We start from the raw sequence: 72089 nt of genomic DNA on the forward strand, positions 1-72089 counted from the left end.
TGCCAAATAGAATACCTAGAAACAAAATATATAACTTCAGTAAAAGCAAAAACAAAGAAACTATTTGACTGACCAAGTATTTGTCAAGAAAATAGCAATGGAACCCTGAAGACAGTGGAATATTTTCAAGGTGCTCACAGAGAAGAACTGCTAAATTGGCTCAGAATAGAGTGAAACTCTTTTTTTTTTTTTTTTTAAGAATAGAAACAAATGAAAGTTATTTCAGACAACAACAAATGAGAGAGCTAGCCACCCACAAATCCTCACCAAAGGAACTTCTGAAGAAAGTCCTTCAGGAAGAAGAAAAATAATTCCAGACAGAAGTTGAAAGTGTACTGAGTTGGTACAAACTCTTTGGGAAATAGCTTGCCATCGGCTCAAAAAGCTGAAGAGACACGTACCGTGTGACCCAGCTACTCCAATCCAGGTACATAACCTGCAGGAATCTGTCCCTGCGTGCATGCAAACACAAGCAAAGCTCTCCTAGCAGCTTCTTCTTAATAGTTGCAAACTGAAAACAACCCAGGTGGTTAAATGGATAGATTGTATAAAGTCATACAACAGATGATACACAATAATAATTAATGACATACAGCTTCATGGATCAGTGTGGGTGGAACTCATAATGTTGAGCAAGCCATGCACTAAACAGTACCTTCCAAATGGCTCCATTTATATAGAACACAAGCAGATGAAGACAAAAACATGTTTTTGAAAACTACATACTTCACTTCTAAAAATACAGAAAGGAAGACTAAGGGATTATTATCATAATAATATGTCTCAGGAGGATGGGAAGGGTCATGACTGGGGAGGAATAAGCAAGGGATTTCCAATGTTGGAGACCTTGCTTTATTTGACCTCAGTTAATAAGCGGTCACTCAATAGTTTGTTAGATTGAACATTAATGTTTAATGCATATTTTATTTTTATATTTTTTTCACAGATACTTTTTGTAAAAAGAAAAGTCATCTCTTTCTCTTTTCTTACCTTTTCACAAATGGAACTAGTCAGTCCTGAAGCCATCGGATAGGACAGATCAAGGTAGGCATCTGGCCCAAGGGAAAAGATGGTGGCCCCGTGGGGGTGCCAGACCTGAAACAGGTCAAGGAGGGCATCTCTGAAGAAGGGCTGCGGGTACAGAGTGCTGGAACCAGAGTTAGATGAGAATGCCCAGTGAAGGGGTGGGAAGCAGCCCGTTTGGAAAGAAAGGCACCCACCTCGGGTCGGGGGTAGCCTGGCTCCGGACGAGAGCCCGAGTGAGGTGGGGAAGGCGTTCACGTCGGGAACAGCCTAGGGAGGAACCAGAGCTCCGAGCAAGGTCGGGAAGTTGTTCCCATAGGCAGAGGCCTGGCTGTGCACCGCCCCCACTGAAGGAGGGTGTCCACGGGGTGCAAGTGGGAGGTCAAGACCCTGTACAAGGTAACAAAACCTGAGCAGCATGAGAAGGGTGTCCATACTTGGGGCAGACAACCTTGAAGGGTCATAGCCCAAGGAGACTGAAGAGGCCATCCAGAGGTGAGGGTGGCCTGCAGTGAGGAGTCATGGCCAAGCACAGTGAGGAGGGGTTCCCCAAGAACGGATCTGACGAAGACCAAGCAGACTGAAGAGGCATTAATTCATAGGAGTAACCCATTGTGGCTGGTGGAGCCCATGCAAGGTGAGGTGGGCTCCTACAGGGCTGGTGTCCCAATGTTCAGTCATCCGAAATAGGGTAGTTTTATATTTTTTCAGAAAAACCATATATATATTTATGGTATACACACACACACACACACACACACACACACACACACATACGTACAAATCATTTTTTTAGTTCAAAAGGGAGCAATAATGATAGGATATATCATTAATCATAAGTGCTCATTCTATCCTTTCTTTAAGGAGACTAGGTTCCTGCCCATTATCTTGTGATTTCCAGAATCTCTTATGGAAGGAATAGGCACCCCTGCCTCACTGACTTTGAACCTGGCTGTAGTCTGTGCTCTGGCCAATGATACAGATGTAACCCAGGCATGGTGAGTTTTGCACTGTGCGTTTCTGATAGCTCCATTTTTTGCCTTCCTGCTCCCAGGTGAAGGAGTCTGAGCCACACAGAAGCTGCTCCTTCAATCTGGGTCCACTGCTTGTAGCAAAGCTCCCTCCTGGAACAAAGAAGTAGACAACCGGAACCTAGATATCTTGAACAAGAAAAATCTTTTGTTGTGGCAAGTCACAGAGAGCTTAAAGCTACTTGGACCCCAAACGAAAGCAAAGCTAATAAAAATACAGGTGATGCTCATTATTCGTGGTAGTTTCATTCTCTAAAGTCACTATGAACACCAAATTAGCAAATACTGAGTCATGGCTACTGGAAGAAAATATGCAAGGGTTACTCTTCTTTAAGCCTCTAGTCACCTTTTCATGAACTGATTGATACACAACCTTGTTTTATGTGTGCTTATGTTCATTTGTTTGGTTGGTTTTTATGGTACCAGGGGTTGGATCCAGGGGCAGTCTACCACTGAGCTACCCCCTAGCCCTTTCTATTTTTTATTTTGAGATAGGGTCTTGTGAAATTACTGAAATTGTCCTGGAACCTGTGATCCTCCTGCCTCAGCCTCCCTGGTCCCTGGGATTACAGGTGTGTGCCACCATGCCTGGCGTAGGCTTTTATTTAGAGACGTGATTTTAGTGTTGTTTTATTAACACTGAATCATGACCAATGGTACTATAACCTCTGCCTGAATAGAGCTCATCTAACACAAGTGTTTTCTTGGTGAGGCACGTGACAGTCATCTTGCACTTAGAAACCTTTAGCATCACCCTTGGGGGCCATTTTAAACAGCGAAATCACCAATAAAAAAACCCAAAAATGTGAAAAGTGTGACCCTAACTAAACTGCAAAAGGGACCCTTGATTAGAGTTTGAGTTGAACCAAGGATGCGGAGCATCACCTTGTCAGACTTCAGGTGGGAATGTGCATGTCCGGTGACTCTGAGTGACAAATTTTAGCAAATAAGTGAATTTGCAAGTACAGAATTTGAGAATAAACGAGAACAGACCATAGAAAACTCAAGATTGTAGAAATGAATCCACGTGTGTCATAAATACCAATAATAAATGCCTATTAATAGGTAAAGATTCCAGACTGCATTTTTTAAAATGTTGATTGACATGATTTAAAAGATAAACACAAAACATAAGCACATGAGATGGTGGAAAGCAAAAAGATGGAAAAAAGGCAAATGCAAATGAAAGAAGAGTGTAGTTAGATGGATATCAGGTAATAGAAAACTATAAGATAAAGATTGATTTCAGAGAGAGACAGGGGATCACTGGTGAAGGATTTATTTATTTATTTATTTTGGGGGGGTGCTGGGGATCAAACCCAGGGCCTTGTGCTTGCAAGGCAAGCACTCTACTGACTGAGCTATCTCCCCAGCCCCCTGGTGAAGGATTTAAATCACCAGGAATGCATTTGTATGTCCCTAAATCAATAGCATCAGGATATATTGTAAGCACTGAAGTAATGATAGGCATAACTTGAAAAATCTATGGTCATGTTGAGAGCCCTCCACACAGTTTTCTCAATCATTGATAAGACAAAAGGACAAAAACATTTAGAAAGATTTAAAATATTTTAGCAACATGCTATGGAACTGTGCACAGAATGCTGCACACTCAACATTTAGAGACTACCTATCAGAACGGAGATAGCTGCACAGGAGTTATTTAGAAGGTGATATTTGTAGGGAAGGCTTATGCGCAAACTCTGGCTGGGTTTAGGGGAAGGTTTATTAGTGAGACCTATGGAACTAGTTGTCCTTCCCAAGGTCCTCTGCCCAGAATAAAAGCACATTCCTGGTTGACTGGCCATGCAGCAGATCACACTATGCCACTGCGATGAAGAGGGTTGTGAACAAGCTCTCAACCATGAAAAGAGGGCCTGGGGCTGGGTGTCCTCCAAGTGGGGAAATTTAACAGAGTATGAGTGGGGCCTCACCCATAATTTCTACCCATTATTCCTAAAGGTTGTAACCTGGAAATTCACACTGCTCTCTTAACTCCTGCCCACCTCTCATCTTCTCTCAATCGCAGAATGATTTTCAGTCTACTACAAAGAGCAGCCTCCGACATTTGGAAAATCTGGGCCAAAAGGTAGGTTCTGGATATTATGGATGTTTTAATAATGTTAAATCTTTCAATCCATGAACATAGGATATCTTTCCATTTACTTATGTCTTCTTAATGTCTTATATCAATGTTTTATCATTTTCAGTACACAGATATTTTACTGCTTTGGTTAAAGTTATTCATAAATGTATTTTAAAATATATTTTTGGTTGTAGATATACAAAATACCTTTATTGTATCCATTTATTTTTATGTAGTGCTGACGATTGTACCTAATGCCTCATATGTGTGAGGCAAGCACTCCACCACTGAGCAACAACCCAACCTCTCATAAATATAGTTTTGTGCTACTGTAAATGAGATTATTTTTAATTTCTTTTAAAAATAGCTTATTGTTAGTGTATAGAGCCACTACTGATCTTTGCATGTTGATTTTTGTATCCCATAATTTTATTGAATTCATCTATCAGTTCTAATAGCTTTTCTTGGTGGAGTCTTTAGGGTTTTCTATAGAAGGATCATGTTATCAGCAAACACACTATTTCAGTTCTTCCTTTGTTATTTGGATAACATTAGTTAATTAATTAATTTACTTATTTATACCTAATTTCCATGGTCAGCACTTCCTGACATATGTTTTTAAAGGGGTGAGTGTAGGCTCCCTTGTCTTGCTCCTAATCTTAGAGGAAAAGCTTCCAGCTGTTCACACATGAGTACAATGCTAGCTGTGATGATGTCCTATGTAGACTACTGTGCTAAGGTACATTCCTACTCTAACTAACATATTGAGATCATTGTCATAAAAGATACTGAATTTTATCATGCTTTTTCTGCATTGACTAAGATGATCACATGGTTTTCACCCTGCATTTTGTTAACATGGTATATTATATTTATTGTTTTTCATATGTTGAACCATCCTTGAATCCCAGGGCTAAATTCCATTTGATCATAGTGAATAATACCTTTTAAAGTTAATTTTTATTTTATAACCAACATGGTATCTGTACTTATTTATGGGTATGGTATAATAATTTGATATATGTATACAATGCATAATCATCAAATCAGGTGAGTAGCATTTTTAACTTGTCTAATATCATTTCTATGTGTTGAGAACCTTCAAGGTCTTCCTTTCTAGTTGCTTTGAAATGTATAATTAATTGTAGATATTAGTTGCCCTATTATGCTCTAGAACATTAAAACTACTTCTACTCTAGCTGTATTTTGATTCCATTATTTATCCTCTCTCCATCTTCTCTCCCTTTACTCTCTTTACCTCTAGTGACATCTAGTCTATTCTCTAATTCTATTTTATTTATTTTATTTATTTATTGTATTGGGAATTGAACCCAGTGATGTACCACTGAGTTACATCTTCAGCACTTTTTTTTTGTTTTGAGACAGGGTTTTGCTAAGTTGTGAAGGCTGGCCTCAAACTTGTGATCCTCCTGCCTCAGGCTCCTGAGTAGCTGAGATTGTAGGCATGCTCTACCTCACCCACTTGATCAACTTTTTTTGCTTCCACAAATGAATGAGAACATGTAGTCTTTGTCTTTGTGCAAGTGGGTCCTTTCACTTAACATAATGTTAACCAGTTCCATCCATGTTGTCACAAATCACAGGATTCATTTTTTGTGGCTGAATAACATTTCATTGTTCATATGGAACATATTTTTAATCCCTTCATGTATCAAAGAATATCTCGGTTGATTCTAAAACTTGGCTATTGAGAATAGTGTCACAATAACATGGGTGTGCAGGTATCTCTCTGATATAATGATTTCATTTCCCGTGGATGTATATCCCATAGTGACGTTGCTGGGTCATCTGGTGGTTCTATTTGTTTTCTGAAGAACCTCCATACTATTTTCCACAATGGCTGCACTAATTTACATTCCCACCAACAGTGCTTAAAGCTCTCCTTTTGGCATATCTTTAACAGAATTTGTTATTTCTTAATCTTTTTCATAATAGCAGTGGATAATACTTTCAAGGTGTCACTGGATTTGCTCTCCTAGTATTTTGAGGATTTTTCTGTCTGTGTTCATCAGGCACATTGGCCTATACTTTTTATTTTCTTCAAGTCCCTTCTCCTTGCTTTGGTATCAGGGTGATGCCAGCTTCATAAAATGAGCTTGAAAATACTCCTGCCAGTTCACCTTCTTTGAAAGAGTTTGAGAAGGATTGGCACTAGTTCCTCCTGTGCTCTGTTTAGTAGAATTCAGCATTTGAGCCCTTGGGTTCTGGGATTTCCTTTGACTTGATCTTACTGATTTAATCTCCTTATTCATTATAGGTCTTCTCAGATATTCCATTTCTTTGTGAGTCAGTTTTGATATGTTTCTAGAAATTTATCTATTTCTTCTAGGTTATCCAAATTGTTAGCAAATTATTGTTCACAGCTTTTATCAAAATTCCAAGAATGTTTTTCTCAGAAATAGACAAAACAATCCTAAATGGCTTAATTTTCCACAAAATACCCAGATAAAGCAATCCTGAGCAAAAAAGAGCTAAACAGGTGATATCACACCACCCGATTTCAAAATATACTTCAAAGATGTAGTCATTGAAACAGCATGAAATTGGCATAAAAGAAATTATTCTAATGGAACAAGAGAGAGAGCCAAGAAATGAACTCAAGAACTTACATTTTTTTTTTTCAGTACTAGGGATTGAACCCAGGGACACTCTTCTGTTGGGGGCTGTGCCATGTGGGCTGCGCCGGGATGGTGCTGGGATGGCGCCTGGCGGCCAGCCAGAGGTTACTTTGATCACATCTGCAGTGAGAAGGTTAATTAACATAAGCACACTCAGGTGATTTATCATTGGCCATATTCAATTAAGTCCATGCACACAACGCGTGCACAGGTGTTCCCGAGTGCTCCTGCTCTGCCTGCTCGTTTTAACCTTTGCCGTGATAGGGCAGCTGGCTCCTCGCCTGATCTCAACTAGTGTGGCCCCGCCCTCCGCCTCCTGGAGGGAATATAAGCGGGCAGTAGGCAGAAGGCAAAAAGCAGCAGTAAGCAGAAGCAGCAGTAAGCAGCAGCAGCTAGCAGAGAGAAGAAGCAGCAGTAAGCAGAAGCAGCAGTAAGAAGAAGCAGCTAGGAGAAGCAGCAGCTAGCAGAGAAAGGCAGCAGCTAGCAGAGAAGAGAAGCAGCTAGCAGTAAGAAGCAGTAGGCAGCGGCAGAAGGCAGATCGTAGAGCAGAAAACTGAGAACACACCTCTAGGTTGCACCCTTTAGTTCATAGGATGCGGGATGCACCTCTAAGAAGAAGCAACAGAACTATAAGAAGAAATAGATCTGTGATAAGCGTAGAAAGCCTCTCTTTCTCTAAAAACTTCCTCTAAGCAAAGTCTCTCTTCCTGATAAGCAAAGTTTCTCTTCCTCCAAGCAAAGTCTCTGTTCCTGATAAGCAAAGTTTCTCTTTCTCTAAAAGCAAAGTCTCTCTTTCTATAAGCAAAGCCTATCTTTCTCTCAAAGTTTTTCTTCTCTAAGCAAAGTTTCTCTTCCTCTGAGCAAAGTCTCTCTTCCTGATAAGCAAAGTTTCTCTTCCTCTAACCTCTAAGCAAAGCATCTCTTCTTCTCAAAGTCTCTTTTCCTCTATAAATTAGTGAATATAGGAAAAGTAGTTTATTCCCAGTCCGCCTCCGATAAATACCTGCAGGCAGCGACACTCTTCCACATCTCCAGTCCTTTTATTTTTATTCTGAGACAGGATCTTGCTAAGTTACCCAGGCTGGCCTTGAACTTAGAATCCTCCTTCCTCAGCCTCCAAAGTAGCTGGTATTGCCTGGTCTATGTTCAATTGATTTTTGATAACAGGTGCCAAGAATGCAAAATGGGACAATCTCTTTGATAAATGGTGTTGGAAAAACTGGATTTTCACATGCATAAAAATAAAATTGGACCCTTAGCTTACATGAGCTAAGGACCTATCCATAATAGCTGAAATTATAAAACTTATAGAAGAAAACATTGGGGAAAAACTCTATGACATTGGTCTAAGCTATGTTTTTTTTTTCTGGCTATGACTCAAAGCAGAGGCAACAAAAGCAAAAATAGGTAAATGGGGCTGCATCAAAGTAAAGAGCAAAGAAAACAATCAACAGAGTGAAGAGACAATCTACAGAGTAGAGAAAGTATTTGTAAACCATACTTTTGACAAGGATTAATATTCTAAATATATGAGAAACTCAAACAACTCAAGAGTAAGAAAACAACCCAATTAAAAAATGGACAAGACTTGCATAGATTTTTCTCAGAAGATACACAAGTGGTTGACAGACTTATGAGAAATCTCAATATAGGCAATTGCCAGGGGATGCAAATTAAAATCACCATGAGACATCATCTCACACCTGTTAGAATAGATGTTATTGAAAAGATGAAAGATGTGTTTGGGTGAGGATATGGAAAAAAGGGAGTACTTGCACAATGTTGGTGGGAAAACAAATTAGTACAGCCTTATGGAGAACAATATGGAGATTCCTCAAAAAACAAAAAGCAGAATTACCATTTGATCCAGCAATCCCACTTCTGGACATGTATGTGCATATATATATATACACACAAAATGAATAAAATCAGCATCTCAAAGAGGTGTCTACACTCACGTGTTTTTGCAGAATTAGTCACAATAGCCAAAGTACACAAACAACCTAAATGTCCATCGATGGATGCATGGATAAAAATGTGATATATACACGCTGTGTTGGTCAGCGTGTCCTCACTGTGACCCAAATACCTGACAAGAATGAATTAGAGGATGGAAAGTTTATTTTGGCTCACGATTTCTTGGGTTCAGTCACAGTGGGCTGACTCCATTGCTCTGGGCCCAAGGTGAAGCAGAAGGTCATGGCAGAAGGGTGTGGTGGAGAAGTGTTACCCCTCTCATAGTTACAGGAAGCAGAGGGAGCAAGGGGAAGGGACAGCAGGGCTGATGGACCCTTACAGATTATGCTTCCAATAGCCACCTCCTCCAGCCATGCCCTGCATGCTTACAGGTACCACCCAGTTACTCCATCCAAACTAGGATAGACTAATCAGGTGATGGTTTTCATGATCCAATCATTTTACCTCTAAATATTCCTGCATTAGCACAGGAACTTTTGGGGAGCACTTCATATCCAAACCATAACATACAAATAAAACATTATTCTGCCTTAAAAAGGAGAAAATTCTGTCACCTGTGACAATGTGGATTAACCTGAAGAAGACTATGCAAAGTGAAATAAGCAGACAGATATGGAAAACTGAGAGACATTGATCAAAGTGTTCAAAGTTTCAGTTAGGAAGAAGTTTTCAAGACCTATTGTACAGCATCTTGATCATAATTAATAATAATGTATCATATATTTCAAAATTTCTAAAAGAATAGATTTTTAATACTTTCAGTACAAAAAAGTATCCAAGGCAATGATATGCTAATTACCTTGAAATAATCATTTCACAATGTACACAATATGTTAAAACATCACATTGTTTCCCATAAATATATACAATTATTATTTATCAATTAAAAATTCAGCCCATTTGCCAACACATTTGGAAGCTAGAGTGGCCATCTTGGATAATCCTGGAAGCTGTATCTCCCATCTTTAGGTGGGGCAAATCCCATCCTGAGATGCCTGCTGGAGACTGGAAGCTCATTGTCAGGTACCTCTCATGCATCAGGCTACTGAAGACTGGGAGGTTTGAATGCTATATGACTGTTTTAGTGTAGATTTTCTTTTTTCCTCCTTATTGAAAAATTTTAAGTTTTATTTCCTTACTTTTCTCACTCTCTTTTCCTTTTGTTTACCTATTCCCTCAGAGTCTTTCTTCCTTTTCCCATGCTAACAACTGACTTCTTTTGATTACACTCTCACTCTTTCTATGATCTAGAACTTCTGTATATTCTTTTCTTATCCCATTAAGACCTACATCCTACACCCCTCCACATCCTCTTTGTCCTCCATTAGAAATTGTAGACCTCACTGCAAATCTATTTGTTATACTGAAGATAATAATTGAACTAATTCTGTTTATTATGACAATATTGTTAGTGTCTTCATAAGGGCTATTTGGTTTCGGGTTGCATACTCTGAACTGGGCACTGCTAATATTGATCTCCCCCTTATAGAAAAGGTTTTGGAAACCTATAGGGTCACGATAAGCCTATAGGGGGGAAACTGCAATACCCCAGATCTGCACTGCTAGAGGGGAAGATACATGAACAACATGAAAAAACAAGGGAAGAGAATGATCCAAACAAATTCAGATTCTATATTAATAGAATCCAGTGACAGTATGATAGAAGAAATGTCAGAAAAGGACTTCAGATTATACATGATTAAAATGATTCATGAAGCAAAGGATGAGATAAGAATGCAAATACAGGCAATGAATGATAATACTAATAAGCAGTTAAAAGAGCAACTGCTGGAAGAAAAAGATCATTTCAACAAAGAGACAGAGATTCTCAAAAAATAAAACAAAACAAAACAAAACAGAATTCCTTGAAATGAAGGAAACAATAAACCAAATAAAAAACTCAATGGAAAGCATCAAGAAACTAGATCACTTGGAAGACAGAACCTCAGACAATGAAGACAAAATATTTAATCTTGAAAATAAAGTTGCCCAAACAGAGAAGAGGGTAAGAAATCATGAACAGAATCTCCAAGAACTGTGGGACATCATGAAAAAATCAAATTTAAGAATTATCAGGATTGAGAAAGGCACAGAGATACAAACCAAAGGAATGAACAATCTATTCAATGAAATAATAGCAGAAAATTTCCCAAGCCTGAAGAATGAAATGGAAAATCAAATACAAGAGGCTTACAGAACACCAAATGCACAAAATCACAACAGATCCACACCAAGGCACATTATAATGAAAATGCCTAACATACAAAATAAAGATAGGATTTTGAAGGCTGTGAAAGAAAAGAATCAGATTATGCATAGGGGGATCCAATATGGATATCAGCAGATTTCTCAGCCCAGACTCTAAAAGCTAGAAGGGCCTGGAACAACATATTTCAAGCTCTGAAAGAACATGGTTGCCAACCAAGAATCCTATACCCAGCCTTCAGATTTGAAGATGAAATAAAATCCTTCCATGTTAAACAAAAGTTAAAAGAATTTACAAATAGAAAGCCTACACTACAGAATATTCTCAACAAAATATTTCATGAGTAGGAAATGAAAAACAACAATGTAGGTCAGCAAAGGAAGGAACTACCTTAAAGGAAAATCCATTCAAAGGAGAAACCAAGTAAATTAAAAACCAAAAATAAGCTCAAATGACTGAGAATACAAATCATATCTCAATAATAACCCTGAACATTAATGGCCTAGACTCATCAATCAAAAGACATAGACTGGCAGAGTGGACTAAAAAGAAAGACCCAACAATATGCTGCCTGCAAGAGACTCATCTCATAGAAAAAGACATCCACAGACTAAAGGTGAAAGGATGAGAAAAAACCTACCCTGCACATGGACTCAGTAAAAAAGCGGGGGTTTCCATCCTTATATCAGATAAAGTGGACTTCAAGCCAAAGGTAGTCAGAAGGGATAAAGAAGGACATTTCATATTGCTTAAGGGAACCATAAATCAGGAAGACATAACGATAGTAAATATTTATGCCCCAAACAACAGTGCATCCATGTACATCAAACAAATCCTTCTCAATTACCGGAATCACATAGACCACAACACAATAATTCTGGGTGACTTTAACGCACCGCCGTCATTGCTAGATAGATCTTCCAAACAAAAACCAACCAAAGAAACCATAGAACTCAATAACACAATCAATAATCTAGACTTAATAGACATATATAGAATATTTCATCCATCAAAAAGTGAATTCACTTTCTTCTCAGCAGCACATGGAACCTTCTCAAAAATAGACCATATATTATGCCACAAAGCAGCCCTTAGTAAATGCAAAAAAATAGAGATACCGCCTTGTGTTCTATCAGATCATAATGGAATGAAATTAGAAATCAATGACAAAATAAAAAACAGAAATTACTCCAATACCTGGAGACTAAATAGTATGATATTGAATGAAGCATGGATAACAGAAAACATTAGGGAGGAGATAAAAAAAATCCTTAGAGGTAAATAAGAATGACAATACAACATATCAAAATCTCTGGTACACTATGAAAGCGGTACTAAGAGGAAAATTCATTGCATGGAGTGCATTCAATAAAAGAATAGAAAATCAACAACTAAATGACCTAACATTATAGCTCAAAGCCCTAGAAACAACAGCAAAAGTAGTAGAAGACAGGAAATAATTAAAATCCAAGCTGAAATCAATGAAATTGAAACAAAAGAAACTATTCAAAAAATTGACAAAACAAAAAGTTGGTTCTTTGAAAAAGTAAACAAAATAGACAAACCCTTAGCCACACTAACAAAGAGAAGGAGAGAGAAAACTCAAATTACTAAAATTTGTGATGAAAAAGGAAATATCGTGACAGACACCACTGAAATACATAACCTAATGAGAAGCTAACTTGAAAATCTATATTCCAACAAAATAGAAAATACCAAAGACATCGACAAATTTCTAGAGACATATGATCCTCCCAAACTGAACCAGAGGACATACACAATTTAAACAGATCAATATCAAGCAATGAAATAGAAGAAGCCCATTAAAAATCTACCATCCAAGAAAAGCCCAGGACCAGATGGATTCTCAGCCGAGTTCTACAAGACCTTCAAAGAAGAACTCATTCCAATACTTCTCAAAGTATTCCAGGAAATAGAAAAGGAGGGTACCCTACCAAACTCATTCTATGAAGCTAATATCACCCTCATACCCAAACCAGGCAAAGACACATCAAGGAAAGAAAATTTTAGACCAATATCCTTGATGAATATAGATGCAAAGATCCTTAACAAAATACTGACAAACCATATCCAAAAACATATTAAGAAGATAGTGCAGGGTTGGGGAGATAGCTCAGCTGGTAGAGTGCTTGCTTTGCAAGCACAAGGCCCTGAGTTTGATCCCCAGTACCACAAAAAAAAAAAAAAAAAAAGAAGATAGTGCACCACGATCAAGTGGGCTTCATCCCAGGAATGCAAGGTTGGTTCAACATCCAGAAATCAATAAATGTAATCCATCATGTCAATAGACTTAAGGATAAGAATCATATGGTTTTCTCAATTGATGCAGAAAAAGAGTTCGACAAAATACAACACCCCTTCATGCGCAAAACACTAGAAAAAATAGGGATAGTAGGATCATACCTCAACATTGAAATGGGAACAAGACAGGGATGCCCTCTTCTATTCAACATCAGACTTGAAATACTTGCCAGAGCAATTAGACAGACTAAAGAAATTAAAGGGATATGAATAGGAAAAGAGGAACTCAAACTGTCACTATTTGCTGATAACATGATTCTCTATTTAGAGGATCCAAAAAACTCCTCCAGAAAACTTCTAGACCTCATCAATGAATTCAGCAAAATAGCAGGATATAAAATCAACACATATAAATCTAAAGCATTTTTATACATAAGTGATGAAACATCTGAAAGTGAAATGAGGAAAACAACTCCATTTGCAATAGCCTCAAAAAATAAAATAACTGGGAATCAATCTAACCAAAGAGGAGAAAGATCTCTACAACAAAAACTACAAAACATTGAAGAAAGAAATTGAGAAAGAACTTAGAAGATGGAAAGATCTCCCATGTTCTTGGATGGGCAGAATTAATATTATCAAGGGCCATACTTCCAAAGGCACTATACAGATTTAACACAATTCCAATTAAAATCCCTATGACATTTCTCATAGAAACAGAAAAAGCAATCATGAAATTAATCTGGAAGAACAAAAAACCCAGAATAGCCAAAGCAATCCTGGGCAGGAAGACTGATGCAGGAGGTATCACTATACCAGACCTTAAATTCTACTATAGAGCAATACTAACAAAAATGGCATGGTACTGGCACCAAAACAGACCAGTAGATCAATGGTACAGGATAGAAGACATGAAGACATGCCCACATAAGTACAGTAATCTCATACTAGACAAAGGTGCCAAAAACTTACAATGGAGAAAAGATAGCTTCTTCAACAAATGGTGCTGGCAAAACCGGAAATCCATATGCAGTAAAATGAGATTAAACCCCCATCTCTCACCCTGTGCAAAACTCAATTCAAAATGGATCAAGGATCTAGGAATTAGACCTGAGACCCTTCGCCAAATAGAAGAAAAAGTAGGCCTGAATCTCCATCACGTTGGTTTAGGACCAGACTTCCTTAACAAGACCCCCATAGTGCAAGAAATAAAAGCAAGAATCAATAAATGGGATAGATTCAAACTAAAAAGTTTTTTCTCCACACAGGAAACAATCAATAATGTGATAAGAGAGCTTACAGAGTGGGAGAAAATCTTTTCCACACACACTGCAGACAGAGCACTCATCTCCAAAGTTTATAAAGAATTTAAAAAACTTTACACCCAAAATACAAAGAACCCAATCAATAAATGGGTTAAGGAACTGAGCAGACAGTTCACAGAAGAAGAAATACAATTGATCCACAAATATATGAAAACATGCTCATCATCCCTAGTAATTAAGGAAATGCAAACAAAAACCACCCTAAGATTTCATCTAACTCCAATTAGAATGGCTATTATCAAGAACACAAGCAATAATAAGTGTTGGTGTGGATGTGGGGAAAGAGGCACATTCTTATATTGCTGGTGGAATTGCAAATTGGTGCAGCCACTCTGGAAAGCAGTATGGAGATGCCTCAGAAAACTTGGAATGGACCCACCATTTGACCCAGCTATCTCACTCCTTGGTTTATACCCAAAGGACTTAAAATCAGCATACTACAGTGATGCAGCCACATCAATGTTCATAGCAACTCAATTCACAATAGCTAGATTGTGGAACCAACCTAGATGCCCTTCAATTGACAAATGGATAAAGAAACTGTGGTATATATACACAATGGAATATTATTCAGCCATAAAGAAGAGTAAAATTATGGCATTTGCTGCTAAATTGATGAAGTTGGAAAATGTCATGCTATGTGAAATAGGCCAAGCCCAAAAAACCAAAGGCTGAATGTTTTCTCTGATAAGTGCATGACAATATAAAACGGCGGGGGGGGGGGGTGATGGGGGGAAAGAGAAGAATGAAGGAACTTTGGATGGTGTAGAGGAAAAAGGGGTGGGGGGTGGGATGGAAAATTGTAGAATGAAACAGACAGTATTACCCTATATATGTGTATGATTACATGAATGGTGTGAATCTACATTGTGTACAACCATAGAAATGAAAAGTTGTACCCCATTTGTGTACAATAAATCAAAATGTGTCTGTAAAATTAAAAAAATATTTAATAAAAAAATAAATAAAGATAAAAATTCAAAAAGACACTATGAAAGAAGTGACGAAAGGAAGGGCTATGTCTCAAATTTTAAAAATGAAATGAAATAAGAGGAAATGCAAAATGAATGAAAATGACCAATTGTTCAACCTAAGTTAGAAAAAGAAAGGCAAAGAAAATCTAATTGAAACAAAAAGAATGATTGACATTATGCCCAACATCAACAATGAAAAGACAATAAACTTTGCACATTATCAAGAATATTTTTTAGAGGGTAGGTTTAAGGATGGAGTCCTCAAGAAATTCCTGCCCAACCAACCTCAGGAACCAGAGTCCATTGGGATTGAATTGTCCCACTTAGATTCTTGGCATTACAGAAATTTAGTCTAAGTACCTTCACTTCCTAAAGTGTGTTGCACTAAGACATCTATTAGAACAACTAAAATGAAGACATTTGCAATATCAAGTACTAGCAGGAATGTGAAGCAAGCGTGCCCCTCATGCCCGCTAATTAAAGTTAAAATGGGACGCCCACTTTGGTAAACAATTTGGCAGTTTCTTATAAACATACACCGACCATATAACCCAGAACGCCACTCCCATGTCCCGAGGAGCACTGGTACTCCAGAGTGAAAAGGACTTGTCTAGTCAAACCCATGCATTTATTAAGAGAAATGAAAATGTAAAATCATACAAAAACCTCCGGGAAATATTTGTAGGGGACTTACTCAGAATGATGGAAAACTGGAAACAACCCAAATGTCCATCAACTAGTGAATGGATTGACAGCTTACTGTATATCCATGTAGTGGACAACTGTATGTCTACTGTGTAACTGTTTAAAATCTACCCACTGGGTCAAAATCCTAACTTAATGCCCATGATATCCATTTAAAAATAGATGTGAAAAGTAATTTTTAACAATTGGAAACACTAAAACATTTCCTTTTCCTGGAGCTCATTTATTCTCTCTCTCTCTCTTTTTTTTTTTTTTTTTTGGTACCGGGGACTGAACTCAGGGGCACTTGACCACTGAGCCACATCCCCAGCCCTAGTTTTTATTTTATTTAGAGACAGGGTCTCACTGAGTTGCTTAGTGCTCTGCTTTTGCTTTGAACTCACGATCCTCCTGCCTCAGCCTCCCAAGCTGCTGGGATTACAGGTGCACCTCTGCACCTGGCTATCCATTCCTCTTATCCCAGAAACTTTTAATCTAATGCAATATAATTTTATGCTCAAAAAGTCTTTTATTCATACCCTTTTATAGTGTTATGCAATGAAAGCCTGTGCATTGATTAAAAATTTAATTTTTTAATTTACTGTTACAGTAAAACTATAGGAGTAAAATTTCTTGTGAGTTGATTTTTCATTCCATTTGTATTTAAGTGATACAATAATGATAAACATATAAATACATTGTACTAGTGTACTGATAATCAAAATTCACTGATAAATTTCTACCGTTAATGCATCCCTTAGTGGAATGTAAGTGTGCAGGGACAAAAGGAGATTTGGTTTAGGTGTATCACTTGATTCTTTGAACTTCTAGTAAGTTGCCAAAATCACAATATTCCAAAATCAAAATTATTTTAATAATCTAGTTTAAATATTAATTAATAATTTAAACTCTCCTTCAATTTTCATAAAAGAATAAAATCAGAAACCTGATGCTTGCAGAAGGATTTATTTCCTTATAAGTAGCATATTAATCACAAATTACAAGTGATCTTCTTAATTTCTGGGAAGTTTACCAAAACCAGTTTCACCATCATTTACCCAGTAAGTAATAATGTCATTAATTTTATCCTTTACTCTTTTATTTAGGCATTTTAGTTTTCTGTTTGTTCCCATGGAAATCATCCTCAGGAAAATAGAATTTTGAATGATTCCTTTGTTTGGAATTGGGGAATTTTAATGCTTTGGAGACTTGCAAGAGATAGGGAAGAAGTATTTTTTTAAGAAGGACTTTATGGTTTTTTGGGTTCGGCTTATTTTGCTTAGCATGATAGTCTCCAGCTCCATCCATTTACCAGCAAATGCCATAATTTCATTCTTCTTTAAAGCTGAGTAATATTCCATTGTGTGGAATTCCATTTCTTTATCCATTCATCTGTTGCAGGGTACCTAGGTTGGTTCCATAGTTTAGCTATTGTGAGTTGAGCTGCTATAAACATTGATGCGGCTGTGTCACTGTAGTATACTAATTTTAAGTCCTTTGGGTATAAACCAAAGAGTGGGATAACTGGGTCAATGGTAGGTCCATTCCACATTTTCTTAGGAATCTGCATACTGCTTTCCAGAGTGACTGTACCAATTAGCAATCCTACCAGCAATGTATGAGTGTAACTTTTTCCCCCACATCCTTGTCAACACTTATTGTTGCCTGTATTTTTGATAATTGCCATTCTGTTTGGCGTGAGGTGAAAACTTAGAGTAGTTTTGATCAGCATTTCTCTAATTGCTAGAGATGTAGAACATTTTTCTACATTTGTTGATCAGTTGTATTTCTTCTTCTGTGAAATGTCTGTCAGTTCCTTATCTCATTTATTGATTGGGTCATTTGTTTTTTTGGTGTTAAGTTTTTTGAGTTCTTTATGTATCCTGGAGATTAATGCTTTATCTGAGGTGCGTGTGGTAGAGATTTTCTTTCCCAAAAACCAAAGGCCAAATGTTTTCCCTGATATGTAGATGCTAATTCACAATGGGGGAGGCACTAGAGAAGAACAGAGTTACTTTAGATTAGGTAGAGGGGAGTGAAGGGAGGGGAAGGGGTATGGGGAAGGAAGGATAGTAGAGTGAATCAGACGTTATTACCTCATGTACATGTATGACTGCATGACCAATGTGATCCTGCAACATGTACAATCAGAAAAATGAAAAATAATATGTCATTTATATATGATCCATCAAAATGTATAAATGCATTCTACTGTCATGTATAACTAATTAGAACAAATAAAAATTTATAAAAGAAGGACTTTATGAAAGTTAGAAAAGGAGAACTTGAGGCTGCAGGCAAATTAACTTCAGAAAGAAGTAAATGTGGAATTTAAAAATCAGCACTATTATAATATCCAGGGCAAACAGGACCAATCTAGTCAAATCACTCATCTTTCAAATGCGTAGCTCATGTAGAAATAGCGAGTTGACGGCGGAGCCTGGACTTCAGTCAAGTCTCCTTCTCCTCATGGTCTGCATCCCGTAGCACCTTTGTGCCTGGCCTTCCAAGCCTGCCTGGGCTCTGCAGGGCCCCCTGGGTAACTCCCCAGTCACGTTCACTTGTCCCTAAGACCCATGTCTGGCAGTATCTTTCCCAAACAAACACCCCTCCCATCAAAATGGAATCACTCTTTTAAATGTGCAGATTTAGCAAATAAAAATACAGAAAGACCAGTTAAATTTTAATGTCAGGTAAGCAACAATTTTTAGTATACCTATTTTCTTTATATAGCATGGGATATGTGTATACTAAAAATTATAACTGAACATCCTCAATTGTTTGGAAATCTTGTTCATCTGTGTTCCCCCTCCATGGCCACCCCAGGAATCCTGCTTCTATTAACAGGCTGTGGGCTCATCTGATCAGCTAATTCTCAAGACTCAGGGAATAGGTGTATCTAGGTTAAATTTCAAACCAAAATATGACTTGATCCTAAGAATTTAAGATACCCTAGGGCCTCATAACTGATCTCTCAGGGGAGCTGAAGTAATGACACAGTTTCTGACTAGGAACTCAAAAAGCTGAAAGAGTAATAGGTACTATGGGGTATTCACTGTTTTATTGTTATTTGTTTACTGGATAACTGATCAGATGCCAATTACCATGATTTGCTATAATAGTTCAATTAATTCTCATGTCTGAGAGGCAGTTCTTGTTATTATTATTTCCTTTATGAAAAGCTGAGGCTTAGTGAAGTTAAGTGACAGGCAAGGCCACACAGCGGGGACGTGGTAGATCCGGGATATGAACTCAGGTCTCACTCCAGGCACCAACTTTTCCACCATTCTTTATTGCTGTGTTAAATCTTCATACTTTCTCATCTTAATCCCTGAAGTAACAGACAAGTTTCCAGGTTAGTTGTATTATTTCCATTTTCCATATGAGGAAACTGAAGATCCAAGATATGCTGTAGCTGTAAGTGACCAAGCCAGGACCAAAGTCAAGATCACAGGTTTGTAGTTCCCATTAATGAAGAGTCTAGGTCCTGTTGAAAAAATTGGAGAAGATGAAGCATTAGAATTCTGGGGTGGGCTGCACACACAATTCAACTCAAAATGGATCAAGGACCTAGGAATTAGACCAGAGACCCGGCATCAAACAGAAGAAAAAGTAGGTCCAAATCTTCATCACATCAGCTTAGGACGAGACTTCTTTAACAAGACTCCCAAAGGGCAAGAAAAAAACCAAGAATCAATACGTGGAATGGATTCAAACTAAAGAGATTTTTCTCAGGAAAGGAAACAATCAGTAAAGTGAAGAGAGAACCTACAGAGTGGGAGAAAATCTTTACCACACATACCTCAGATAGAGCACTCATCTCCAAAATTTATAAAGAACTCAAAAAACTTAACACCAAAAATACAAATAACCCAATCAGTAAATGGGTTAAGGAACTGAGCAGACAGTTCACAGAAGAAGAAATACAATTGATCCACAAATATATGAAAAAATGTTCTACATCTCTAGTAATTACATCTCTAGTAATTAGTAATCTCTAGTAGTTCTGTAAATCAAAACTACCCTCAGATTTCATCTCACCCCAATTGGAATGTCTATTATCAAGAATACAAGCAACAACAGCTGTTGGTGAGGATGTGGGGAAAAAGGTACACTTATACATTGCTGGTGGGATTGCAAATTGGTGCAGCCACTCTGGAAAGCAGTATGGAGATTCCTAATAAAACTTGGAACGGACCCACCATTTGATTCAGCTTTTCCACTCCTTAGTTTATACCCAAAGGACTTAAAATCATCATACTACAGTGATTCAGCCACATCAATGTTCATAGCTGCTCAATTCACAATAGCTAGATTGTGGAACCAACCTAGATGCCCTTCAATAAATGAATGGATAAAGAAACTGTGGTATATATACACAATAGAATATTACTCAGCCATAAAGAAGAATAAAATTATGGTATTTGCAGGTAAATGGATCGAGTTAGAGAATATCAGGCTAAAGGAGATAAGGCAATCTCAAAAACCCAAAGGGCATATATTTTCTCTGATAAGTGGATGCTCATACATAACAGGGAGATGGAGGGATAGGAGAAGAATGGAGGAACGTTGAATTGTGTAGAGGGAGGTGAGGATAGGGAAGGGGGAGGGGGAAGGAAGGATAATAGAATGAGATGAATGTCATTACCCTATGTACATGTAAGATTACCTCAATGGTGTGATTCTACATCGTGTACCACCAGAGAAATGAAAGTTGTACCCCATTTGTACAATGAATCAAAATGTATTCTGCTGTCATGTATAACTAAATAGAACAAACAATAAAATTATATTTTTTTAAAAAGATCTGGGGTCAGGGGAGGAAAGAAAATGTCGATATTGTGACATGTCTTTACTTTAGTCAGCCATATACTATGGCTTCAGGAGTGCTGGAAGATCTCTTCACAGCTCCTCAGGATCTAAGCTTCCACCAACAGAGTGTAATTGCACACATGTGTAATTAGCATAAAGATCTCTCTCTCTCTCTCTCTCTCTCTCCTTTGATTTTGAAATGTGTTCCCTCCAAGAGTTAATATAGTATGGCATTATTAGTTCTTCACATCTTAAAATAAAGACACACATGGATCTTGAAAAGACATATGGAAAATGGGGTTTTGAGTGATGGGGTAGATTATCTGTTCATCATCAGGTTGTCTGGGAGTATCACAGGAGCCTAGCCCCAGAAGGAATAAGAGGAATCTCTTTAGCTCAAGGCCATCTGGGACCATCTTTTGCTTCTGGGACCCAAGACCCAGCAGGTTCTGCTCAGACCTTCCAGAAATTTCATACTGTCTATTTCTGTCATCAATGGAGCAAAGAAAAAGTGCTCACCAGTGTCTGGGCTTGCCCCAGGAATGACTGTGTGCAAATCAACACTGCGACCTTTCCAAACAAATCCCTGTAATCATTCATGTGTGGCCTTTTACCCAGGAGCAACACTGTGGGCAGGTGTCTGGGTAGGACATGGACAGCACCATGGCAGAGCAAGAGACACCTGGGGGGAGTTCTGGAATGAGTGTCTAGGCCTGCCCCAACCACGTCTGGCCTCCAACAAATTCCTTCCCCATTCTGGCCCCTTTTTCTTATCTGAGAACTAAGAGATTCTGGGAAATCTTCTGGAAGGCTCCTCTGCACACTCTAAGTCTCTCTCTGGATTGTGCCTAACTCTTACCCCACTTCTCCCACACAGCTGCCTTCCTCTCCACAGCTCCACCTTCTCTTGGATGAATGTAGCTCTCCTGCTGCTTCTCTCTCTCTTTTTGGAGCAGACTTCTGCATCGCAGTTCAACAAAATCAAAGGTGGGTTCAGCACAGCTGCCGCCATTTGGCTTTGGGAGACAGTCTTTCAGGCTGAGGGTTGGATGCAGAGTTAGTGTCAGCTGAGGTCATCACTACTGTGGATTCTGAACCACAGAAAGCCATGCCTGCTCATCACCCTAAGCTCTCCAAACCCTCCCCTGCTTGTTCTCCCCAAATTATTTCCCTAGCTTTTCCCAAAATATGTCTTCCAGTGTTTTTGTTTTTGTTTTTTTAATTTATGAGTGAACTTGACAGGAAAGGACCAGTGAGGACACTGTTGCAGTCTTCGGGAAGAGACAATGAAGCCAGGTACAATAAAGAGGAGAGAAGGTTGGTTTTAAGGAGACTGAGGAGCCAAAATTGGCTAAAATCCACGATGGACAGGATGCGGGGATGATGGAGGAGGAACAAGTGTCTAGATTCTGACAACAACTATTGATGCCGATATCAAGATGGGGAACAGAGTAGGGAGGTGCTACTCTTCCAGTGTCAGGAAAGACACCTAGTTCTGTTTTAAACATGTTAGAACAGTTACCCATGAGTCTGCCCCAATAATTTTTCCCAGGCAGTTGAAAAGAAGGAACTCTATCTTGGAATAGAGGATGGATCTGGAGTGAGAGATGGGCATCAGACAGGACTGTGGAAGTGGATGTGATCACCCAGGAAGTACATTCTAGTAATGTCATGGGAGCAGAACTCTGGGGAGCATCTCCAACAAATGCAGAAGAACCCCTGGGGTGTATCAGGAAGGAGGCTGTACACACAGGGTAAGTGGCTAAGATGAGCTGGCCAGGGAGGAAGGGGGTTCTATTCTAAGTAAGCACTCCAGCTAATATCAGGAGAGGATCTCAATGCCTGAAACCCAAACAAAAGTTTAAATGGCTGCTGGAAGCAGGAAAATCAACCCTAGTGAGATGTGTGGTCTCACTTCATAATCCCAAGCTTCCCTTTCTGTTTCTCTTTACCCCTTTGAGGTATTCATATTTAATTTACCAAACTTTTTCTGTGCCCAAAACTTCAGCAATGGCCCCCAAGTGGTAGCTTATTCCACAGTGCCCACCAGCCTGCCTCAGGATCACCCAGGGGTGGGGTTTAAAATTGGGATCAGTAGGTCTTACTTTCTAGAGATTCTGATTCAGTCCAGAGTCCTTATTTACTGAAAGATGCATAGATAATTTTGAGGTACACTCCAGATTGGGAACCATATACTCTTCTTAGCTTTGAACCATCCTTGGAGAATACATTTAGAGAGATGTGAAAGGTAAGAAGTATAGCTGTACTAAAATTTTCAGTGGCCAGTCCTTGGGGAAGATGTGGGACTTCTGAGGTGAGTCCCGAATTTTATTTAAGCCTATGAAATCAAGAGGGTGGTATTAATGACAAATATGGTCCTTTGAATTCTAAACTTCTGTAACTGCAAGATTCAGTGCTATCTAAAAAGACCATATCTCTCTGATTAGATTCCACTGGAGAAATGCTCAATATATAGCACTGGGGCACTGAAGTAGCTCTCTATTGCTGCAGAAGACACCTGGAGGTCAGAAGTCTGGCCTGGCACATCTGGGTTTTCTGCTCTGATTCTCATCAGACTGAGATCAAAGTGTCAGAAAGGGCTGCAGTTCTCATTTGGGACTCAGGGTCCTCTCCCCAGGTTCACCAATTGTCAGCACAACCCTTTTCTTACAATTTTAGGATGGAGGCTCCTATGTCCTTACTGGTTGTCAACTTCTAGAGGCCACTTCGCTTATTGGCATTGGACCTCTACCAAGTTCAGAGCTACCAATCATGATGGATCCTCCTCACAGTTTTAATCTCTATGACCTTTTCACTACCAACCAAAACATTCCTCTTTTAAAGGACCCAACTGACTGGGTCTGACCCACTTGGATAATCTCTTAGGGTTAACTAACGTTGAACTTCAACTATGTAAGAAATCCCATGAAAACCACGCTGGACACAAGAAATCACATAAGGGAATTTATTAAGCAAACAGTGTCTCCCTGCAGGGTAAGAAGAAAATGAGAGGAAAAGAGAAAGGAAAAGAAAAGGGCATGCACTAGAGAGAGTGGAAAGCCAAGAGGATAGAGAAAAGTGTGTAAGACAGACAGAAGAAGAATGGAAAAAGATGGCGGGGAAGCTACAGTAAAACAGTTGAATTCCGCCGGGCTAGCAGAGGACCAATATCAGAGAAGGATACTTGCAAACTGACTGATGAACCAATAGCTAGCCAGGATGTTCACAGATTGACAAGTGGTTGGGAGGCGGGGAAAATTACTGCACCTGATGGGCAGGGGAGCAGCTTTACATTACAAACTACACATGCAAAATCCCTCCACAGCAGTGCCTGGATTAGGGTTTGATTCAGTAACCAGAGGACAGGAATCTTAGGGAAGCAACTGTGGGAATCTGCCTCTTGCAAGCACTTAAATCAGGATGCACACTTATCCCTAAGAAGAGAGTAAGCAACCACACTTCTGCAGAACTCTTACTAGGCACTGTGATCAGTGTATTATGAACATCATCCTATTTAATTCCTATAAATGATCTGCACAGTAGGGATTGCCATTCCCATTTTGCAGATAGGACATTTATGAATCAGACAAAGGAAGACGCTTTCAGCTGCTTAGTGTTGGAACCAGGCTGCCCAGCGAGATCAGTCTGCCAGTGGTGCTCCTCCCCCTCCACCATTTCTTCCCCTCGTGGAGGTAACTCAGAATTCGCACCATCGAACGCAGATTGGTCTTGAGTTCACAAGAAGTCAAGGGACCAACATGAGGACTCCTGACACCTATTTCCATGATGTGTTCACTACTCTTTACTAATTTCCTCTATTGCCTAAGATGCTGGAGACAGAGGAATTAAGCCTTAAAGTAACAGGTTTTGGGACTGGGGATATAGCTCAGTTGGTAGAGTGCTTGCCTTGCAAGCATAAGGCCCTGGGTTCAATCCCCAGCATCTCAAAAAGAAATATATATATATATCAGGTTTCAAAAAGAGTAGGGAGCTCTTCAATTGAAGGCAAGGGCCCTTGTCCTTACCAATTTCCTGCTTTTGGAATCTGAGATGCTTTTCCTTCAGTTCTACCTGATTCAGCTCCATCTAAATGGGCCAAGAGGGTGAGAGATAGCCATGGAACCTTATATATAAGCGAAACGAGAACTGGGAATTGAAGGTAGAGGACTGAGAGATTTTCATTAATTGCCTTTGCCATGGTAGAAGAGATTCTCCAGGAATGTGAATTTGGACAATTTTTTCTTGCAGCAAAACCTGGAGTGTGCCCCAAAGACAGGCTCCTCTGTAACACCACCATTCCGGGCTCATGCAGAATGGATTTCAACTGCGAAGACTACCTGAAGTGCTGCACTTTTGCCTGCGAGAAGAAGTGCATGGATCCTTATGAAGGTAGTGGCATCCAGGCTGAGGCAGAGGTGACTTCTGGGTCCCCCACGTCTTACTCCGTTCAGACTGGCTGAATAATTCCCTTGGATGGCAAGATAAAGAGGCCTGAGTTTGTACTTTTCTCACTCTCCAATTTAACTCTCGCCCTCAAGTTCAAATCATGTCTAGACATTAGACATGGTGGCCGTCAACTAGATAATATGGATGTTCATCTTCTCTGGTTCAACATTCATCTTTCATAATTAATACTTGGTGTGCTCACTAGGTGCTGAGAAACTCTTGTTGGCCTTGTAACAAAAATCAAACCTCAGTTAACTTAGATGCTGGTGCTCTTTTCAGGCTCTTGGTCTTTTCAAGGAGGTTTTCTGATAACTCTTAAGTATTCCTATGCCATCTTGTATGTATAAGAGTGTGTACTTTTTGCAGAGATTCATTCATTCATTCAAATGGTATTTATGGTCAGTACCCTTTGGCCAAGACTCCCAGGAACATACCTGGAGCTAAACAAGTTGGGTTTATTACTCATTACAGTGAGAGAGACCATGTGGCATTTCAGTAAGCAACTGTTAGAATGTATTACAGGATTTGGTCTTTGGGTGATTTGGGGGAGGGCTTTAGATTAAGTACTATTGGAAAGTGGGGGCAAAGCTATGGCTGAGTCCTCAGCGAATATTATCCACAGAGGGAGCAGACAGAGTGAGGAGAAGACTCTAACCGGCAGAGAAACCCAAGTCACTCATGTTAGGTGGAAGAGGGAGGTGTTTGGTATTTTGTCAGTTTCACAGCTATCTTGCTTTCTGTCTCACTTTATCATGGTCTTAGAGTGGCCTCATCTGGTCCCGTGAGATGTTTTATGTCAACAGGGGAACACAACAGCTTAGCAGCATAAGTTAGTTTTCCAACATCAGGGACTGTTTTTCCTTCCTATGTATCAGGCAGTTTGTTAGGCACTTTGGATATAGTTGCTGAACAGGTCTTGCCCTCTGGAAGCTCAAAGCAGTGGAGAAGAAAGATCAGTTCCAAAGTATCTTTATATGCCCTTCGGAATCGCCTTTGCAAGAAAGAAGTGATGTGCAGAGCCCCTACTCAGTGGAAAGTATTAGTAGTGGAGCTGGGACTAGAACCTATGTTTCCTTGACCGTGACTTTTTCTATGACTTGGTTGACAACACCATGAACTATGACCGTCTGGGGATCTTATCCCTTCCTTTTATCTCTCTTTTATGTTCTTCCCTCTTTTCTTCCTGACCTCAGAACCCTGCATGCTACCCTTTAAAAGAGGAAACTGCCTCACTGAAGTGCAGCGCTGGTATTATGACTTCAAACAACATAGCTGTAGAGCCTTTACGTACAGTGGCTGCCGTGGGAACTCCAACAACTTCCTCAGCCGGAGTGATTGCATGAAGGCCTGCAAGTTCATTGGTGAGACCCAGATCCCTGGCAGTGTGAGGGCTAGTTTCCACAGAAACAGATTGCCAGCATGGTTGTAGCTTAAATTACCTTGGCTTAAGCCATAGCTCTGTCACTTACTGGCTGGGAGGTCTTGGGCCAATTGTCTGCCTTTATGAACCTATTTTCTTGTCTATAAAATGGGGATAATAATAGTATTCATCTAATGGAGTGGAACCTAGAAATGACATAGTCCACATAAAGCTCACAAATTTTGGCTCATGGGACCTGAAAGTCAGGCCTTGGAGAAAGATATTTCTTCATCACATCAATCTATTTAAGCACCACCTGAGGTGAGGCATAGATAGGCCAGTCTGGAATCCCAAGAAGTAAGTATAGACACTGAAGGTGGAGAATAGGGCGAGGTGCAGGTGAGAGCTATGGGTTTACCCTTTGGTAGAATAATCATCACTAGTAATGTTGGGAGGCAGAGTCCTACCAAATTTATGCAGTGAATGACCTGGAATAAAACCCTGCTTTTCCCACTTACTGCAAGGTTTTTGGCCTGTTTGAGTTTCAGTTTTCTCCTCTATGAAATTGAAATAGTAGCAAACACCTCACCAAATTTCTGGCAGGATGACGTGTGATCAAAGACACCAAAACTTGACATGGTGGCTTGTCCAGTGGCATGGACTCACTAATTGGTACCCATTAAGAGAGATGGTGATCATTCATCAAGATGCAGCCTTATGTGGTTTACAAGGCAGGACTAGAATTCCAACCTCAGATTCTGTGAGACAGGCTGAGGAAAATACCATCACCACCAACCCAGATGAGGAACAGAACCAGAGAGGTCAAGTTAGTTGCCTAAGCACCCATGTTCCGTCAGGAGCAGAGTAATTTTAACTCCTCAGGCCCCGTGTGCCTGAATGACCAATGAAGTCTTGGAGTCTGTCTTGATGAATTTAGAACCAAATGCTTCCTTGTGTGGGAGGCTCCAAGGAGCCATGGTACTATGAACAGGAGCTTGGTCTTTTCTCCCCAGAGCAGCAGGAAGAGGCCATGGGAATGGGCTTGGGCTGGTTTATGGGAAATTTAGGTCTGCACTCAGAGGTGACTTGTACTTCTAAGAGTTGAACACATTATTGTCCATCTGACCTGAGATAGAAGGAAAAGAAAAAGAAAAATCCCCACCATAGAATTTGCAGCCAGCTGAGAACAACAGGACACCCATATAAAATCCTAAAGAATCGATTTAAATACCATCTATGTCCCGATGACCTACAAAGTAGTATCTACGGCCCGAATCTGAGAGCGGCTGCTACCCTGACAAGCTGCCGTCTTCTCAACCGGGTCATTACAATAGCCTACCAAAAGGCCTCTCGACCTCTGTGCTGACCTTTCTGTAACCTATTGTCCGCACGACAGCCCCAACGGTCCTTCCAAAACACAAGCCAGATCCCGTCACCGTCGAGGACACTACAGTCGTCCCCACTTCATTCAAAATAAAGCCAAATCCCTTAAACTGGCTAATCTTGATTTGTGTGAACTTGACATAATTACCCCTCTTTTATAGAGAAGGGTGCTGTCACTTATTTAGTGACAGGACTGAGACTTTATGTTGGGCTTCAGATGCCAAGCTCAGTCTTCTTTCTACCACATTCCAGGATGTGGTGAGGGGACGGACAGGGTAAAGTGACCCGAGTTGCAGAGATGCTAGTTTGGACAGGAAGGACAAGCAGTTTGAAGGGTGGCGGGATGGGAAGGGACCTGCCGGAGCTCACATCTACTCCTATTTCAGTCAAGGAAGGGCAGTGTCCGCTCTTCCCTTACACCTCTCGCATGGAGTGTCCAGAGCCGTGTAAGAGTGACATGGATTGCCTTGAGAAGGAAAAATGCTGTGACTCCAGGTGTGGCTTTGTTTGCGCCAGTGCCTGGAAAGGTAAGGCCCGGGGGACACCTCTGGACAGGTAAGGCCCGGGGGACACCTCTCAAAGTCTACTGAGCGCGGGTCAAGAACGCGATGGTAGCCCATGAAACAGGGTCTCTTGAACCTCAGATGCCCCTGGGATTGACCCTGGAGGTATTTGAAGAGCTTTCACCTTTCAGTGGCTCTCATGTTGACCTCCTGACCCCTGGACATTATTGTGCTCTTCTTCAAAGCCATGACCACACATGGTTGTCACTCTCTATTCTTCCCCAAGAAAACATTTGTTAGGAATCTCATTCTTCCATGACCTGCAAAGTGACACTGTCCCTGGATTCACATACATACAAATTCTTAACCACTAGGTATATTCCTGATAAGTCACATCCTGGAAGAGGGGCTGGGGGAAAACTGGTGGCAAATGCTTTGGGAGTAGAAGCCAACTCTCCAGCTTCAAAGGCTGGAGGTACCAATTTCCCCCTGTAGACCCAGGGATTGGTAGTGTCCGGAGGTACCCACCGTGGGGTAGCAAGAGTGAAAGGCTTTTCAACTGACTTCAACTTTTCGAGGTGCTGTCTGCATGACTTGGTCATCTCACTTCCCCTAGATGATCCTCAATTCCTATCATTTATAAGACAAGGATGTTCTGGATCCACCCAAACCCATTAATTCTGAAGGGGGTACAGGAATCTTCTCAGGTTGCACAAGCCTGAGATGATGCTCCTCAAGTTTTTAGCCAAGGGAGTGCCTCCTCTTCTCAGTTGTGGAAAGGGAAGGGGCTTGATCAGAACAAAATCCTTCATGGGTTTCCCAAGAGTCCCCAAATTTGTGTCTAATTATGATGGAGTATTTGAAGGTCAAGTGTCTTATTTTACCCCGTGAAGTCAAACCAGGTTTTTGCCCACCTAAGCCTCAGACGTGTGGCAGGATTAATAAACCCAGGTGCCTGCAGGACAGCGATTGTCCAGCGGGGGAGAAGTGCTGCTCTCGCTGTGGACTGATGTGCTTGGAACCCAAAAAATGAAAAGTAAGTGGGAAATATTCTCCTCCAAATATTAATTATGAATAAGCAGAATAAAGAGCTGTTTTACTCATCTTGGGCCACCTACCTTGTCATAAGTACAACAGTATTAATAGGGTTATTATATATCATATCATGTAGGAGTTTTATATGTAATCATTTTGTATAGAATCATGTCATTGGAAAATGATGATAAATTTGGCTCTTCTTTTCTCCATGATTTTGTTTTGTTGTCTTATATTGTGTCGAATCTCTGAAATAATGTTGAAAATAGAGGCAGCGAGGGCCTGAGGTGCAGCTGCGTGGCAGACCACGTGCTTAGCACATGCAAGATTCTGGGATCAATCCCCACTGTCAAAAAGACAAAAAAGGAAAATAAAGGCAATTGCGTCTATCTCCTTATTTTAAAGTCAATGGCTCCTGCTATATAAAAAATGTGATAAATAGGTCTATGGCACTTAATTCCCCTTTTAAGATTTTTTCTTCTCTATTTCAGTTGCTACTGGAAAGGACACGATCTGAATTTTATCAAATACCTTTTAAGCATTCAATCATATAACGATTTTTCTCTTATAATTTGTTGGCATAACACCTTATTAAGTTGTTGTATGTTGAACCATCTTGCACTAACTTTAATCATATTGCTAATATATTTGCAGTTGTTTACTGTGGCTCTTTTGGCAAAGAGCGCATTTAAAATTTTCACATCTCTAGTCAAAATAAAAATAAGTGCTTGTTTGTGTGTGTGTTTGTTACTGTTCAGGTCATGGTACTTTCAAAAAAACTTGCACAGGCAAAAATCAAAGTGGATCAAAGATCCAGGGCTTAGGCCAGAAACTTTGCAACTAGAAGAAAATATAGAATCAACACTCAAACATATAGGTATAGGAATTAGCTTCCTTAATAAGACTTAATAAGCTCAAGAAATAAAGCCAAGAATCATTAAGTGGGAGGGCATCAAATGAAAAATCTTCTGCGCAGCACAGAAAATAAGAGTAAGAAGAAAAAGCCTATAGAATGGGAGGAAATCTTTGCCAGCTAGTCTTTAGACAGAGGTTAATAGAATGTATCAAGAACATAACTCAACACACACAAAAAAAGAAACCAAATAATCCAATCAACAAATGGGCAAAGGTACTAAACAGACATTTCCCAAAAGACAAAATAGAAATTGCCAACAAATACATGAAAAAATGTTCAACATACTTAGTGATCAGAAAAATGCAAATCAAAACTACACGGAGATTTCTTCTCATCCTAATTAGAGAGGTAAGAAATACAAATAATAAAAAACACTGGTAAGGACGCAAGGGAACACTTATACATTTTTGGCAGGATTGCAAATTAGTACAATTAGTACAATCCCTGAGGATATATATCAGTATCGAGATTCCTCAAAAGACTCAGAGTGGAAACACCACGTGACCCAGATACCCCACTCCTTACTATTTATCCAAAAGAATTCAGATCAAGATACAATAGCCATACATGCACATCAAAGTTTACAGCAGAAAAATTCACAATAGCCAAGTTATGGAATCAGCCAGGTGTCCATCAGCAGATGAATGGATTAAGAAAATGTGGTATATATACAAAATTGGGTTTTACACGGCCACAAAGAAGAATGGAATGGTGTCATTTGCTGGTAAATGGATGGAACTGGAGGACATTATGATAAGTGAAAAGAGTCAGACTCAAAAAGTCAGGGTTGAATGTTTTCTCTTATATGCAGAAGCTAGAAAGAAAAAAAAGAAAGAGTAAAAATGGATTTCACAAAAGCAGAAGCAAGACCAGTAGAATAAAGGGGACCAGGGGAAGGGAGAGGAAGAAGAAAGGGGCTGAAGTAGGGAATTAAATGGACCAAATTATGCTATGTGTACGTACAAATATATCAATCACAATGAATCCCACTTTTCTGCATAATTATTATATACCAATGTTTTAAAATAGAAGGGAAATCAGTTGAGTTAGAGGAAGGGGATCAAGGGAGGTAGGGAAAGGGGAGGTACTGGGGAATTAAATTATGTCATGTACATGTATGACTGTCACCATGAATACAACTATTATTTATAATTATAATGCACGAATAAAAAATTGTAGAAACTTGACCTATGATGTTTATTACAGATTATATTTGCTGAAAAACAAAAAAAAAATGTAGAAATTTGGATAGAAAACTGTGGGAAACTTACATACTTTTTCTGTAATCTGAAACTTTTTGATAATATATAAATTCTCTGTTTGAAGTCTGTAGCCAATATTCCACTCCAAAGCATCTAGATCAGGTTTCTTCTATTTTAGTAATTCTTAAATATTTCACCTTACAATTTGTGCAGGTTCTCTACCTTCTCCTCTGTGAATTCGAGTCTTTTGTATCTTCCTAAAATTGATGCATTTCTCTGTATTTTAAAATGTATTATTTTAGAGTAATATAAATTAATCTCTAGATAATGATTTTCACATCATTAAATTTGGTTAATGTTCACTCTCCAATAATCATGTCACCACCTACCCATCTACCCACCCGTCATTCAATCCATTTATTCACTGTGCATCTAGGTACCCAATCCCCATTCACCATTCCTCTGTTGACGTACCTTTCAACCTAATTCTCTATTCACCCATATATCCATCCCTTTACCCTTCTTTCTCATCTTACTTTTACCAATGTAGTTGTCCATTTTATGTCCAGCCTTTAATCCATCTGCTTATTATTTACCTCACTCTTCCTCTTTTTAGAGTGAGCATGCACACACACACACACACACACACACACACACATATACACACACACACATTCCTTCATATACATCAACATACTTATCATCATTGGCAGGTGGGTGAGTAGATTAGTACCCACCTTCCAATCAAACAGCTTCCATCAATATACCATCTATCTTATATTCAATCCAACCCACTTCACCCAGTTATTCATCCATCCATCCACAATCCTTGCATTCACATACCCGACTATCCATGCTTCCCTCATCTCTTCCTACTCGTCCAACCACCTTCATGATATGCTGTCCACTGGGGGACACACATCAACATGCATATTCATCATTTCTATACTGATCTCCTCCATCCACCTGCCAATCCACACACCTATCCAAACACCCACCAATTCTCAACATATCCTCCTTATTCATGATAGGCTGTCCATTGGTGGACACATATCTGCCTCCACACCTGCCAATTCCTCACCTACCTCGCTCATACAGGAGAATGTACTAAGTGTTTATTCTGTAACTCTTCATGTTCTAAGGAAGAGGTTCTAGATACAGATCTGTTTCATGGACCTCAGAGCTTCTTTGGGGAAATAAGCATGCGACTCGGCAATTCAACTAGAGGCACTTGGAACAACACTGAAAGACACTGGCAGGAAATCAACCCAGTGCTAAAGCAGGAGAGGCCAGTAGGATTTGGCATGAAGTCAGAATTCATGCAGAAGTCAAACTGGGACAGAGATAGGGCCATGACCCTAAATGAGAATAGATGAAGGAAGAGAGGAAAAGACCCAGGTGGGTCCTTACCCAGCTCTCTTCAAGAAAGTAGATGTTAGAAGGGGCCCAAACCGTGATTCATTCCAGAACTCAAAGACACAAATTTCATGTTACCTGCTTAAAAAGTGAGTCCCATGGGTTGGCCCGGAAATTAGATGAGACAGAATGTGATAGAACCGCCAGAAAGAGTTAACTTATCTTCAAGAAAATTTAGAGAATAAAGTAGCCTTAACTGGGGCCCTGGGAGCCATTTGGAAATGTATTGATGCTGATTCTTCAGCCTCTGTCTGTACTCAAGATTTCACTCATTCCCTTTGGACATTCTTCCTTACCGCAAGTCCACAATAAAATATTATATCCACAGCATCATCAGAAATTCCCTAATGGCCTCTGGCAAGAACTTACATGCTCAGCTCCCTCTCAGCCTCATCTCTGACACTCATGTACTGGATGACATTCAGTCAGCACCCTCGCTTCTCGGGCCCTTATGATTCCTAACGATAACGCAAAGCAATGGAGCCTGGTGGTCCCTTGGAGTCCTGCCGCCCAGATATTCCATGTTTTCCCTCTCCCCTGGGCTGAATTTGGTAGAGGCAGAAAAAGAGGGACAGGACTGCCTAGCACTTCTTGATTGTTCACTAGAAATTCTATTCCCTAGTCTCTTTGTGGAATTTTCCTTGAGACTGCAAAGTTGGTGGGATGGGATTCCCAGGGGAGCTCTGCTGTGATCCTAAATTTTGTAACCATAACAGTTACTCATTGACGATAAGGCTGGCTTTTTCTGACTTTTCTCTGTTACATAAAAGAATTTTGAGAACAATGGTTGGCATGATAGGGCAGCACATTGTCAGGAAAGAAACCTATCTGTAGGGAACCCTACTGATAGCATGCACTCTCTGAAGGGTGTCTCTCCTCCTGCCCGCCCTGGTTGGGTGGCGATGAATTTGTGGCTTCAGGAAAGCAGCTTGAGTTCTCCGGCACCCTCTCTCCAATAGCTCAGCTAGAATCCAGCAACGCTGCTGTGTTCTTGAACTTCATTCAGTTATAGTCCCTCAGGAAGTTCTGTTCATTTTGTAGCTTCTCCTCAGATGACAAGGAGTTTGCATCAGATGGCAGAGGCTCCCAGCAAGCTCCTGTTCTCAAAGCAACACACTGTGACACACGCTATCTGAAGACTCTAATCAGCCTGATTCCTCCCCAGCACCCTGCTCTGTGGCAACATCTTTGCTCTTTGGCTTTAGTCAAATATGAATGACCCAAAGAGAAGGGAAGGGGGGGATGGTGGGAAGAAGCTGTGGGAGAGGGAGAACGGAACACAGAGACCGGGGGACACCCACAGATAAAGAGCAAGAGTTAGACGTAGGTACAGGGAGGCACGAAGAAACAGATACACAGAGATGAATGGGGACACTGTCAGAGGTGAGCAGAGGGGCACACTGGTTAGCGCAAGTGTGCAAGGGAAAGTGGATGAGAAGGAGGGCATGGCACACTCCCCGAGTTTCCTGAGGTAGCCGGGAAAGGGTGAGGGAGCTCTGCCCACTCCCCTGCTTGACCCGAGGGCTCAGCCCCGTGCAGCCCAGGGCTTAAGGATCATCCAATAAGAGACCCTTTCCCCAGAGCTGTGGGCTGCCGATGCCAGTTAGTCCCATTTATGACCTCGGGAACTTGGTGTTCCTGACAAGAAAGGGGTGGCTGGCTTTTCTCCAGTTCTCATATCCAAGGTAGTGGCCACCGAAGGAATAGGCTGGCCCAACGGTCAGACATTTGCACGTTCTGGAACCATCCTCTCTTCAGAATGGAGTCTTCTGGACTTTTGAGTATCCTGGTACTATTCATCCTCTTTGTGAATATCCAGGGACCTGGTCTAAGTGACTGGTTCTTTCCCAGTAAGTATCGGGCCTCTGTTCTTGTCCTGGACAGAGAGAAGTTTGCTGGGAGGAAGGAACCAGGAACAGTCCCTCAGATGTGGGATGCTTCCTCCATCTTAGCGCTGGTCCTGAGTTGGGAGAGGAGGGAGCTAATTAGAAGATCTCTTCTGTGAATGCAGGAACCCAGACCGGGCAGTTCTTGAGGCAGGGGTTGGTGGGGTGGATAATGGGATCTAGCAATTTTGGGAGGGGTTATAGAAACCTGGGCAAACTGAGGGTCCTTCCCTCGCTCACAAGAAAAATAGATTTTTTTCTCAGAATGCTATCTCAATCTTCTGTTTCTTTTCAATGTAGTCCTATGAAGTGTCTTTACATTCCTAGAGGGTTTGACTTTGGAATAAGAATAGCTGGGAGTCCCTTTAAATGTAAGACACTAATACTCCACGGATATATAAATAATAAGGACAATTGTTAGCATTTTCTGAACACTCAGAAAATGGGGATTTCTGAGTAGAGATTTTTAAAGAGAAAAGCATTCTGGAGTCATACTTAGAGGTTGAATCCTTACAGCCATATAACCTTGTGCAAATTATATAAATTTCATATGCTTCGGTTTCCTTATCTGTAAAATGGGGATAATAGTAGAACTGACCTCACAGAGCTGCTGCGGAAATTAAATGAGGTGATACGCTGTAAATACTTGGACGAGTGTGTGGCTTGTGGCAAATACTTACCACAACTGTGCCTCCATTACTACTATGATTGGAGCTTTACACTCTTGGTCTCATTTCTTCCTCAAACTCCCTAAGGCCAAAACCATCTTACAAATAAAATGCAGAGAATAGTTTCAGAGAGGGTCAGCGGCAGACCCGTGTTAGAATTCAAAACCCAAACTGACTCCAGAGTGCGACAAATCACGGTAAAATGTCGCCCCCTAGAGGAACTCGCAAACCCGGCCTCCTCAGCAAGTTAGAAACCAGATCAGCTGAAACCTGTGCCTCTGTTTGTGACAATTTTGCCCACAGGGGACATTTGCAATGTCTGAAGGCATTTTGATTGTTACAGTGGGGGAGGGGTGCACCTAATAAATTGAAGCCAAGGACACTGCTAAATGTCACATTTAGCAGGATGACCCCCCTCCCAACAAAGAATTCTCCAGCCCAAATGTCACCTGTGGTTGAGAAATTCTGCCTTCGAGGGACTGGCACAGGAAGCGGGATGAGGGGCCAGGGTGGGAAGGTAGAGATGAGGCGTGGTCTGGTAGGGGGCAGTGTGGGTTGGGCTGGGAGGTGCCCAGGGGGCACCCTGAGGAAGAGACTCCTGAAGGTACCGGAATGAGAGCAGATCTCCCTGGCCACCCAGAGTCAGATCTGGAAGAGGGTGGGCAGGGACCCTCCAAGTTCACCCTTGTAATTCGCTCCTCCCCCAGGAAAATGTCCCAGAGTCAGAGAGCAATGTGAATTCAGAGAGAGGGACCTGTGTACGAGGGACAGACAGTGCCCGTACAACAAGAAGTGCTGCGTCTTCAGCTGTGGGAAAAAATGCATAGACCTCCAACAAGGTAACCTTCAGAGCCCGGGGACAGCCCAGCCCCACGCACACCCTCGCCTTCTGCCACCAGGTTGACTTGTGGAGGGCTGGTCTCTGGGCGGGATTGCTGGACATGGGAGAACTGGGATTGAGGTTTGTTACTGCTCCTAACATGGTGTATGACATGAATTATGCCCTGATCCTATCAGGTAACGTCTGGGCCTCAGTTTCCCCAAACAAATGATGGGTGGAGCAATGGGATTGCATCGGCTGGTTTCTTGGTCACTTTTCACCCTTATGATTTTCTGAGTCCTCAGATGGTCCTTGTTGTCCTAATATATACCAATGCTGTTTGTTGCTGCAAGTAACAAATTAAGAATTTTCTTTCCTCTTTTTCCCTTCTCAGTATTGAGTATTGGACCCAGGGCACTCGACCACTAAAATACCTCTGAAATTCTAAAAAACATCTCCAGTCCCCCACCCCATTTTGAGACAGGGTCCTGCTAAGTTGCCCAGGTTGACCTCAAACTTGCAATCCTCCCACCTCAGCCTCCCAAGTTGCTGGGATTACAGGAGGGTGCCACAACGTATCTTTAAATTAAGCAACGTATCTTTTCTATGTTTTTGCTCCTGAACAACAGCCTCTTGACCTATATAAACTTTGCACCAGGAAACATCTGCTGACTTCTCCAGACCAGAAGGGTTTTCCTCTCCATCTCCCTGGGTTCCCCAAAAGACTATCAAGGATTCTTTAGTCATTCATTTAGTTAATATTTACTGAGTGCCCCTGAGATTCATTGTATTGATCCATTTTGCATCACTCTAAGGAAATGCCTGAGGCAGGCTAACTTTATAAATAAAAGAGGTCTGTTTAATTCACAGTTGGAGGCTGAGTCCAAACAGCATGGCACAGGCTCTGGCAAGAATCCCATGGCAGATGTGGAGCACCTGAGAGAGAGAGAGAGAAATCACATCGCCATTGCCAACAGAGGCCCAAATAGAGACTGCAGTCCCTTCAAGGCACACTGGCAATTGACCCAAGGACCTATCACTAGGTCTCACCTTTTAAAGGCATCACCACCCTCTCGACACCACCATCTTGGTGACCAAGATTCTAACACATGCACCCTTGGGGGCACACACTTAAACCATTTGCAAACCAGAGTACCCATAATAGGATCTAACCTGCTCATGGTGGGCTGGGAGGATAGGAAGAGCTTCTGTGGGAAAGCAAACCTGGGGTTAAGATCCGAATGAAGGGTAATATTTTAGACAAAAAAAGAGGAGGGAAGGGTTTTTCAGGCACAGGGAATAGCACAAACAAAGGCTCAGAAAAGCAGAAAGTGAATAAGAACATGGCACAGGGAAAGAAGATCCTAGGTGTGAAAAGATCAAGCAATTCAGGCCTGGTGGGCCAGATTATAGTTTCATCTTGATCCTAAGAACCAAGGAAATGCATTGGGGAAGGACAGTGACATGCCCTGGTTTATGTGACACCTGCAGGGTGTGCTAGGGAAAGCGGAGGAATGGAGTGTGCTAAAGGGACTCGGGAGGAAAGAAAATGGTAGCCTGAGCTAGAGAGGTAGCTGGGGATGGGGTGTGCTTGAAAGCTATCAGGAGGCACAGGCCTCGACCATGCACGGCGAGCTGTTCATATGCCTTCAGGAGAGGGCTGCCCAGTTAAGATCTGAGCCCCAGGTTCAACCGGATTTTGAGCAAATCACAACTTTCCCTCTCTCTGCCTCAATTTCTTCAGATAACAAAGATTACTTTGAGGATCAAATAAATGGATGCTCCTGAAGTGCTTAGCGCGATGGCTGGCACATAGTAGCCACCCAATACCTACTAACTTAAATCATTTATCTTTCTTGACTGGGAAGTGCTAAACAGCAGACTGATTAGGCCTTTCCTTTGTCCTTAAAGTGTTAGCACACAGTGCTAAAGTGCCCAAGGAATTATGTACTCAGTTCAGGTCAGGAGACATTTGATTTTTATCCCCGACATTCCATAAAGTCCTACACTGTGTCAAACCACCTGCGAGGAACTGGAATTCCAAGATGAAATCAGACTCAGTCCCTGTTCAAGAGAAACTCACACTCTCAGGAATGAGCCTGAAGATATGAACGAACAGTAAAGGTAGACACAGAAGCAATGCAGACTTGGTTCCGGCACCTGGGATGTAGAATGGAGTCAGGAGAGACCTCACAGAGAAGTCGTTGTCTGAGAAAGGTTTTAAAGGGGATAGAAGTGTCAGGAGAGAGCAACAGTGGGCCTTGGAAGTGCAAAGGCGTGGGATAGCAGAGTACGCTGAATGTTGCTAAGCATGTAGCTCAAGGGGATACTGAGGCAGGGGAAGAGCCAGAGCCAGGAGCTGGAGCCAGAGGATGAAGGGCCTTGCGGGGGATGGGAAGAATTTGTCATGAAGTCAAGGTAGGTCTTACCTTGGCTTGGCCTTCAGATCTATCGGCTCCTTCTCCCTGGCATGAAGGATTAGTTGGAGAGGTCAGGATTAAGATGATTCAGTAGCCCTGGTGTGAGATGCTGAGGCTTAAGTTAAAGGGACTGGAAGAGAAGTGAGCTATTAGAAGGTAGAAACCAACAAGACTCAATGGCTTAGCTGTGAAGATTTGCCTTCATCGAATTCATAGTTTGGTTGGGACCTGTGTTCTTTGCTAGGGTTGCCAAAACAGAGTAGCATGGGTTGATGGCTTAAGCAACAGTAAAGTGTTGTCTTACAGTTCTGTGGGCTTGAAGTCCAAGGCCAATGTGCCAGCAGAGTCCGTTCCTTCTCAGGATTGTGGGGAAGAATTCTGTTCCATGCCTTTCTATTAACTTCTGGTGATTTCCTGGCCATCTTTGGTGTCCCCTGGTTTGTAGACACATCACTCTGATCTCTGCCTTCATGTTCCTGTGACCTTCTTCCTGTGCACGTGCCTATGTCCAGATCTACCCCTTTTTATAAGGATGCCATTCATATTGGATTAGGGGACTACTCTACTCCAATATGACATCATCTTAACTGATTACATCTGCCACGATCCTATCTCCAGGGATTCAGACACCTGCTCTGGGATCTCCCTGCAAATGTATGTAGCATAGCCACAGAGCCGGGCTCGCACAGTGAGACAGGGAAAGGAAGCACGTTCCTGTTCATTCAGGGTGATTGCTAAGGAGAACAATAACAGCTGTTTTGTTCTGGGCTGAGCACTCTGAGTTCTCAACTCTGGGGTCTCTCTGCAGACATATGCAATCTTCCAAAAGAAGCTGGTCCCTGCATGGCTTTGTTTCGTCGCTGGTGGTACAGTAAGAAAAACAATACCTGCTACAGCTTCGTGTATGGCGGCTGCCAGGGAAACAATAACAACTTCCAAACCAAAAGCATCTGCCAAAATACCTGCCAACAAAGAATGTGAGTCTTGGGGTCCCAGTCTCCCCTTGTCACCAAAGCCATACTGGGAGGTCTGCATATCGATTGATCCAGTCCAGGGTAGCTAAGTCCTTGATAGACCAGTGCCAACAGAACCAGCTTCAGTCAGGAGGGAAGATGGCACCTGGCAGAGAGGAGTCGGGGCTTTCTGGGAACCGAGGATGGGAAGGGACACGGAGGTGAATCAAAGCCAGCAAACATCAGGGGATTTAGGCAATCTGAAGGGAGGATGCGGTGGTGCCATTTCAGAGACCAACTAGAAAAGTCACGGAGCAGCCTCCCTCGCACTGGACACGTTGCCTGACCAATGGTTCCTTGCCATCAGTTTTCTCATTGCAGCTCTTTGCCAGCAAAACTATCTCATTCGTTTTTCCTTGAAAGAGACTAACAGCTCCCCAATGCACACCCAGTTTTATAATCTCCTCCTGTAAAAAGATGTATAAACATAGCCTCAAGCTTCAAAGCCCAAGACGCTCTGCTACTTTTCATACCTACATTCTCAACAGGCTTCCTTTCCTGAATGGATAAGGGTACCTGGGAGCAACCACCGGGATTTGGCTCCAGCTCCAGGCTCTATGTACCTGACCGATGCTCCAGGTTGACTCGCTGTTCCACGCTCGGCGCTGCAAGGTCTTAGTGCTTCCCAACAGTGAACCCCAGGATCTGCCTCTTCTTCCTCTATCTCTGCCTCTTTTCATGCATAATACCTTCCACTTGGATTCCATCTCTCTGCCTAACCTCCATCATCTCTAACTCTCAGAAATTCCTATTTACCCCTGTGCAGCTCCCAATTTTTTTTCAATAAAGTGCTTGGTTTCATCCTGCGCTTCTGAGGCTGAGTAATTCACATCTGCTTGGCATGTTACACTTTGCAGAGAATAAGAGATTGTTGAAGCTTCCAGTAACACCATTTGAGCAAGTGAGGACGATCAGAACCTTGAGAGCTGAGAGCTCCAGGGATATTGTTATTCTCCTCCATTTCTTTAAAAAAAAAAAAAAAAAAAGATGAAACTCTTAAGACAAGGGTCCAGGAATCATGTGAACCACGTAGAACATGCCTCCAAATCTCCATCTGCCTCCAGTGACGTGGAAGCTGAGGTGTTGATCCACTGGTTCCCACTGGATACCTGGGGCAACGAATCCCTCACTATCAGATAGTTCCACATGCAAGCTAAGGAAGCTCCTAGAGAGAGAAAAACCTTAGCAGAGAAGTAGGAACTCTGCCCCTTTGAAACAGGCAACTCTGTGTACCCTGGTTGTTATTTGGGAATAAGCAGGAATGCCACACCAGTACACACTACACTGTGGATGAACCTCTAAAACATCACACTACGGGACAGAAACCAAGAACGACAGTTGAGTCCATTTATGTAAAGTATTCAGAACAGGTAAATCTATAGATATTGGAAGCAGTTGCCAGGGGTTAGAGTGGGCTGGGGGGAACTAAGGAGGGACTGTTCATGGATCCAGGGTTTTAATTTAAAGTGACAAAAATGTTTTATCACCTTGGAATTAATGGAGGGAGTGGTCACACAATTCTAGGAATTTATAATAAAAGCCACTGGATTCTTCACCTTGAAATGGTTGGTTTTATGTGATGTGAAACCTACCTTGATTTAAAAAATGGATTAAGAAAAAAATGTTCTCTGGGACCGACTGTCTCTTGCAGCTGCAGGTGACACTGAAGGTAAGCCGAGAGCATGCTGGGTTGTGGCAACAGCAGTCCCCACTGCAACACACCGCTCACTCTCTCTACTGATGCTTCAAGACTTAAATTGATGCAGCAATTCAGGAACCAGCAGTAGAACATTCTTCAGGCTCTGCTGCTGTGGTGGGCTCTGAAACTATAACTGACATTTATTATTGCTTTCTTGAATCTCTTACTCTAATTTGCATCTGATATTAGAAGGTCTTGGGAGCTCTAGAATTCTTTCCTGCTTGCCCTAGACAGACACTCTGTAGACTCAGTTCAACTTGGAATTAATCTTTCCTAGCCACCCTTACTCACGGCAATATCTTTACTCTTTGACAATGGCTAAAGAAAAGGGGTTATGTGGGCACAGCTGCAGACACCTGTAATCCCAGCAACGTGGGAGACTGCAGGTGTGTAAGCAGGAAGCGGGTGCTGAGGCAGGAGGAGCCTGTTCTAGGCCAATTCGGGCAATTCAGCAAGGTCCTGCCTCAAACTAAAAATTGAAAAGGGCTGGGGATGTAGCTCAGTGGTTAAGCACCCCTGGGTTTACTCCCCAGGACTACAGAGGAAAAAAAAATGGACCCAAGAAAAGAGAGAGGGAGAAAGAAGGGAAGGGAGATAGACACACAGTGGAAGGGAGTTGTTGAAAAGGAAGGGGGAGGGGACTGGAGCAAGGGAAGAACACAAAGAGGGACAGAGAAAGGAAAGAGAAACAGAAAAATAAAACACAAATCGATGCACCAAGAGAAGAATAAAATCAGAAAGAGGAGAACTAGGATACACTCGGCCTCCAAACCATCCCTGGAAAAAGGAAGGTTCTGGAGTTGTTCCTGCCTTCAGCTGGGGGTGTCTGGAATGCCCTGGGCAAGTGCGACCCCCCGCCCCCCCCCCCGCCCCCCGCCATCCAGTGGAACAGAGAGCCTTGGATTGCCAAGTGTTAGGAGCAGCCTATCAAAAGTCCCTTCCCCCAGGGTTGGTATTGTAGGTGCCAGCTGGCCCCACTGATGACCTGGGGGAGGGAGTATGGCTGGCTTGACTCCAGAGTTGCTTCTCGGACTGTGCCAGGCAGCCATCGCTCAGAGGCAGCTCAGGGAGCAGCAGGACCTAGTCTTGGTGCCATACGCCAGCACCTCCTAAAATGAGACTCTTGGGACTTCTACCATTCCTGGTACCATTCATCCTCCTGGGGGGTGTCCAGGAACCTGGGCTGGTGGAGGGGCTCTTTTTCAGTAAGTACTGGGGACACGGTCCCTCTAATGCAGAGAGAGAACTTGATGGGGACAAAGGACAAAGAAGAGTACCACAGAGGAGGAATGCTTTCCCCACTTCAGCCTGGACCCTGGGCAGGAGAGAGGGGAGGTATTTGGAGTCCTTTTTCCAATCCCCTTCCTTCTAGCAAGACACCTCTGTGAAGGCAGGAACCTGTCTGTGGCAGTTCCCCGCCCCCACACCCACTGCATCCCAAGCAGTTCTTCTTGGAGTTGCCTGGACCTCGGCATAAAGTGGACTTGAGGAACTAGATAGCCAGAGGGACTTTCCCCTGAGGACACAACACTCCCTAGCAGCATCCCCACTGACTTCCACATTTCCCCACTGAAGCTCCAAAAAAGTTGCCCCACACCTACGCCCCCACCTGCAAAGGATCCTTGCTTTTGTGGTAAAGTATTGTCTCCCAAAGTCCCTTGTAATATTGAAATATAAAGATTCCCGCATTAGTAGGTAAACATACCGAGCACTGAAAGAGCTGCGGTTGGCAGTGAATTCTCAGGGGCCACATGTGGCCCTGACTCCACTCTTAATAGTTGTGTGACCCCAGATGAGTTCACATAGCCTCCCTATACTTCAAATTCCTGCTTATGAGATGTGATATTAATGGGATTTACCCATGTATTTGGAATGAGGATTAAGGAGAAAAGTTCAGGTGCATAGTAAGTAAGTACTTCATCAATACATTATTATTTTGTCCCAGGCAGCTTGACGATGGTTTTTCAAACTTTGTTACATCTGTCTTTGGAATGACCTCTAGGCAAATGAGAAAAGGAAGGTTCAGAGAGGGTGCCTACCATACCAAGGGTTGTAAGAATTCTAAAGCCCAGCCCTCTGATGCGCAAGTGGAGATCTCAATTGGCAGGAGCTACAGCGCCCCCTAGGGCGCTCCCAGCACAACAAAGACAGTGCCCATAAGAGTCCTCTTCCCAGGAACCTTACAGGTGGTGGGGAGGAGGCTTGGGAGTGGGCTCAGGGATTAGGTGATGAGTCACAGGGTCGGGAATGTGGCTAGTGTTGTGAGAATCCTGAGTCACCTGAGGGTTACTATCCTCCTGGGACAGGAGAAGGGAATCAAGTTTCCTCAACTCTGCGGAGGTGCCCTGGGCCTGGGAAGGGGGAGAGATGCCCACTTCCAGAACTCAAGGGAGCATATCTTCTCCTCTCTAGAGTCGTGTCCCAAAATCAGAGTAAAATGTGAAATCGAAGAGAGGAACCAGTGTACGAGGCACAGGGAGTGCCCAGAGAATATGAAGTGTTGCATGTTCAGCTGTGGAAAGAAATGTTTAGACCTCAGAAAAGGTACCTATGGATCCCCTGAACAACCGCAGCCCTCCCTCTCCCCTCCCTGCCCCTTTCCGCACCTGAACAGTCCTGATGCATCTTCTCCTTGACACAAATTGCCGCAGTGCGGGACTGGGGAGACCTGGACTGTATTTCAGTTCTGCCCCTGTTTTGTATGTAATGTGAGCGATGTAGTTTTCCCTGTCTGGACTTCAGTTTCCCCCTCCATAAGTTACACATGGGTACTGGACCACATGGTCTTCAGGTTCCTCTTTGATGATCTTCTGAAATGCTAAGTAGTCACCAAAGTCCTGTCAGATGCCAACATCGCGTCAGGTTATATGATCACGGTAAGACGGGAGGATGACTGGTATTTCCTGGCATTTGTCCCCAGCCCTCTCTGTCTATACAAATCCAGGTGACTTTCCATGATCACCTTTGACCTCTATACTCTTTCCTCTCTGCCCTATATAATTGGACTCTGAAGAAGTCCATCAAAGACCACACATTCATTTATTCAATCAACAAATATTTATTGGGACCTCTGTCACCCACTTCTCTTGCTTGCTGTGGCCAGAAAGGGCTGGAAAGATTTTTCTAGGATAGGGATCCATGGTTTATGATCTGAAGGATGGGTAAATATGTAGGCAAGAAATGGAGGGAAGACTTTTCCAGGTACAGGTAACAGCATGAGCAGAGATCCTTTGTGAGGAAGCAGCATGCTCAGGCCTCAAAAAGTCAGAAAGCAGAGGAAGCCTGAGAGGACGAGACGAGAAATATGGGGCTGGGTTAGCCAGGAGCCCAGGGGTCGGTCTTGGTCCTAAGAGTGGTGGATCATCTACATTTGAATCCCTTATTATTTACCTAGCTTCACTTTTGTCATCTGCATGGTAGGAGCAGTAAGAGGGACAGCCACATAATATTAAATATTAACACATTTTAAATGCTAAGAACATGACTGACATTTTAATAAATGCTAAAATTGTTTTGATGTGGTCCAGACTGGAATTGCTAAGGACTGTATTTGTACCCCAGAGCACTATGGGCAAAACAATTGCTTATTAAATGCCTCTTTAAGTTCAGGATACATTCGTTTTAACAGTGAATACTCCTATCACATCCTCTCTGTGCCAGATCTGCTCAGAACTGCTGTAGGGAGATGGCCTAAGACACAGTACCCACTAGAAAACCTTAGAGAATATGGGTTCTGAGAGAGACTTTTTTTTTTTTTTTTTTTTTTGCAGGGGTGAGTGCTGGGGATCAAACCCAGGACCTCAGGCAGGCAAGGCAGGCACTCTACCCCTGAGCTATAGCCCAGTCTAGGAAATGGGTTCTGGAGTCCCTCTGGGTAGAACTTTGTCTTGATCCAGTGGATCAATTCTTCTGAAACCAATGTGGAGTAGAGCAGAGAAGTGCGGCAGATCAGTCAGTAACCTTTCCTGACAGTTCTAGAAAAAAAAAATAGTGCTTGAATTAAGAAAATGATAGAAAGGGAGCAAAAGGAGACGTACCTCACTCTCAAAATCATGGAGATCTTAGTTGCTCAGATTTTGAGGAGGTATAACAAAAGAGTCCATGTGGTATTGTCACATCTGCTTCTTACAACAGCCCTGTAAGATGAGCAGGGTAGTATTTTTTTTTTTTTTTTGGATATAGTATCTTTATTTTGTTTATTTATTTTTATGTGGTGCTGAGGATCAAACACAGTGCCTCACACATGCTAGGCAAATGCTCTACCACTGAATCACAACCCCAGACCAGGGTGGCATTTTATATTCCCATCTTTTTATTATTATTATTTTATTGGTTCTTTTTAGTTATACATGCCAGTAGAATCCATTTTGATATACTTATACAAGCATGGAATATATCTTGTTCTAATTCAGACCCCAGTCCCTCTCCTTGCCCTTCCATTTCCCTACCCTCTGTTCGCTTCCCTCTGTTGATCTGTCTGCCATTTACCCATAGTTATCTTTTTTAATTAATTTCTGTGGATGTACAGGAAGTCAAGGACCAGAGAGGTTAAAGTGAGTGCTCAAAGTTCACACTGAATTGGGAGCAGAATCCTGAGACAAATATGCTTCTCAGTAAGGACAAGGGGAGCAGTGGTCAGAGGTAGGTGGAGGTGGACATTGTCCAAGGAGACAGCATCCAAACAGCTCTGCTCTGTGATCTCCCTGCAGACGTATGCAGTATGCCAAAGGAAACTGGCCCCTGCATGGCCTTTCTCCCACGCTGGTGGTTCAATAAAGAAACTGAGATGTGCTCCAAATTCATCTATGGCGGTTGCCAAGGGAACAATAACAACTTTCAGACTGAAGCTATCTGCATGGTTGTCTGCCAAAAAAATATGTAAGTCCCAGAGGTCTCAGGCTTCATGCTCAACCGGGCCTCACTGAGAGAGCTGGGTGTTGGTCCATTCCAAGACCGCAGCAGGCCTGGGGCCGACAGTTCCCATCAGGAGATAAGGGTGCATCTTGTGGGAGGGTGAGTAGAAGGATGATTTGAGAAAAAGGATAGGAAGGAGCCAGTAGGCAAAGGGAAATTGTCACATATGAGGTGAGGAAGGGATACAGAGAGGATGGAAGTGGAGGAGCGTCCCAGACCAAGTCAGACGAGAGTCTAGCACTGGGTGTCATTCGGGACCCAATCACGACAGTCTTGACTTCTCATCAAAACTTGTCACAACTTCCCTTCCTTTGAAAGATGACTGAAGGCCAAAGCAACCTGATGTCCTTTCTTGGCCAGACCAAGACACTTTGGAGGCACTTAGGGTTGTCATTAATTATTTTATTACTCTGTGACATAAACAGACATAAATTGGGACTCTGCTGGGCAAATCAGGAACACATGATCACTCTGTGGGCCCCCAAACTTAACTCACTTTGGTTTTCACTTCCTGCCAAAAAATGTAAAAATGATCACATCTCCTTTTTTCCATTTCCAAGCATCTCACCCTTTTATCTGCTGTCTTGCAGACACAAATTCCTGATAGGATAAGGAGGAGCTGAAGCCATCTTGGGGCTTGCTTTGCAATCCAGGACTCTCTCCATATGTGCCTGACCAAAGCTCCATATTGGCTTCCACTGGTCACCTTCTGCCACTCCAATGTTGGCTGCTCCAAAAACTGAACCCCAGGATTTCCTTACTCCTTTTCTCTACTTGACTTCACCTCAAACATGGCGGCCTTCACCACATGGGCCTTCCTCAGTGTGAGACCCTATTTCTTCAACTTTCAGGATCCCCATTTATTGCCGTGAAGCCTCCAGTTTCCCCTAATAAAGTGCTCTGAGTCCCAGTAGCCTGATTCTGAATGATTCCCATTGCAATATGCAGGTATTCACGTATATTCCCATCTCCTTATATGCAGTTTTCAGAGAACAAGAGGTTATTGGGTTTCCCAGTATCAACAAGGAAGGAGAGAGGAGAATGAAAAGCTGAAAAACAAAACTGATGACACAGTCACCCTGGTCAAATTGTCATAAGATGCTTAAGAACAGCCTGAGAAGATCTGGGTTTTGTATGATCTACAACTGATACACAAAAATACCACAAATTGCACACAAAGTCCATAGAAATTAATTATTTATTAATGTTTTACATTTATGATATTAATTTTGCAAAACTCAATTTCTATAGAGAGCTTGGAAAAATAATTCAATCTTTCATTCAACACCACTGATCAAACATGGTTATATTTTTAGTCTGATGATAGTTGGGATGCATAAACCCTGTGTCTGGCAAAGCCACCTTTAATATTTGTAGTTTTATTTACAGGCTTGTGTCTGAAAGCACAGGAATCTTAATAAATTCTCTTTTGTATAATCCCATCAAAAAGAAAATATTCATGGTAGAATACTAAATTAGCAAGGATGCCTCTTACTAGTAAAGAACTTCTGACCGGGCTTCCGTTAAGAACTGATATTTTTTTCGTTTATCATTTTATGTAACTGATATTTGGAAGAACTTTCCAGATACTTTCAAAATTTGTTTCTCCTCACTACTCACAGACTTCCAGGGCTAGGTACATTCATACTCCAATGCATACTCAAAGCTCTGGGACATAGTGTCATGATGTCAAGGGACAATAGGAGTACTCTTTGAGGCCATTCCAACACCACCTGGCCCAGAAGAAGTGTGACAGGGAACTGGAGTGGGGAGTAAGGTGGCCTGGTTGGTGATAGCTAGAATATCTTATTTCTACAGATGTCATAAATCATGTGACCATGTCCATATATATCTAGAGCCACTCTCAGACTCTTAAAAGGGGCCTGATCAAGTGCAGAACCCTGAGGTTTGAGCTCCATCCATGTCATGGCAGTCTATCTCTGAAAGGACTCGTAGGCTTGTTTTCTGGGGCTTCAGTAAAGGGGGTGGTTTCACAGTGTGGTGTAGAAACTCCACAATGGTCACTGATCATGTCTGAAAATGCCAGTAGACATCACATTGGAGCCACTTGGGAGGGGGATGGGAAGCCTCCAGATCTGGTAAATTGCTGTCCCTAAGGAGGGCCCAGATAGGGTGGGGTGGAGGGATGCTCCTCTGAGGACACGTGTCCCATCTGTGTGATGAAGGTGATGGGTTGATGATGTTAAAGGGGACTTAGAAGTTTGAGAAACTGTGACAGCAGAGAAATTTTGCCAAATCTGATAAGCTCCTGCTGCTTGGTGTTCACCCATCCCTGGGCACCCTTCAGTCCCTGATTGGAGTTGACACACATGAATGACTAGAATAAACTGCTCTGTCCCAGGAGCCTACGCACCAAAAGGTCCTTCAAAATGGCCAGAGTGCCCTGTGGTTGATAGTATCTGCTCACCTGCTCTGCTCAGGGGTGAACTCTGAACCCCCGCCGTACAGGACACCTCAGTGGATCTAGAAGGTCCTGGGTTCTTGAATACTGACTGTTGGGTTGTTACTCTGCCCTTTAGACCCCATAAGACACCTCAAGTGGACTCTGGAGGTGTTTCCCAAAGTACTATGCAGACCCTGGACCCCTCATCTTCCTTTCCTACTTCTCTCTTCAAAACTGCCTCCAAAACCAGAAATGCCAAGGGGAAGCTTAGATGGTTTAGAAATTCAAGGTATGTCTGAGCTGAGAGGCCTGGAGAACTCCACCAGTTCCAGTACAACCTCTAATGGAGAATGGACTTGTCTGTGAACGCAGAACATTGGTAGCAAAACTGGAGCTAACATCCAGATCTGAAGAGTGGCTAGGTGTTGTCAGATCCGGCAACCAGGATGTGGAAATCAGGGCTATTTGTCATCTTGCTTTTTAATATTCAACATCTAAATCTCATTCCTGTGGTTGAAGGATTCCCTGCTGGGGGAGCATTTCACTGTAAGAGCTGAAAGGGCCAGGCTCTTGGTCAGGGTCTAGTAAGGAACACAGAACATACACCAAGCATTCCAAACAGAAAGGAGTCAATACTGAGAACCAGTTGCATGAGTACTGGGAGGGTGAAAGGGAAAGGAGGAGCAGCTGAGTCACCCATCACTCCTAGATTTGGGAGAATAAGAGATTATTACTGGGAGAATCTAGAACTTTATAGAGGAGACCAAGGTACAGCTGGTGCTGAGACCTCTGGGGAGGACAGAGGCAGGAGCTATTTGGCTGAACCCTCCTCCTCTAATGTGCTACACCTGGCATTCAGACCTCTGAGGACTCAAATGGTACTTGGTTCCCCTTGCGGGGAGGTACTAGTATCTTTGGCAGGGGTGGAGGGTTGCAGTGCAACTGGTTTGGAGAGTGCCCAAAGGATCCAGAGACTGTAGGTGTAACAATTTTCTGCTGCTGGACAGAAATTGGGAGGAGCCAGAAACCAGATGAAAGTCCCTTGTCCCCTTATTTCACCTGTCAATGTCTTCTTGGTGGTTTCCATTCAGAGTCCAACTTGAAGCAAACTAGGAAAAGATAAAGGAGAAACCCATTGTGCCGAGTCCCATTCCCGGCACTGTGAAAAAAGACTATAGAAGGATGGGCTTGGAGCTGAGATGCAGTAGATAAGTAACCAGCATGTTAGCTTTCCCAGCCTCCCTTGCAGCTAGGAATTGGGCACTCGACTTAGGCTGTCAATCAGACACCCTGAGACAGTAAATTGAAACCTAGTGAGGAAAAGCAGCAGAGACATTGGAGAATTCATTCTGATGGCAGCAGCAACAGCAGGCAGTCTCCTTCTGTTTCCAGGGAGCAGCAGTAGCAGAGATGGTGGTGATGGCATCAGTAGTATAAGATGGGTACCCACTGCCCCGTGTCCTGTTACTGTGGCCCTGGGCAAACAGCCTTCCTCATTTCCACCCATTCTCCATTCTCCTCATTTTCTAATCTTTTCCAGACTTGCTAGTGATTCTATAAGTTACCCCAGTTTTTAAAAAATAAATTTCCTTTGTTTAAAATAACCAGAGTTGCATTTGTGTGGAGAAACCCTGACTGCTATTGTGGGAATGGCACCTGTCACCTGAAGGGACTCAGGTTAAAATCCCAATGACTTGGAACTTGTCATTTCTTGCATCAGAAAGAAAAAAAAAAAAAAAAAAAAAAAAAAAAACAGATAGATTAATGTATGGATAGAGATGCATAGATGGATAAGCAAATAATAAAGCAATTGCAAAGGAGGACTCCCATGATGACCCACTGGGAGGTCCTGAGCAGAAGCGGACCTTCCTAATTGTCTCTAATCAAGGCAAGGGGGTCAGGCATTTGACCAGTTACTGGATGTCGGTGAAATGGCTCTCTTTGACCAAGGTCAGTTCCCACAGAGAAACTCACTTGTGAGCCTTCAGTGGCCAACAGTCCCAGCAACTGGGGGAATGAGCGCCTCAGTCCTGAAGGGGAATCTGAGTGATGCCCCCTGGGACCCACATGACATTACACACTTTTGTAGGTATTAGATCCGGGAGTTTCTGAACCCTATCCAACTTCTTATTCTCTGAAAGGGTTCCCCACTTTTGGAGAAAAATGAGAGCAAAATATGAAACAAAGTCCTGCTGTGAAATACATGGGCAAGATTTTTTGATTAAAATGGGGTTTATCACCCGGCTTATGCTCTCAGCTCCCACCCCATCTGAATTTGACATGTTTGGGCACGAGTGCTTGTGGGGAAAGAGAGATGGCCAATCTTCAGAGTAGGTGACAATTCAAATGCAGATAAGAATTCCTCATCCAAACAGGACATTTCTGAGAGAATAGGAAGGTGCTGTTAATAATGGCAGCAGACCATGGGTTTAGGATGTGTAGTCACCCTAGTTATTGTTAGCTAACTTGCTCATCCAATTGCAAACTGTGGGGAAATGAGAGGAGCAGTTCTGTTCTTAGGTGTGTGGCAGGCAGCCCGAGAAGTGCTGAGTATGGATACCCATCTTAAAGTCACAACAGAGAGCAGCCACATGCACACAAGTACACATGGGTATGCGCACACATACCTGTGTGTACACATCTCACCTCCAGAAAGTAATGGAATCGCTTGTATTTGAGGAAGAGGCTCATTAGAGGATAAATGTATCCTAGATACTTGTCCCAGGGAAGGACTTCCAGTAATGGTGACCTAAAAAGGCCGAGTATTTCCTCACTACAGAAATCAAGTGTAAAGCTGAATAAAATCATCCAAAACAAATCAAGACACTGGAAATTTACCAAAATAAAACAACAAATTATGAAGCATTTATTCTTGCAAGACAGAGTTTCAGTTCCAAGAAGCTTAATGAACCCCATGTAGATTAAACATAAAGAAAACCACGCCTAGACACATTAGAGTCAAACTTATGAAAAACAAATAAATATTTGAAAAAAACTACAGAAAAATGACTCATTATTCACAGATGATCCATAATAGAATTAACAGTTCAGTTTTCATCATAAACAAATGAAAATAAGAAAGCATTGAAAAACAATGTCAACATGCTGAAAGAAAAAAACTATCAAAGAATAATTCTATCCTTCAAAGCAATAATTATACATACAATAGCTAATGTCTATAACAAATGAAGATCTCTCAAAATTCAATAGTACACAAATAATTCAATTAGAAAATGGGTAAATGACCTGAACAGACATTTTGTCTAGAAGGAGATTTATATTAAAAACACATGAAAAGACATTTGACATTATTGAACATTTGTGAGATGTGAATTAAAATCACAATGAGATATCACTATACACAATACATCAAAATGTCTAAAATTTTTTTAAAAGGGGGACAATAACAACAAATGATGACAAGGATTCAGAGAAACCAGATCACTCCTGCATTGCTGTTAGGAATGTAAAATGGTACAACCCCAGAAAACATTTCTTATAAAGCCAAATATTCAATTATCATACAACCCAGCAATTTCACTCCTAGGCATTTATCAGAGAAATGAAAATGAGCGTTCACATGAAGACCTCATAACAGCATTATTCATAATAACCAAAAACTGAAAAGAGCCCAGATGTCCTTCAACAGATGAATGATTAAACAAAACTCAGGAGTATCCTGAACCACTACCCAAAAATACAGAGGAATGAGCTCCTGATGGATGTAGGAAGTTGGATGAATTCCCATAGAATTGTACTGGGGAAAAAGCCATTCTCAAAAGGTTAAGTACATGGGATTCAATTCATATAAAATTTTTGAATGATAAAATTTTGAAAACAGCATAGGTTGGTGGTTGCCAGGCACTATGATCTGGAGCAGGAGATGGGGGCGCGGAGGAGAGGATCGTGGAACAAAAGGGCAATTGGCAGTCCCTGCAGGACCTGTCCCGTGTCTGACATGTGGTGGTACATGCACAAGTTCACACAGGTGATAAGCTCTACTAGAACTAGGTACTTACATGCACACACACACACACACACACACACACACACACACACACACAAGAGACCAGGTAAAACTGGGGAAATCTGAATGAGAACAGTGGATGATTTCAATGTCAGTATCCCAACTCTGATATTGATTCACAAAAGAGTATCATTGGGGGAAACTGGATAAAAAATGCAAGGGATGTCTGCACTGTTTCTTACAACTGCATGCGAATCGACAATTATTTCAATAAAAATTCCAGCCAAAGAAAACAAACTTCTCCATATCGACAAAAATCCATTTCTCTCAGACCAGACCAGGCTGAAATTACCAGGTGGTAATTTGGATTCACAGGAAAGAATAAAGAAACCAGAAACGGTAAATATATGGGTAAATACAAAAGTGTACGTGTGTATGGTTTTCTCTTGATTTCTTTTAAAAGGATAATATTTTTGAAGCACTTGTATTGTTAGGTTTTTAACATACATAAATATAATGTATATGATGGTAAAGCCCAGAGTAGGGAAGAGGAGAGAGGTATACAGGGGCAAAGTTACTATATTTTACTGGAGTTAAGTCAAAGTACACACCCAATTCTACCCCTAGGCGTTGCTCTATATGTTGTTGGTTTCTTTCCTCGTCTTCTACCAGACTCCATTTCTAGAAGGAATAAAGACCAAAACTGGACATGAGCTAGTTAGCAGAGAATCCAGTGAATCCAGTCTGCCTGGGATATGAAGTGACAGAGGGCATTGGTCACACTGTGGGACAAAAAGCCTTGCAGGGAAGGGCCTGGAAGGACTGGGTATTATGATACCAAGACTTGAGTCTGAGAAACTTTGAGTTAAATCTCAGTCAGGTCACCAGTAAACTAAATAAATTTGTATCAGAACTTCCCCGGGTCTTGGTTTGCTCATCTGCAAAATAAGCAAAACAGTAAAACTGTGCTCTACAGTGTTCCTCAAGATCACTGAAGGTGACTTATGTAACCTGCAGAACATACTGCTCAGTATGTACAAGATGTTCCATAAACAATCAGATGAGTATTGCTATCAGTGCACATGACAGATGCCACTTTATGTGACAACTGAGATGCAAACCCCCAAGGTCACAGCTGCCAGGGAAAGGGTCAATCTGAGCCCCCACAGTAGAAATTGCCCATATTTTATGTTCAGGGTCCTGAGTTCTACAGACATTTTCTGCCCTACTCTACAGTACCTATTTGCATTCAAGCTATTAGTCATAGAATGCTAAAAATTATTCTCTGCTAAAAATTCCACTTGAATTTTTGAAAGCATAAATTGAATCTATTCTTAAAGTGGCCAGCCCTATTTTTCCTCTCTGGACATTTATTTTATCTTATTTTTATTTCATTTCATTTTGATGTTGAGGATTAAACCCAGGGGTGCTGTACCTCTGAGCTACATCCTCATCTCTTTGTACTTTATTTTGAGACAAGGTCTTAGTAAGTTGCCCAGGTTGACCTGGAATTTGAGAACCTGTCTTCTCAACGTTCCGAGTAGCTGGAATTACAAGTGTGCACCACCATGTCTGACTGGACGTATATTTTAAACGTATATAAGATAAAAAGAAAAACAGACACTATTGACATGTGTGAGGTTATGATAACTATATTAGTTCTATGTACAAAGCATGGCTCCTTCCTACAACTCGTTCTCCTGCTTGATAAGATGAGGACGACAATAATATCTGTCCAAGGACTTTTCCTGAGAATTTACTTAGGCAAAGCAGAAAACTGCCTGACATCTAGCAGGTGCACATATCATGACAGTTCCCTTTCTCCTCCTAGAAAAGGGAAAGGCTAAGTAGAGGTTAGGATCCAAATGGGGAAATTATTCTTTTTTAAAATACTTTTTTAGTTGTCAACAGACCTTGATTTTATGTATATGCAGTGCTGAGAATTGAACCCAGTGCCTCACACATGCTAGGCAAGCACTCTACCACTGAGCCACAACCCTGGCCCCGGAAATGATTCTTTAAAATCCCACCTTCATTTGCTTCTCCCAACCCTACACCACCATCCATGGGTTGCAATCAAAACTCAGTATCTTTACACACATACCATGCATGTGGTTGACATAGGGTGAAACTCCTTCTGTAAGCACAAGGTAACTAGCAAGATGTGCCTCTAGCTTCTGTATGTACTTTTTTTTTTTTTTTTTTTTTTTTGTGGTGCTGGGGATCGAACCCAGGGCCTTGTGCTTGCAAGGCAAGCACTCTACCGACAGAGCTATCTCCCCAGCCCTGTATGTACTTTTTAAAAATTATTACTCATTGTACACAAATGGGGTACAACTTTCATTTCTCTGGTTGTACATGAAGAGTCACACCATTCGTGTAATCATACATGCACATTTGATGTTTGTCTCATTCTATCTTTTCCCCACCCCACCCTCTCCCCACCCCTCATTTTCCTCTACACAATCCTTCCTTCCTCCATTCTTGCCTTAACCTCCCCCCACCCCCCATTATGTATCATCATCCACTTATCAAGAAAGCATTCGGCCTTTGATTTTTGGGGATCGGCTTATTTCACTTAGCATGATATTAAGTGTTACACTTGGCCTCCACCTTCTGGAATGACAAAGACACTGCCACCAGATCATCTTGGAAAGCCTACGTCACTGAGTCATGATGACAGTGTTCCCAGGGAAACCTGGGTACACAACGCCTGCTTTTCAAAGGTTGGTTTGTCCCAAACCCACTTGCCAGGCTCATTTGACTAAATAAGTACAGGCACCCCTCATCAAGCACTGCCGCCTGCTGTCCTGAGCCCTTATCACACTGTTAAGGACAAAAATAATTTTTTCTTTGATGCTGAGGACCAAATCCAGGGCCTCATGCATGTTAAGCAACCACTATACCATGGAGCTACATTCCAAACTCAGCAATGGAAATATTTCATATTTTAAAAATTTTTTAGATGTTCATAGACCTTTATTTTATTCATTTATTTACATGTGGTGCTGAGAATCAAGCCCAGTGCCTCACACATACTAGGTAAGCACTGAATTACAATCCCAGCCCCAATATTTTATATTTTAAAAAGGTATTTATACCCATAACTCTTCTGCGGGGTTTCCTAACAGTGGCACATTTAACATTTGAGCGATAACTCTTTGTTGGAGGTGGGTGCCCTGGGCATTGTGGGATGTTTAGGAGGATCCCTCCTTCTACCCACTAGTACAGATAGGCGCTCCTCATTTCCAGTTTGTGACCATCTAAAATGTCTCTAGACATTGCACATGCCCCTAGGCTGAATAGTGTGCTAAAGGCAGCTTTTCGCTTCCCTAGCTGCTCCAGAAGAGAGAGCTTGGTGGTGAGCTCCCACCAAGAAGCACCAGTAGGCACCCCTGCCTTTCCTCTGCCTGATTAGCGGTTGCCAGTCAACTCACTCCCGAGAGGCCACCTTCTGCCACTGTTTTGTTTTCTGATGAACAGACTAGACCATCCAAGAGGATAAGGATGGAAATACTAGGATGATTCTGGTGAGCCCACCAAAGTGCAAAAACATGTTCACATGTAGGCTACATATGACAAGAGACTTGACCAGCAAGCACATGGACTGTAGTTGGAAGATGCAGTGGCCAAGGAGTGAGCATTGTGGCTTCAGGGGATTTAATGTGCAAAGATGGGAACACATTGCTACAGGGATCGAGTCTGGAGCTGACCGAGGCAGCACTCTCAGCTCCAAAAAGGCTGAACATGCTCACAAACGGCATGAACCCGCGCATGAACCCATAAGGTACGAAGCATTTGACTATTCATTGGACTTTTGTGCCAATTCTAGGAATTATACTACTAGCATAATTAACTGAATTTAGAGATAAGAAAAACCGAGGCTCAAAGAAGATAAATGACTAGTCCAAGGTCAAGAATAACCAGACTTGAATCAACTGAGGTGTCCATCAGAGGCCGACTGGATAAAGAAAACATGGAAGCACAATGAGTACTATTTAGTTTTTGAAAAGAAAGACATCCTGCCATTTGTGACAACATAGATGAACCAAGGGAAATAAGAGGGGCACAGAATGACAAATACTACATGATCTCACTTATATGTGGAATCTAAAAGAGCTGAACTCATAAAAGCAGCAAGTACAATGGTGGTTACCAGGTTGGAGAAACATTGGTCACAGGATACAAATTGTCAGCCAGATGAGAGAAACAAACTGTGGAGATCTGTTATACAACATGGTGACTATAATTAGTGATGATGTATTCTATACTTAAACACTACCAAGAGAATAGATTTTAAGTGTTCTCACCACACATACCCACACACCCTGACACACGCACTGCACACAAAGTGCTATAGGTATGTGAGATAACGCATATGTTAAGTAGCTTAACAGTGTACACCTTTTTCAAAACATCATGTTGTACACCATAAATATACCAAACTTTTGTCAATTAAAAATAAATGAGGACTGGGGATTTAACTCAGTTACAGAGTGCTTGTGCTAGCTTGCCTGGGTTCAATCTCCAATACTTCAAAAATAAGTAAGTATGTAAATAAAAGAAATATGATAGGATGATTGATTTAAAAAAAAAAAGAGTAACTGAATTCAAGCACAGCTGTAGACTTCAGATCCAAGGCTCATTAAATCCCACGAACGCATGCCAACTTTGTCTTTTAAAAACAAAATTAGATCCAGGCAAGGAGACAGGAGGGAAATGTGCTGGACTTAGGACTGTATGTGTTTCTAGACAGAAAGAAACTCTGAACCACCCAAAGCCGGGCCCACATTGAGCTATTGACATTTCCTTTTAAATATACTAAGTCTGCTCTTTTTCCAAGGCGGTAGCCTTTTCTGACCTCATACAATGCATGCTGTCGCCGTAATTCCTTTGGAGCACCCAGCTAGCACAGAGGTTGCACCTGACACTATGCCCAGTGCATTGTGGGTACTTGATGAATGTTTGCTGATTGAAGGAGAGACACAAAAGCAGATTTGGGTCTCAGGCATGGTTCTGAAACTTGCTATCCATGGTCAGAGAAGTGCAACCGCTCCTCATCTACAAAATATTGGTCAATTTTCCTTTGCTATAGCAAAATACCCAAGTCTGTGTAACTTCTTCTCTCTTTTCTTGTACTGAGGATTAAACCCAGGGGTGCTCTACCACTGAGATACATTCCCAACCCTTTTTACTTTTGTTTTGAGACAGGGTCTTGCCAAGTTGCCCAGGCTGACCTCCAACTTGTGATCCTCCTGCCTCTGTCTGCCGAGTCTCTGGGATTACCGGTGTGCACCACTGTGCCCAGCTGTGAAGCTCCTTTTAAAAGAGGTTTATTTTAGTTCATAATTTTGGAGGCTGGAGTCCTGCAAGATGAGGTGGCCCTCTCAGCGTGTCCTCTGGTGAGGCCCTCCTGGCTGAATCCCAATATGGCAGTGGCATCATGGCAGAAGCACATGTGAGAGGGAAAGATGACCCGGTGAGAGGGAACTGGAGCAACTTAGGGGCCAGGCTTCCTGTCTCCACAACAACCTGCTCTCAAGGGAACTAACTGGGGTCTCATGAGAGAGTCATTAACCCCTTCCAAGAGCAGCACCCAGTGACCCCATCACTTTAACTCGGCTCTGTCTGTTAAGGCTCCACCCCCTCCCACATCACCATGCTGGGGACCATGTTGAACCCCCAGACAACACACTCAACCCATATCCAAACCATAGCATGGGGTTCCTAAGTCTTGAGGGGTTTCTGTGTGGATTCAAGAGATAGACAAAGTATAAATCATATTTTAATTTAAAAAAACACACATACACACACACAAATAAGAAATAAAGAGTGTTTTACATGATGCCAGGGAAAGTAAAAGCATTTGATGCATGTTTTCAAAATTTTAAAAGGGTTTTTCACCCTGTAGCAAATTGACCTTGGTGACCAGATCAGATAGGTCAGGAGGAGAAAAGAAGAACCGAGCTTTAGACACTCTGTTCCAAAGGCAGCTACCCACCCCCCCACACACACACTCCACCCCCGTGAGTAGCAGGAGTTAGGAGTGAATGAGCAGAATATGGGGTCATCCCCAGCCCCTGTATAGTCCCCTTTCTCCCTAAAAAGGCAGCCCTGGGCTGGGCCACTTTGAGCAAAACCATGGACTTCCAGACTTCTTTCTTATTTCTCCCACTTCTCACCTTCCAAGAGATTCAATCTCAATCTGAAACAGGTCAGTGTGGAACGTGGGATCTCAAAGAATAGACCAGGACTAGAGCAGAGGCAAAGTGCACTTCTCTTCTCACAGGATTAAGGCCAATTCACTTAAATATACATGGAGTGCATGTTACGTGTCAGCCACTGTCCTAGGTGCTGGGGTTAAGGCTGGAGTCGAAGGCCCTGCCTTTGCAGAATTCATAGTCTAGTGGGAGAGATACGTGTAGTATGGAATATAGATAATAGCATGCTAAATGATAAAGTGTTGGAGAAAAGAGAAAAAAGTACATCAGGGAAAGGGAGCGTCAAAGTCTGGGCTTGTGGTGGCCCAAATTTAAGAGATTTGGTCAAAATAGAAAGCTTACAGGAAGGGGCTCCGTCCTGCTTCTCCATGATCCTTCAGTCTTGCAGAAGCGGGATGAGACGTAGCTGAAGTTTTCTCTGCCTGGGCTGCGGCCTGAAACGCTGTCACAGAGAGGAAGGGTAGAATCCCTGCGAACCTGTGCAGCTGGTCTATGCTGGGTTTGATTTGGGTTCCCACCCCTTCCCTGCAGGATGTCAGGGCAGGCACTTGACCTCTCTGACCTTAGTTTCTTCATGTAACGTTGGAAGTCTTAATAGCTGCTGTCAAGAGTAAATACAAGGATAAAACCACTCAGATGGTGACAGAAGGAAACTCTGGCACTCCTCAGAGGAGCTCCTAGTTATTCTCTGTTAACAAATATTTACTGACAACTAAGAGCCAGGCCCGCATGAGGCAGTAGGACTGCAGAAACAGCCCAATGACATGCCTGTGCTCAGGGGTTTTCTTGGTTAGGAAAGCACCTAAGAACAGTCACCAGTTAGCAGTGATTTTCATTGGTTATCTCTAATCCCTCAATAAGCCTAAAATGGGGATATTAGACACCCATTTTACAGTGAAGGAAAATGAACATCCAAGAGATCAGTCATTTGTCCACAGTCACTCATCTAGAAAGTTACCGAGTCAAGTCTAAACCCTCCTCTCAGGTTCAAAACCTGCCCTTTCCCCTGGGGCTATCTATTCTAGAACTGACTTTGAGACAAGAGACAGAAACCTGATGGATCTCACTCTAGAAAATATGATCTTGAAAGGTACTAGGAGATGCGAAGTTCGACTCCTTAACGTTACCCACGAATAAACAGACTCTTGAGTGGAAATCTCCAGTACGAGATCTGCCCCAACTGGCGATGTGATTTGGAAAAGTAACTTGGGCCCTTGGCTATCTCAGTTTTACAGGGTGTGAAAAGTGAAGTATGAGCTAGAATAAAACCAAATGGGTTGGCTGGGGTTGTAGCTCAGTTGGTAGAGGGCTTGCCTTCCACGCACAAGGCCCTGGGTACAATCCCCAGCACCGCAAAAAACAAGGCACTACTTCTGGCAACTTCTAAAAGCGGAATCTTCAACTTCTGTGGACTGGAAGGAGCGGGACCGAGCCCAGCTGCTGTGGGCTGTCACACCATCGTGCTCTGCGTCACCTTGGCGCCTGACAAATGGGTTCAGACAAGGGGAAGGGTTTGGCTGCCCTCAACTGCTTTCTCTCTGCAGATGGGGAGTGTACGCAAACTGCCTCTGGGCTCCCGTGGAGCCGCCTTGTACAGGTGGCATTACAATTCAGACACTAACCATTGTGAGTCATTTCTCTTCAGGGGCTGCAAGGGCAACAGATTTATAGAGAAAATACTGTGTGAGGAAGCCTGCAACACCTGACTTCCCAACAAGAACACGGCCCTCCATAGAGTCAGCAGGGTTGCCCAGGGTGTTTGGAGGCGTCTTATTTTCCCCTCATAATAGAAGATTCATTCTTCCACCCCCAAATTTATTCTCCATGTGTTCCTAATATCACTTCATCTCCAGGCCTGAGATAATAAAAATGTGGACATTATGTTTCAGTCTCAAGAGTTTCTTTGTAAAATACACACGTGGGAACTAAATTTAAGAGAACTATGAATTACTGCTTCGCCCATTGGAAGATAAAGGCTTTGAAGGGGGAGGGGAGTGAATTTGAAAACCTAGGACATGGTATTGAATGGGCTTAAGTGGCTAAGGAAAGGGCTTCTGGAGTCTTGTGACATAGGAGATGAAGGAACAACAGAAACTGGGAAAGAAAGGGAAGAGGAGGGAGGACCTGAAGATTTTTAAGGCCGTTTTTAATAAAAAATTAGTGCATTTTTAGGAAAACCTTTGTCTGCTAAGCCTATACCTCATCTTCCAGCCTCTCGGGAGAGCACCAAAGAGCCTGGTCTAGAGTGCCTTGGTTGGCCTTAAGCGAGGTCAGTGGTCACCACTTGGAGGAAGAGGAGAAAACCATGAGGTGCTCTTTTCATTTATTTCAAGAAGAATAAATGAGCCCCAAAGATGAGTAGGGACTTCTTTAAAATCGTACAGTGGGAACCAATCAGGGACATCCCTAATCCCAAAAGTGTCCCTTCTCATGCGCTACAAAGCTCTCCCCATCATTTTCTCAGACTTCCCCTGTCCTCAGGACTGGAGGGCAGAATGGAAGCAGGTGCATTCGTTTGGGACGCACCTTCCCCTGCCAGTCTTTCAGGGGCCTGTCTTCAAGCCCACATGAGTCGTTTCTCACTGTCCAAGGAGCAATAACTCTCATTCATCCAGCCAGGCACTGTGCTATGCTCTTTATGAACAATACACATAAATCTCAGGGTCACTCTGAAAATTAGATTGGCCCTCCGGCAGCACCATCTTCCTTCTGTGTGTCCATAGGTAAGTAACGTCTTGGAGTCCCAGTCAGTAACTTGAGACTTCTCTTAATTATTCTGAGGATTTTGAGTAGCCAGGAGACCTCATGATCCAACCTCCCAGCACTGTGTCTGGTACATTGTGTCTGGCACACGGGACACACTACTACTACCATCAGGTGCCCGGCAGTGAAAGGGAGTGACTTTGGAGGCATTCCATCGTTTCTCTGACCTCTCTTCTCATTCATCACCTTTGGAGAATAATGACCGACCTCACAGGATTGGAGCATGAATTCATCAGGAAAATTCGAACACAGAGACCAGGCTGAGTTCGTGCTAATCATTTCAGAGCTAAGCCCGCCCTGAACGTCACGCCTGGATGATCTGGCTGCCCCCCACTTGCCCACCCACCTCAACCCAAGTCACGGGAAACAGGGACAGAGTGATAAGAACAGAAGCAATGGCTCGACCAATGCTGAAAGTGGTCACTTTATTGGTGGGAGAAAGGAGAAGCCGTGGTCAGCCCAGGAAGGAATGCGGGACCACAAAGAAAGGAGGGTGGCTATGATGGAGCCAGGTGTGTGGCCTGGCAGAAGCTTCCCCTCCCCCTTCCTCAGGCTGGTGGTGGCTGGAGCTGAAGAAAGAAAATCACAACAATAGTGTCAACAATGACATCCATCATACTGGCCCAGAGTGCTCCTCCCAACCCACCCGTCCCACTCACACCCAGCAATGCTTCAACTTTTGGGGACTCTGCTTACATTTCTGTGAAGGTTCTAGATTCATCTCTTCTGCTTCAGATCATCCCCAGGACACACCTGAGTGTATCATGTTCCTGACTGACCACTGTGACCTTCCTGAGGGACTGTAGGCATTCACCTCCCTAGGATTCCCTGTCCCACTAGGAACTTTCATTGTGGTGTCATTCCATAGACTAAGCCGAGATGAGCTGATCAAAGAGATCTTATTTATTCACCTTCTAGAAGCAAAATAGTTGTGGTTCAGGGAGGTGAAAAGGTTATTTAAATGTCAGAGCTGAAATTTGAACCTGGGTCTTCCTGCCTGCAGAACCCACCCGTGGCATCAGAGGACAGCTCTGGGTCCTGGGGAGACCATGGCTCCCTCTGAACCACTAAGGAGCACACTTTGAAACAGCAGGACCTGGGGTAGGTCCTCCCTCTCGGGCTTCAGTTCTCTCATCTGTGCACTAGACGATTTCATCAGGTGACCTTCGGGTTCCTTGGCTGAAACTGTTCAACCAAAGGGCACTTCCAAGTTCCTCTTGTTCCTTCTGCCTGAACAGCCACCCGACCCCGCTGCACTGGCCCACCGACCTTTGACTCATCTTTTAATTGAGGCTCAGGTCACCCCTCTGCGAGGCCTCCCTGCCCCCCCACCCCCATCTGCTCCATCTGCCACCCGCCCCCACCCCGTCTGTGTGACGTCTCCTCCTCTGTTCCCCACAGCACCAGGAGCTGACTGCCGGCACTGGGCATGTCATCCAGCCAACAGCCTCAGCTCCTGGACTACAAGCTCCCAGGAGGGGCAGTAGTCACCTTTCTGTCCCAGCACCTGGCATGGCCAGTGACACAGTACAGGATCACCCAGTGGGCTGACCAAGCATTTGCTTTGTTTTTGCCTTTCCTTCCTTACACTTACTTTACAGATCAGTATTTATTATTATTATTATTATTATTTAGCAGGGTGTGGGGAGGCTCCACAATCTTTTCCTTTCAGGGCCTCAGTCATTAAGGGTGGCTGACTTTAGCCCTGGTCTACTTCAAACATGTGATGAATTGAACTGAAGCTAAGTGATCTCGACCACATTTGTCCCCCAAATCTTGATGAAAGCAAAGATCAACTCTTCTGCCTGCCCCTGGCCTAGTAAAGAGCCTCCTACCTCCTCCCCATCGCTTTCAGCCACTTCCCCCGCCCCCAGGGCACAGCTGCCCTCCAGCTCCTGACTTACTGAGGCGCCTCTTAAACAAAAGAAGGAGACCTCCTGTTCTCACAGTCCAGTCCATCAGCAAACACCGTGCCACCTACCTCTGCCACATTCCAAACCCAGCCACCTCTCTGCCCTGCCTCCATCCTGAGCTAGGGCATCTCTTCCTGAAGAGCCCCAGGGATGCTCCTCTGCCTTAGCACCCACAGCTCCCTGTGCCTGAAACTCCCTGGACCTCCCCACTTTCTTGGGGAAGCCTTCACTGTCCACGAACAAGTTGCAACACTGTCCAGTCCTCCCCTCCCCTGGGTACTTTCTCCTTGTAACATGCTGCAAAATCTGCTTGCTGACTTATTTTGTTGATCACCCACTAGACGCTAAACCCCACCAGGGAGACATTTTTGTCCGATTTGTTCACTCATGGAGCATCCCCAGCCCCCAGAGTGGTCCACGGCACATGACCGATGCTCAGTACGCATTCGTTGCGGGAATGAAAGTAAACAAGTGGACAGACGCATGCGCTCCGGAGCGTGTGCGCGGGCCTCCCTTTGCACCCGTTGAAGGCGCCGTCCTCCTGGATATCCATGCACCACCTTCCTCTCTCCCCACCTACCTCAGAAGTTGGGTGTGACACAGGACACCTTTCCACAGCCATTGCGGCAGCATTTCATCAGGCCGGGACACTGGCTGTCCTCCTGGCACTGGTCCTGACAGATGCCAAGCTGGGGTAAGTCCACATTGGGGCAGGAACCTGGCTTCTCTGGGTAGAAAAAGGAGTAAGAGGAGGCCGATCAAAGGGGTGCAGAGAGGTGGTGACCAAAGCAAGATCCCCCACAGCCCTTCACCCTGATTCATAAACAGTAGAGCTACCTTGGGGTTCTGATTTTGGAGACCTGAGCCAGGGAGGTCACCTGCAAATCCCTCCTTCTGCTCCCAGAGGGTTTCAGAATCATAAGACCCCCCAGGTGAGTCCCTGCTCTGCCATTCGTGGACTGGGGCCAGAAATCTCTCAGAGACTCAGGGTCTTTACATGTCACATGGTATCAGTGTCACCCTCATGGTGTGGTTGTAAAAGCAATAGAAGCAAACATACACTGTTCTCCCCCAAAGATCAAACTACTTTGCAATAAGAATGAGTAGTTACGCCATTGAACACTTCATTCACTGCTGCTGTCTGCCAGGCTTTACTCTAAGCACTTGACGCATATTAGCTCATCTGATTCTCAGAAAGTCCCTAAGAGAAGAGGAGGGACCTGTTAATAGTTCCTCGTGTAACAGAAGAGGAAACTGAGGAGAGGAAGAGTCTTTTGGCTCTTCCCGAAGTGCTCCAGGATGCTCCTGCTTTCGTGCCCACTCTGCTAACCTGCTTAACAGAGAAGGTTAAGCTGTCTGAGGTCACACAGGATTGAGGCAAGATCTGAGCTACAGGAAATCTAGCTCCAGAGGATGTGCGCGGGCCATCGCTCACTGTGCACTGTGCTGTGCACATGCGAGCACACACTCAATGTTCTCTTCATTACCTCCACTGACTCACTCTCAATTACAGTCACTCAGCACCATGGCTCTCCGTACTTAACACACAGATAAAACCACACGTCCTCAGAGTGGGAGAAAATCTTTTCCACACACACTCAGACAGAGCACTCAACTCCAAAGTTTATAAAGAACTCAAAAAACTTTACACCCAAAATACAAAGAACCCAATCAATAAATGGGCTAAGGAAATGGGCAGACACTTCACAGAAGAGTATATACAGGTGATCAACAAATATATGAAAAAGTACATTAGAGAATTGCAAATTAAATTAGAGAAATGCAAATTAGTAATTAGTAATTAGAGAAATGCAAATTAAAACCACCCTAAGATTTCATTTAACTCCAATTAGAATGGTTATTATCAAGAACACAAGCAATAGTAAGTGTTGGCATGGATGTGGGGAAAAGGCACACTCATACATTGCTGGTGGAGTTGCAAATTGGTGCAATCACTCTGGAAAACAGTGTGGAAATTCCTCAGAAAACTTGGAACGGACCCACCATTTGACCCAGCTATCCCGCTCCTTGGTTTATACCCAAAGGACTTAAAATCGGCATACTATAGTGATGCAGCCACATCAATGTTCACAGCAGCTCAATTCTCAATAGCTAGATTGTGGAACCACCTAGATGCCCTTCAATTGATGAATGGATAAAGAAACTGTGGTATATACATAATGGAATATTACTTGGCCATAAAGAAGAATAAAATTATGGCATTTTCTGGTAAATGGATGAAGTTGGAAAATATCATGCTAAGTGAAATAGGCCAAGCCAAAAAAACCAAAGGCCAAATGCTTTTTCTGATAAGTGCATGACAATATATAATGGGGTGGGGGAGAGAAGAATGAAGGAACATTGGATGGTGTAGAGGACAATGGGGTGGGGGACAGAAAGATAGTAGAATGAAACAGTATTACCCTGTATTCATGTATGATTACATGAATGGTGTGAATCTACATTGTGTACAACCATACATTGTGTACAACCATAGAAAATGAAATGTACCCCATTTGTATACAATGAATCAAAATGCACTTTGTAAAAATAAAAAAGATTTTAATTAAAAAAAAAAAAGGTCAGGTGCCCAACATCGCCATTTGCCTGCCTCTCACCTGTCCATTGCCTGCCTTTCACCTATCCATCACCCAAAACACAAGGTTCACCTCCCAATCATCCAACAACAGTCAGCAAACTGATCGCCGACCACCACTGGAGCACCAGCTGCCTGCTGTTGCCTGGAAGTTCATCGTCACAGTACCTGCAGGTTTGATTACACATGGCTGCCACCATTTTGAGACAACAGCCAGGCTCTGTAGGACCCCTGGCCAGACTGACTGAGCCCCGTCTCCAGGATCCCTCAGCCCGATCGATCACTCCCTGCCTCTGGGGCCCTCACATTGACTGACTGCTCCCTGCCGCCAGGACCCCCAGACCAACTGACTGCGCCCTATCACCGGGACCCCAGACCGACTGATTGCACCCGGCCTCCAGGATCCCGCAACCACACCAAACACACCCGACCTCCAGGACCCCTGCCGGACCAACTGCATCCCGCCTCCAGGACCTCCAGCTGACCACGTCCACACCCTGAGCTGCAGCTCCCCATTTGCCAACACATTTCGAAGCCAGAGCGGCCATCTTGGATAATCCTGGAAGCCTTAGCTCTGATCTTTGGGTGGGGCAAATCCCATCCTGAGACGCCTGCTGGAGGCTTGAAGCTCATTGTCAGGTACCTCTCATGCATCAGGCTGCTGAAGACTGGGAGGTTTCATTACTATATGACTGTTATACTGTAGATTTTCTTTTTTCTCCTTATTGAAAAAATTTAAGTTTTTATTTCTTTACTTTTCTTGCTCTCTTTTCCTTTTGTTTACCTGTTCCCTCAGAGTCTTTTTCTCCCATTTTTGCATGCTAACATCCAATTTCTTTTGATTACACTCTCACCTTTCTATTATCTAGAACTTCTGTACATTCTTTTCTTATCCCATTAACAGCCACATTCTACATCCCTGCATCCATACTCTGCATCCTCTTTGTCCTCCATTAGAAACTGCAGACCTTATTGCAAATCTGTTTGTTTTATCGAAGATAATACTTTAACTCATTCTGTTTATTATGACAATTTTGTTATTGTCCTCATAGGGGCTATTTGGTCTAGGATTGCATAGTGTCTGAATTGGGCACTACTAAGATTGATCTCCCCTTAAAGAAAGGGTTTTGGAAACTTATAGGGCCACTATAAGCCAATAGGGGGGAAACTGCAATACCCCAGATCTGCACTGCTAGAGGGGAAGATGCATGAACAACATGAAAAAACAAGGGAAGAAAATGATCAAAACAAATCTAGATTCTATAGTAATAGAATCCAATGACAGTATGTTAGAAGAAATGTCAGAAAAGGGCTTCAGATTACACATGATTAAGATGATTCGCGAAGCAAAGGATGAGATAAGAGAGAAAATGCAGGCAATGAATGATAATACCAATAAGCTGAAAGAGCACCTGCAGGAAGCAAAAGATCACTTCAACAAAAAGATAGAGATTCTCAAAAAAAAAAAAAAAAAAAAAAAAAAGGAAATCCTTGACATGAAGGAAACAATAAACCAAATAAAAAACTCAATAGAAAGCATCACCAAAAGACTAGACCACTTGGAAGACAGAACCTCAGACAATGAAAACAAAATATTTAATCCTGAAAATAAAGTTGCCCAAACAGAGAAGATGGTAAGAAATCATGAACAGAATCTCCAAGAACTGAGGGACATCATGAAAAGATCAAATTTAAGAATTATCAGGATTGAGAAAGGCACAGAGATACAAACCAAAGGGATGAACAACCTATTCAATGAAGTAATATCAGGAAATTTCCAAAACCTGAAGAATGAAATGGAAAATCAAATACAAGAGGCTTACAGAACACCAAGTGCACAAAATCACAACAGATCCACACCAAGGCACATTATAATGAAAATGCCTAACATTCAAAATAAAGATAGGATTTTGAAGGCCATGAGAGAAAAGCATCAGATTACATATAGGGGAGACCAATATGGATAGCAGTTGACTTCTCAACCCAGACTGTAAAAGCTAGAAGGGCCTGGAACAACGTATTTCAAGCTCTGAAAGAACATGGTTGCCAACCAAGAATCCTATACCCAGCAAAACTAACCTTCAGATTTAAAGATGAAATAAAATCCTTCCATGATAAACAAAAGTTAAAAGAATTTACAAATAGAAAGCCTGCGCTACAGAATGTTCTCACCAAAATATTCCATGAGGAGGAAATGAAAAACAACAATGGAGGTCAGCAAATGAAGGAACTTCCTTAGAGAAAAACCACTCAAAGGAGAAACCAAGCCAACTTAAAAACCAAAAATAAGCCAAATGACTGGGAATACAAATCATATCTCAATAATAACCCTGAATGTTAATGGCCTAAACTCATCAATCAAAAGATACAGACTGGCAGAATGGATTAAAAAGAAAGACCCAACAATATGCTGCCTGCAAGAGACTCTTCTCATAGAAAAAGACATCCACAGACTAAAGGTGAAAGGATGGGAAAAAACCTACCACGCACATGGACTCAGTAAAAAAGCGGGGGTTTCCATCCTTATATCAGATAAAGTGGACTTCAAGCCAAAGGTAGTCAGAAGGGATAAAGAAGGATATTTCATACTGCTTAAGGGAACCATAAATCAGGAAGACATAATGATAGTAAATATTTATGCCCCAAACAACGGTGCATCCATGTACAAACAAATCCTTCTCAATTATCGGATCACATAGACCACAACACAATAATTCTGGATGACTTTAATGCACCGCTGTCACCGCTAGATAGATCTTCCAAACAAAATCCAACCAAAGAAACCATAGAACTCAATAACACAATCAATAACCTAGACTTAATAGACATATACAGAATATTCCATTCATCAACAAGCGGATTCACTTTCTTCTCAGCAGCACATGGAACCTTCTCAAAAATAGACCATATGTTATGCCACAAAGCAGCCCTTAGGAAATGCAAAAAAATAGAGATACTGCCTTGTGTCCTATCAGATCATAAAGGACTGAGAATAGAAATCAATGACAAAATAAAAAACAGAAATTACTCCAACACCTGGAGACTAAATAATATGCTATTGAATGAAACATGGATAACAAAAAACATTAGGGAGGAGATAAAAAAATTCTTAGAGGTCAATGAGAATGACGATACAACATATCAAAATCTCTGGGACACTCTGAAAGCAGTACTAAGAGGAAAATTCATTGCATGGAGCACATTCCAGAAAAGAATGAAAAGTCAACAACTAAATGACCTAACATTACAGCTCAAAGCCCTAGAAAAAGAAGAACAGAATAACAGCAAAAGTAGTAGAAGACAGGAAATAATTAAAATAAGAGCTGAAATCAATGAAATTGAAACAAAAGAAACAATTCAAAAAATTGACAAAACAAAAAGTTGGTTCTTTGAGAAAGTAAACAAAATAGACAAACCCTTAGCCACACTAACAAAGAGGAGAGAGAAAACTCAAATTACTAAAATTCGTGATGAAAAAGGAAATATCACGACAGACACCACTAAGATACATAACATAATGAGAAGCTAATTTGAAAATCTGTATTCCAACAAATTAGAAAATACCAAAGACATCGACAAATTTCTAGAGACATATGATCCTCCCAAACTGAACCAGGAGGACATGCACAATTTAAACAGATCAATATCAAGCAATGAAATAGAAGAAGCTATTAAAAATCTACCATCCAAGAAAAGCCCAGGACCAGATGGATTCTCAGCCGAGTTCTACAAGACCTTCAAAGAAGAACTCATTCCAATACTTCTCAAAGTATTCCAGGAAATAGAAAAGGAGGGTACCCTACCAAACTCATCTTATGAAGCTAATATCACCCTCATACCCAAATCAGGCAAAGACACATCAAGGAAAGAAAATTTTAGACCAATATCCTTGATGAATAGAGATGCAAAGATCCTTAACAAAATATTGGCAAACCGTATCCAAAAACATATTAAGAAAATTGTGCACCACGATCAAGTGGGGTTCATCCCTGGAATGCAAGGATGGTTTAACATTCGTAAATCAATAAACGTAATCCATCATGTCAATAGACTTAAGGATAAGAATCATATAGTTATTTCAATTGACGCAGAAAAAGCGTTCAACAAAATACAACACCCCTTCATGCTCAAAACACTAGAAAAAATAGGGATAGTAGGAACATACCTGAACATTGTAAAGGCTATTTATGCTAAGCCCATGGCCAACATCATTCTTAATGGAGAAAAACTGAAACCATTCCCTTTAAAATCGGGAACAAGACAGGGATGTCCTCTTTCACCACTTCTATTCAACATTGTCCTCGAAACTCTAGCGAGAGCAATTAGGCAAACCAAAGAAATTAAAGGGATACGAATAGGAAAAGAGGAACTTAAGCTGTCACTATTTGCGATGACATGATTCGATAGAGGATCCAAAAACGTCCTCCAGAAAACTTCTAGACCTCATCAGTGAATTCAGCAAAATAGCAGGCTATAAAATCAACACGCATAAATCTAAAGCATTTTTATATGCAAGCGACAAAACAGTTGAAAGGGAAATGAGGAAAACAACTCCATTTGCAATAGCCTCAAAAAAAATAAAATACTTGGGAATCAATCTAACCAAAGAGGTAAAAGATCTCTACAATGAAAACTCCAAAACATTGAAGAAAGAAATTGAGGAAGACCTTAGAAGATGGAAAGATCTCCCGTGTTCTTGGATAGGGAAAATTAATATTGTCAAAATGGCCATACTACCAAAAGTGCTATACAGATTCAATGCAATTCCAATTAAAATCCCAATGACATACCTTACAGAAATAGAGCAAGCAATCGTGAAATTCATCTGGAAGAATAAGAAACCCAGAATAGCTAAAGCAACCCTTAGCAGGAAGAATGAAACAGGGGGTATCGCAATACCAAAACTTCAACTATACTACAAAGCAATAGTAACAAAAATGGCATGGTATTGGCACCAACATAGACAGGTAGATCAATCGTACAGAATAGAGGACACGGACACAAACCCAAATAAATACAATTTTCTCATACTAGACAAAGGTGCCAAAAATATGCAATGGATAGCCTCTTCAACAAATGGTGATGGGAAAACTGGAAATCCATATGCAACACAATGAAACTAAACCCCTATCACTCACCCTGCACAAAAATCAACTCACAATGGATCAAGGACCTTGAAATCAGACCAGAGACCCTGCATCTTACAGAAGCAAAAGTAGGTCCAAATCTTCAACTTGTTGGCTTAGGATCAGATTTCCTTAACAGGACTCCCATAGCACAAGAAATAAAAGCAAGAATCAATAACTGGGATAGATTCAAACTAAATAGCTTTCTCTCAGCAAAGGAAACTATCAGCAATGCGAAGAGAGAGCCTACAGAGTGGGAGAATATCTTTGCCACTCATACTTCAGATAGAGCACTAATTTCCAGAATATATAAAGAACTCAAAAAAACTCTACACCAAGAATACAGATAACCCAATCAACAAATGGGCTAAGGATATGAACAGACACTTCACAGAAGAT

At 42.3% G+C, this 72089-nt stretch overlaps 4 protein-coding genes across 4 annotated transcripts in view; 3 read left to right on the forward strand and 1 right to left on the reverse strand.

The window, feature by feature from the left end:
- The first annotated feature begins 22640 nt into the window (after positions 1-22640).
- On the forward strand, positions 22641-30364 carry Wfdc8 (WAP four-disulfide core domain 8). The gene is made up of 6 exons (XM_047542288.1): positions 22641-22773; positions 25268-25408; positions 26659-26826; positions 28595-28735; positions 29605-29747; positions 30238-30364. The coding sequence occupies exons 1-5, from the start codon at positions 22686-22688 to the stop codon at positions 29742-29744; spliced, it is 678 nt and encodes a 225-aa protein (XP_047398244.1). The 5' UTR covers positions 22641-22685; the 3' UTR covers positions 29745-29747; positions 30238-30364.
- A 4624-nt stretch (positions 30365-34988) lies between these two features.
- Eppin (epididymal peptidase inhibitor) lies at positions 34989-40873 on the forward strand. Its single transcript, XM_047541127.1, has 4 exons — positions 34989-35130; positions 36542-36673; positions 39883-40051; positions 40576-40873. Exons 1-4 carry the CDS (start codon positions 35040-35042, stop codon positions 40595-40597), a joined length of 414 nt encoding a protein of 137 aa, XP_047397083.1. The 5' UTR covers positions 34989-35039; the 3' UTR covers positions 40598-40873.
- Positions 40874-42855: 1982 nt separating this feature from the next.
- Positions 42856-47596, forward strand: LOC124977518 (WAP four-disulfide core domain protein 6A-like). The gene is made up of 4 exons (XM_047541126.1): positions 42856-42991; positions 44199-44330; positions 46496-46664; positions 47291-47596. The coding sequence occupies exons 1-4, from the start codon at positions 42901-42903 to the stop codon at positions 47310-47312; spliced, it is 414 nt and encodes a 137-aa protein (XP_047397082.1). The 5' UTR covers positions 42856-42900; the 3' UTR covers positions 47313-47596.
- A 14867-nt stretch (positions 47597-62463) lies between these two features.
- Wfdc2 (WAP four-disulfide core domain 2) overlaps positions 62464-72089 on the reverse strand; it is a 13728-nt gene continuing 4102 nt past the window's right edge. The window contains exons 3-4 of the mRNA XM_047540906.1: positions 64549-64695; positions 62464-62624 (exon numbers count right to left, since the gene is read on the reverse strand). Coding sequence (XP_047396862.1) covers positions 64550-64695 — 146 coding nt within the window. The 3' untranslated portion in view covers positions 62464-62624; position 64549. The remainder of the gene's footprint in view (positions 62625-64548; positions 64696-72089) is intronic.

This window comes from Sciurus carolinensis, chromosome 2 (assembly GCF_902686445.1).
Source record: "Sciurus carolinensis chromosome 2, mSciCar1.2, whole genome shotgun sequence".
NCBI lineage: Eukaryota > Metazoa > Chordata > Mammalia > Rodentia > Sciuridae > Sciurus > Sciurus carolinensis.

Bases quoted from the DNA above. Each gene is read 5' to 3' on its own strand.
- LOC124977518 (XM_047541126.1), top strand. From the start codon at position 42,901: ATGAGACTCTTGGGACTTCTACCATTCCTGGTACCATTCATCCTCCTG. The intron at 42,992-44,198 runs GTAAGTACTGGG...TCTCCTCTCTAG, and splicing joins GGTGGAGGGGCTCTTTTTCA to AGTCGTGTCCCAAAATCAGA. The intron at 44,331-46,495 runs GTACCTATGGAT...ATCTCCCTGCAG, and splicing joins ATGTTTAGACCTCAGAAAAG to ACGTATGCAGTATGCCAAAG.
- Eppin (XM_047541127.1), top strand. From the start codon at position 35,040: ATGGAGTCTTCTGGACTTTTGAGTATCCTGGTACTATTCATCCTCTTT. The intron at 35,131-36,541 runs GTAAGTATCGGG...CTCCTCCCCCAG, and splicing joins AAGTGACTGGTTCTTTCCCA to GAAAATGTCCCAGAGTCAGA. The intron at 36,674-39,882 runs GTAACCTTCAGA...GTCTCTCTGCAG, and splicing joins ATGCATAGACCTCCAACAAG to ACATATGCAATCTTCCAAAA.
- Wfdc8 (XM_047542288.1), top strand. From the start codon at position 22,686: ATGTCATGGGAGCAGAACTCTGGGGAGCATCTCCAACAAATGCAGAAG. The intron at 25,409-26,658 runs GTAGTGGCATCC...TCCTGACCTCAG, and splicing joins GTGCATGGATCCTTATGAAG to AACCCTGCATGCTACCCTTT. The intron at 26,827-28,594 runs GTGAGACCCAGA...CTCCTATTTCAG, and splicing joins GAAGGCCTGCAAGTTCATTG to TCAAGGAAGGGCAGTGTCCG.